We start from the raw sequence: 69,122 nt of genomic DNA, 5'->3' as shown, positions 1-69,122 counted from the left end.
CTACTTATTAAATTGATACTTTTTTTTTATTTTTTTTTATTGCAATATAACAACAACAAAAATAATTTAAAGTTGATACTTTAAAGGTGCACTCAGTAATTATTATGTCATCGTCGACTTACACTGACACCTAGAGGTATGGATGTAGCATCAATCATTTTTTTAAACATTCAAAAATTACAAATAGACTAAAAAGGTACATGTTGTAGAAACAAAGAAACTGAACAGCAGCATCAAGAAGGAAAGTAAAGACAAAGTATTAATCATAAAAAATAATTAAATAAAACTGCCAAGGGGTTAATCAACAAAGAAGTCTTAAAGGGCACCTATTATGGCATTTAAAATGTTCCTAATATTGTTTTGGGAGTCCCCAACAACAGTTTTACATGCATGCAATGACAAAAAAACACTTTTGTTGTCTTATAATATGCATTTATGTTTACCTGATTTGCTCACCGACTCCCAAATGATTCGCTCAACGACTCATTTTTCCAAACCCCTCCTTTGCGTGACGCTAATCTGCGGTGATTGGTCAGATGACCCAGTCAGTTGTGATTGGTATACTCTGTGCAGAGATTGTCGGAAACGGAACGCCCATCACCGCTTTGTAGTTAAAAAAAATCAAAATCATTATCAGAGAAGGAATTTGAGTTGATTTATGTTAGCGATCATAGCCCAATGTTCGGTGGTAAACACCCAATCAGTTATTGTTTGTGTTAGCCCAACGCATAAACATATTGGTAAAGCACTGCATTACTACAAGTTATTGCTCTATTCTTTATGACAACTCCAATAACATCGACAAACATTTCACATATTTAAAAAAAAATTACATTGGAGACCTAGACCAGCAGGGGTTCACTCCCTAGACGCTGCGCTGAGCGTAACTTACACAACACACACAAATACTTATTAAGCATGCTAAAAAACACATAAAAGCAACAATTATTAATAATACTTACAGGTTGTGATTCGGAGGAGGAAGCTGATCCAAATAAACTTGGTACTGAACCTTCCTTCAGTATCAACCGGCTCGCGAATCCACACTTGAAAGCATTCATGTTCGTAAAGCAATCGTCATTAAAATGACGCGAACACAGCACAAGGTTCGGGCTATACTTGTGTGGTATAGTTGTAAATATAAACTCTAGCCACTGATTCTTCACATGCTCGTCCCTGGGCAGTGAAAAAAAGTTCGCATTTGATATGCACTTCAGAACACAGCGTCTTGTTGTCGACAAGATGTTTTCAAGTTTTCCCTGGTGTCTGCGCGCGAGTGGGCGCGGACAATTTGATAATTTTTCGTCTTGACGTCACAACGAAAAGGAAAATGACTCGTTGGAAAATCGATTCATTACATTGACTCAGAGTCGACTCCTACTTTTGAGAGACAATAACTTTTTTTACGGTGAACTTTCAAAACTTTGCAAGATGTTTTTGTTCACTTAAATCTATGTTACACACTACATGGAAGGTAATTTTCAAAATTCCATAATAGGTGCCCTTTAAAGGATTGCATAATTGAAGGGCATTTTTGTAATGCATACATTTTAACGATTTATAAAACACCACCAACTCATTTTGAAATGGTAAGAAAAATTTATTGTTACATTTTACATTCAATTTATTAAAAATGTATTATTACTGCACTAATGTAGGCTATATACTGTAATATTTTGCCATAATCACAATAGTATTGACCACAAGTTCAACTCTAGGGTTCCTTATAGAAAATAGGTATTTTTCAATAATATCCAATCATGAAGATCATTCCACTTTTTTAAAAGTTACATGAATAAAATACATTTTGTAATGATTTTGTCTTTTTCACAAAATGTGCACTTATTGCAGTCCATCTCAAAAACTCAAAAACAATTATTTTTTCAAGGATAAATGCCAAATAGTTTGCAGTTACTGATGCCACTTTAGAAAGTCAGCCATGATTAAACCAACATGGCAGCCCCATGAGGGGACCCTCTCCAAGTAAAACATGGACTTCATCACATGTGAGTTGTCATAATTTATACATATGTTTCAAAATAACTAATCATTTCTCTATGAGTAAAACCTTTTTAATGAAGAAAAAAATGACAGAGTGCAACTTTAAATGAAGCCCTATAAAAACATTAAATTAATAAATAGTGTAATCTGTTTACGCTTTGTACACAGATTGCCTGGGAATTTATTCAAATTTATAACATTGATTTATTCAACAGATTTATTCAAATCTATAAAGATAAAACTATACAGATAAAACTTTCTCCGAAAACGTACTCTCTACATAAAAACATAAATATGAAAGGAGGTGATTAGATGTGAGAAAAAGGGAGATCCCAGCTGTTCAGTGACAAGAAAACACCTACTGATACTATTACACCTGCCTCCAGTTCACCACTTTGCCACAGGTGGCAATGAGACTGACGGGTCACCTCACCCAGACTCGACCACAGTGTACATATATTAGAGGTGACAGGTGACCCACAGAGTGATGCGGCCATACACAGCCAAAGGTTTAATACATCCATAAACTAATATACATTTCTTATCATCCTTAAAATGAACTAAAACACGTTTTAAAGAACAGACAGTGATTCGATTTTTTGGTAACACTTTACAATAAGATTCCATTCGTTAACATGAGTGAAGTTCAGAAATATACATTTATGTGCCGCAAGTTATTTGAACTTGTTATCTGTCAGCCAATCAACTCGCTCACATGTGACATGTTAAGCAAGTTAGCTCGTGTAAGCTGATTAGTCCTGTGACATGTTATTAGGTAGCTAATCAACTTGTGTCTCTCTCTTTTTCTAACATTGAAATAGCTCCGTTTTGCAGATTAGCCGGTTTCTCTGCAGTTTTTCTTTGAAATCTGCCTCCACCTGCAATGTTCACTGGTTTAGATATGCTACATGGGCATTGTATGAGTGTCTACAGTATTTATGCAGCAGCATGCCCACATACTAGATCAGTATGTCTGTAAATGTCCTAGCAGTAGCAAGTGTACTTGCTCTGCAGCAGCAGTGTAGCAGATCTAGTCTGCCAAGACCAATATCCGATCAATATGTCATACCCACATTAAAATGCTAAATCTTTCAGAGGGTTAATATGACTGAAATTATTTAATACTTTTGGTGTCATGAACTAACAATGAACAATATATTTTTACAGCATTTATTAATCTTTGTTAATGTTAGTTAATAACCATTTCATTGTTCATCGTTAGTTCATAGTGCATTATAATGCATATATAACTTTTGATTAAAAAAAAGTTGAATTAACATTAGTATAATAAATGCTGTTCATTGTTAGTTTATGAACATTAATATTGTTAACCGATTTATGATTTGCCTATTCTCAAGAGATGGGTTTTACCTAAATTGACATATCATTGTTAATTTATGCATTTAATACATGCATGAAAAATATTAGGATTAAATACATTGAAAAACAGTTGCAAATTAACACAAGGGTTATTCTATGCATTCTTCTTTGTTGGAGAAAAGGGAATATAAACCTCTGAATAATACTGCAAATAAATTACATGATAATTATAGTTTTATATAAAATTTTATAAAATAAAACAAAATTACGCATTTAATTGCATGCTTGTTGTACCACCTGTATAGTCCAGAGGGCAGTAAGTGAAATTTCAGCTGTGTGAGAAACACAGTTTATACAGTGAAGAAAACAACACATATGCGTTACTAAGGGTTCAAATGTGAACTAATGGATCTCAATATGTGTTTAAAGATTGAGTATTAAACTATATTTAACTTGACACAGTGACCTAAACATGTTATTTTTATGACGCAACACACCCGAGACGCGACACAAGCATGTCTGACGCAGATCGTATGGTAGGGTGACCACCTGTCCCGCATTTTCACAGTCCCAAAATTGGAAGCTTTTTCCCGCGTCCCGCGAGTCATAAGCAGTGTCCCGCATTTCAATTTTGTCTGTATAATTTTTTATCTTTATTATTTTGGCATCATTTTATTTCATCGTCCTTTAATTACAAAATCAATATAAAAAAAAGTTAAAAGAAAACACTGAACATGCGCAGCGCAGCTTTTTTTTCTTGCCAGAGCAGGAAAACACTGGAAAAAAAAACTGCAACAGAAAAATGGGTCTATCAGGAGCTCCCAAGAAGAAAAAGTGTCTTTGTTTGTATAATAAAGAATTGGAGAAAATATATTCATGGTTAGAACCAGTTATAGGTGACCCTAAAAAAGGAGAGTGCAGGGTATGCCACCGAAGTTTCACGTACAGCTCTGCTGAAGCATTTCAGTGCCCCAAACATGACAGCTCTGATATCTTTGGCTTTGAGCATTCCTGTCACCAACGCGTTCGTGGAGAGGGTGTTTTCTCTGATGACCGCTGCGTGGACAGAAACAAGGAACTGAGCATCTGTAGACCTCAAAAGTGAACTCCTGGTGAAAGTGAACACCTACACCTGCCAGGAGTTCTACAGTCATAATGAATGAGAAGGCCCTACTCGAAGCAGCCAGATCAGACAAAATAAATTTAATTCAAGATGCACTAAATCCGGCAAGAATGCATTTAATCTTTCTAGTCTTTAATAATGGAATTGATGTGCTTATTTGGAAATGTGCTTTTTAACGATTAGATTATTATTTTGATTACATTGACGGGTTCTAAAACAAGCCCTCATAATAAATCTCCAACTGATTTACAAATTCACTTGTGAAATGGATTGCTGTGAACTGTATGCCAATGATTGACTTATGATCAATAATATGGTAATAAACAATACATTGTATTCTAAAGCCACTTTTATATTGTTTTATCAATGATGAACTCTTCTGCTACAAGAATGTAATGCATTTTAATTATCTGAATATTTTTTTATTCTATGATATATATATAATTTTTTATATTTAAAGATAACTATGTTATAATTATTTCATCATTGTATATTGAATTATTGTTATATGAGGGGCTTTCTCAGCAAATATTTGTATGCGATTAATTCATCGGGACACCATGTAATTAATTGTGTGTGTGTGTATGTGAGAGAGAGCGACTTTGTGTATGCAAACACATGTGCTCATCTAAAGGATTGGGGTGTAATATTTCAAGGTTAAATAACACTTAATATTTCATTTAATATTAGATAGGGAAAACAACAGGTGTCTAAAGGACAAAGTGAAATAAAAGCCTTTAGCCTCCTTGTTAGAGCACCCACATCCCACGCCGGAGACCTAGGTTCGAGTCCCGTATGGAGCGGGTAGAACAAGAGCGTCACATTGGTGCCGTGACCCAGATGGGAGTGAGGTTTAGGGGGGTGAGTGTAACGGGAGCCAGCTGGTAGATAGCTGTGCAGTATGTAAACCTCACTCTCCTGACCTCAAGATGTGCACTGACGCTGTAGCCTTTAGCCTCCTTGTTAGAGCACCCGCCTCCCATGCCGGAGACTAAGGTTCGAGTCCCGTACGGAGCGGGTAGAACAAGAGCGTCACACAAGTAACATAAAACCAACTCGCAAACATAACAGAATTACAACAACACAAAAAACAACAGTAAAATGCAGAAGACTGCAAATGTGCTGTTGCGCTTGAGACTCACAGGTAACATTGATTTGTTGATATATTGCATCAGAAGGTCTGCTAGTCTACCATTTGAGTGCAAGCTTAATGATTAACTATATTGGTGGAAATCATCAAGAATGTTTGTTTGGAAATAGACAAAAGTTGAGGAAGTCAGACAGATCAAAAAGGTCTGATGAGCAAAATTACAGGATGTAGTAGAACAAAAACTGTGAAGGGTGGGAATTCTGCTTTGAAAGGCAAAGCTGCTGATTTTTAGAGCATATAGAATAAATCACTGTATGAATCACATGTAATTTGCACAGGACACATTATCAAATTCAAACAAGGCACATTATCAAAATCCAACAAGTGCCCAGCAAATTCAAAAAGTTCCATAGTTTGAGCACTTAACATGACACTTGGTTATGTTTTTAAGAGACGTCACTGGTCACTGGTTTAGCTTTGCTCTTATTCCTCCTGTATAATGTCGCCAAATTTTCTGGTTATTTTGTCAGGTTAATACATTGAAAGACACAACTCAAACCCACAGTGCAATGTACTTTGCAATGTGGTTTGATTTGTCAAAATGGTACCATGCCTCAGCCTTACTTCTCCCACACAGTAGGAAATCATTTCAATACCTTTCTGAACCTCATCTACCTATTAACATATGACACGATATGACATGATCTTCAAGTTTGCCAAGACCAGAAAAATGCTGAATGTTGTAAAGTTGGAGGTCATAGACAGATAGACAGATAACCATACAGACAGATGGATGGACAGACGGACGGACAGACAGATAGAACTACATAAGACAAGGCAAGACAAGTTTATTTATATAGCACATTTCATACACAATGGTAATTCAAAGTGCTTTACATAGAAGAGATTAAAATAAGAATACAAAAAAAGAAGAAGACAGACTGATCGATAGATAGATACTTATACATATAAACATACATACAGGAAATAGACCCACAAATCTACATTGGGGAGGAATTTCTCTAGAAAAGCATTGAACTCCACAGGAGTGCTGATGTTACAACAGATCTAATCGGAAGAGGGTTGTTACAGAGTAAAAAAATAAATAAAAAGAATATATATATTATTATAATATTTATATTATTATTAAAAAAATTGACTCTGTAATATATATATATATATATATATATATATATATATATATATATATATATATATATATATATATATACACTCACCTAAAGGATTATTAGGAACACCTGTTCAATTTCTCATTAATGCAATTATCTAATCAACCAATCACATGGCAGTTGCTTCAATGCATTTAGGGGTGTGGTCCTGGTCAAGACAATCTCCTGAACTCCAAACTGAATGTCAGAATGGGAAAGAAAGGTGATTTAAGCAATTTTGAGCGTGGCATGGTTGTTGGTGCCAGACGGGCGGTCTGAGTATTTCACAATCTGCTCAGTTACTGGGATTATCACGCACAACCATTTCTAGGGTTTACAAAGAATGGTGTGAAAAGGAAAAACATCCAGTATGCGGCAGTCCTGTGGGCTGAAAATGCCTTGTTGATGCTAGAGGTCAGAGGAGAATGGGCCGACTGATTCAAGCTGATAGAAGAGCAACTTTGCCTGAAATAACCACTCGTTATAACCGAGGTATGCAGCAAAGCATTTGTGAAGCCACAACACGCACAACCTTGAGGCGGATGGGCTACAACAGCAGAAGACCCCACCAGGTACCACTCATCTCCACTACAAATAGGAAAAAGAGGCTACAATTTGCAAGAGCTCACCAAAATTGGACAGTTGAAGACTGGGAAAATGTTGCCTGGTCTGATGAGTCTCGATTTCTGTTGAGACATTCAGATGGTAGAGTCAGAATTTGGCGTAAACAGAATGAGAACATGGATCCATCATGCCTTGTTACCACTGTGCAGGCTGGTGGTGGTGGTGTAATGGTGTGGGGGATGTTTTCTTGGCACACTTTAGGCCCCTTAGTGCCAATTGGGCATCGTTTAAATGCCACGGCCTACCTGAGCATTGTTTCTGACCATGTCCATCCCTTTATGGCCACCATGTACCCATCCTCTGATGGCTACTTCCAGCAGGATAATGCACCATGTCACAAAGCTCGAATCATTTCAAATTGGTTTCTTGAACATGACAATGAGTTCACTGTACTAAAATGGCCCCCACAGTCACCAGATCTCAACCCAATAGGGCATCTTTGGGATGTGGTGGAACGGGAGCTTAGTGCCCTGGATGTGCATCCCACAAATCTCCATCAACTGCAAGATGCTATCCTATCAATATGGGCCAACATTTCTAAAGAATGCTTTCAGCACCTTGTTGAATCAATGCCACGTAGAATTAAGGCAGTTCTGAAGGCTGAAAGGGGTCAAACACAGTATTAGTATGGTGTTCCTAATAATCCTTTAGGTGAGTGTATATATATATATATATATATATACTATCAAGAGATAGCTGAGTATATATATGTGTGTATATATATATATGTATATATATATGATATGAAACTGTCAACGGATCGTACAAGCTACGAGCGTTGTAGCTGTCAGTGTGTGTGTGTGAGGCGAAACATAAACATGATACTAGGCATTTAGCTAATACTGGCGAGACACGAAACTTCTATATAAACATGCTGTTAAGTTGTATTTACGATAGTGAAACTAAGTAAGCCTAGAGATAAAATCCTTAACTATAAATTTAGATCTAAAGAACGTGCTGTAAATAAAAAAAAATTACGGCTTTCAAATCGGCCATGCGGTCCTTCATTTCGGAGGTGGAATGTACAGAAGTGTCTCAACTGCTACACCTAACTATTACAAAGACAGAACTGCGGTTATTTCACAAACCAAACCCGCCTTATTTACTTCCGTACATCCAGACATGTTCAATAATAATAACATTGTCTTGGCATTTTTCATTGAATGTATTTGGAGATGAAGTATCACACGATTTCAGTCTTCTTCAGGTTAACTAAAGAGACAAAATGTGTTAGTTTAGGTTGCTTTGGAGTTCTGTGCAGTGTTACAGGTGTGGGACGCCTCAGTCTGCGCATGCGCATTACTATGTGGCGAAATGAGGCGGTTGTTATGACAACGTGCATACAAATGCAGTTTGGAAAAGAAAGGCATGTTGTTGTGGATATTTTTCAATGCTAAGTCTTGCTGAAGTTTTTAAAATAGGCGCTAAATTCAGAGCTTTGTCTATTGCATAGCAAGCCTAAACGCCAAAGAAATAAACCGTACTTATTTGAAAGCTAAAAATGCCAGTGCCACACAAACCAGCGACCGTGAAATCTAAACTGGTATGTTAACGACGTTATAGCTAATACTAATAATAACGGATTAATAACTGCATGTGCCTCAAGACCCAACAAATATTTTCATATTTTCTTTTCAAAAGCAGGGATCTAATGTTCATATCCAGTCAAAGGCACCAGTTACAAAGGGGGTTAAAGCCAATGGAAAGAAGAAGGTAACTTTCAAAACACTTTTTATCACATATCTTTAACGCAGAGTTCGGGATTCAAAACCCTTTCTGCCCTGTAGGATGATGAGGATGGGATGGACACTGGTGAAGGAGAAGAGTGGATGCAGGGAAAGACTCTTGTGAAGCCTCCAGACCAGCTGGAATTAACCGAGGCAGTAAGTATTCCTGGAGTGCCTGTTATCGGATTATATCACTTTACGTCACTTTATAGTGACGTTCATTTATATTTCTCTTTCTTATGTTCTTCAGGAGCTGAAAGAAGAGATAACCAGAATACTAACTGCAAACAATCCACATGCTCCACAGAATATTGTCAGATACAGTTTCAAGGTAAATTACTTTTGCGGTGCCACTATGATTTTCTTTGTAATGAAGGGCCCTTAACCATGATTTTAAGGCCATTGTTCATGCATCTACTACAGTACACAAGTCAAACGTTTGGAGTGAATTTATCTTTCTCAAGATCATAAATGCCTTTTGATCTAAGGGCTTACACTTAAATGCTTCAAATATATACTACTATAATATAATATATAATATATATAAGTGTGTAATGTCTTTACAAAACAAACACTTTCTTGCTGGTTTAGTTGGACTGGATTGGGAAGGAAAAACAGCCAACAAGTGCCCAGCATATATTGATCTATGCAAAGGGTGGCTATTTTGAAAAAGCGAAATCATATAATGTTAAACATTTTGTAACTACAAAATTCCCATATTTTGATGACATTAGTTTGACTGGTAGTGCAGGTCTGCGAATAACAGAAAGATTGTTCTTTTTATTCATTCTTGAATAAATGCTCAAACTTCATTCTGTCTGACAAATTGCTAAAAGCTGTTGTCTGTTCAGGAGAGCTGCTATAAGCCCATCAGCAGTGTGGATCAGCTGGCTGTTCACTTCGTACTGGAAGGGAACCTTTTGTATAAGGATTCCAATGAGGCCCGGAGACAGATGGCTAAACAAGGCTTGACAGAGGGTGAGAAGACAAACAAACAAATCAATAAACAATTAACAATCAAAGAAAACCCCTTGTTACAAAGTAAAATTAAAACCTGCGAAACCAATCATTTCAGAAAAGCCTGCGGAGGCCGTTCTTTCCGAAATGGATGAGGAAAACCCAGAAACTCCAGTAAGAAAAAAATTATATGTACTGCTCTGTAATAGCTTTTTAGATCCAGAATGAAACCTGTTCTGTTTTAATTAAAAAAAGTTTTTAAAAATAAACAACAAACTGGCACTATTGTCTCACCTTCATGCTGTTCCAAACCTGTATATCTTTTTCTGTGAAACACAAAGGATATGTTAGGCAGATTGTCAGCCTCAGTCACCGTTGACTTTCATTGCATCTTTTTCCCCCCCCGTACAATAAAAGTGAATGTTGGCTGAGGCTGTCATTCTGCCTAACATCTCTTTTTGTGTTTCTTGTAAGAAAAAAAATTCATACAGGTTTGAAACATAAGAGTGAGAAAATGTTGACATTTTTAATTTTTGGCTGAACTTTAAATGTAAGAGTTATGTGCTGATATATTTTAGCAGGTGACTGGACAGGTGGACGGAGAAGAGGGTACAGTTGAAGGGGAGGATGGAGGAGGAGAAGAGAGGCCAGACAGTGTGGACATCAAAGCTGGCAATAAAGAACTGAAACTCACCAACCAGTTCAACTACAGCGAGAGAGCATCTCAGACACTAAACAACCCTCCAAGAGTGAGAAAATGTATTTTCTTAACTTAAAGAAATTTAAGTTTAGCAAACAAATGAGTGTTGTGACTTGTATGTAGCAAAGTAGTGATTTACAGTACAATGCACAGGGGCGGTACCAAAGTTGTGTCTGACCCATTCTGTTTTCCTCTTTATCTAAATAATTTTTTCCAGGAAAGAGGTTGTCAAACCGAACCTCCTCCTCGTGCAAACTTCTCAGCAACAGCCAATCAGGTGAGAGAGAATCTTGCCCTCCGCATGTCAATTATTTTGAGCAGGCTTTTTGAATTATTCTCTTGTTCATTTGAAACAATACATATATTTCTGATATAATTTACAACTTAACAAACGTTTGGAAAATGTTTTGCTTAAAAATTGTGATTGCAATATGTTTATTTAAAATGAATGCCTTTAGTTTGATATTTTGCATGCCTTGCTCTTTCTACAGTGGGAGATCTATGACATTTATATGGAGGAAATTCAGAGGCAGGAGAAAAGTAAAGAGAAGCAGAAAGTCCAGATTTCAAAGAAGGAAGAGGACAAAGGCAAGAAGAAGATGATTGTAGCTGAGAATCTGGTAGAGTTGGTCACTTTCCAGACAACAAGTGTGATATGAAACTGATGTATATATAGTCACTCTCAACATAAACAAATGGCTCAGGAATAGCCTAGTTTCTACAGAAGCCCTGAACCGCAAGGTGTAAAAAAAATTATAATTTTGTCGCAGTTCCTTCCTGAGCCTAAAGGTGCGTGCACACTGCCAGCGACTTTGTCATTGCAGGTCGCCAGTGGCTGGCGGTGAAGTCGCTAGTGGGGGTTCCCACTACTGGTTGCCTAGTATCGTTTATAAATGACATTCACGGATGTCATTCCATTGCTGTTGACAGCGAATCTCTTTTCTTGAGGGAAAAGACTAAATGGCAGTGGTGGCTCAGTGGTTGAGGCTCAGGGTTACTGACCAGAAGGTAAGGGGTTCAAGCCCCAGCACCACCAAGATGCCACTGTTGGGCCCTTGAGCAAGGCACTTAACTCCAGGTTGCTCCGGGGGGATTGTCCCTGTAATAAGTGCACTGTAAGTTGCTTTGGATAAAAGCGTCTGCCAAGTGCATAAATTTAAATGTAAATATAAATGGAATCAGTACATAAAATGCTTTATATCAAAGATGAATGAGAAACAAGGCGTGCTGTTTATCTGCGGTGAAAATGCAAATGCCGGTCTGTCTGGGTCCACAAAATCCCTGCGATCTCAGATACACCTTTCCATGCAGTATTTTTCTTAAAAATGTCCTTGTACGTGGGAAGAGACATATCATAGAGCACTGGAAAATTTCTAACAGCAAGAATTAGCCTTTCATCCATCTTTCCGTTAGTGCAGGAGCTGAGAGAGAGAGAGAGAGAGAAGGATCACGTGAGGTCTCCCGTCTTCTCTCCTATTGGCTGTCGCTTCCGTTAGTCGCTCTTCATTTGAATAAAGTTGAACTTGTCTCAACTTTGTCGCGTCGCTGGACACGCCCACATCTAGTCGCCAACGGTCGCGATGTCGCTGGCAGTGTGTATGCACTTACATTTTTTTTCTCTCTCTTTAAAATAGTTTTTTTTCTCTCATCAATTTTTTTTCTCTCTTCAAAATTTATTTTTCTCCTTTCAAAAAAATTATTTTCTCTCTTCAAAAAAGGAATGCGGTACCAACCTAGGCCACCAGATGCCACTATCAGTTAACATGTAATCGTATGCTTTTAATGCTTTCTCTGTTGCTATATGTTATGTGCAGACTTTCATAGTGAAATGTAATAATAATATATTTTAATAACAAGTTGTCTATGCTTTTGAAACTGTCTACTGCAGAAGTGAAGAGTTCCAGATGAAGAATGACAAATAATTATCCAAATATTGTTGGTCTGTCTAAACATGAGCTAGACAGTTACGCCAATGTAAAATGCTCATCCAACAAGAATGGGGTACCACAAGTTTGGTATCGCATTCCTTTTTTTGAAGAGAGAAAAAAAAAATTTGAAGAGAGAGAATTTTTTTTTGAAGAGAGACATTTTTTTTAAGACTTAGCCTCAGGAAGGAACTGAGACTTTTTTTTGTCACCGTTCTTTTTTTTCTTTCCACCTTGCGGTTCAGGGCTTCCATAAGTTCCCATCCACCTTTCGCTCTATTTTTTTATCGACAAAGTGAAAATGCGGAAAAAAAATTTGGCGACATTTGCCACCTTCTGCCCATTTTCATTAAAATTGTAATGAAGGCAGGAGCAGGTAGACAAGGGGTGAGGATCTAAATGCGGTTCATTTGCAAAATAACTAGACAAACACTGGAACAAATAAAACATCCACAATGGGAAAATAAAACAAAAACACGAAAGACATCCAAGGGGTACACAGGCTGAGGAAACATCAACGGAGGGCAAAGGTAACGTTGACAAACATCTACATTCAACAGCCACATTCAGCGATCGACAATGACTGACCAAACAACCAGAGTTTAAATACAGAGGGGTAAGGAGGACTAAACGACAATCAGGTGAGGACAATGACAAAGTGCTGGCAGTGATGAGGGCCGGGAATTGTGGGAATTGTAGTTCAGGACAGGTGACAGGAGAAACACGTGGCAGACAACAGGGGATCGTGACATAACCCCCCCCCCCCAAGGAGCGGATTCCAGATGTTCCAAAAAAAGGAAGAAAAAAAATATACCCAAGAAACAAAAACACAATAGTCCAAGGAGCGGGGGGGGGGGTGGGCAGGCAGACCAAGGAGGGCACAAGGGGCAGACAGACAGGCCACAGCCATGGGAAACTCCAAGGGCGGAGCCGTGGAAGTTTCTGGTGGCGGAGCCATGGGTGGCTCAGGAGGCGGGACCGTAGAGGGCTCTGGAGATGGAGCCGTGGTAGGCGGAGCCGTGGGAGGCTCAGGAAGTGGCGCCGTGGTTGGCGGAGCTGTGGAAGGCTCAGGAGGCGGAGCTGAGGGTGGCTCAGGAGGTGAAGCCGATGGAGGCTCAGGAGGTGGAGCCGAGGGAGGCTCAGGAGGCGGAGCTGAGGGAGGCTCAGGAGACGACATCGTAGAAGGCTCTGGAGGCAGAGCCGAGGGAGGCTCAGGAGGCGGAGCCGAGGGAGGCTCTGGGATTGAAGTCGTGGAAGACTCGAGGGGCGGAGCCCTGGGAGGCTCGGGAGGGGCAGAGCCCTGGGAGGCTCGAGAGGCGGAGCCCTGGGAGGCTCGAGGTGCGGAGCCCTGGGAGGCTAGAGGGGCGGAGGCTCGGGAGGTGGAGCCCTGGGAGGCTCAGAGGCGGAGCCCTGGAAGGCTCATGAGGCGGAGCCCTGGAAGGCTCGGGAGGTGGAGCCATGGGAGGCTCGGGAGGTGGAGCCATGGGAGGCTCGAGATGCGCTGACTCTGGGACGGTCATGGCTACAGGCGCTGGCTCTGGGACGGTCGAGGCTACTGGCGCTGGCTCTGGGACGGTCGAGGCTACTGGTGCTGGCTCTGGGACGGTCGAGGCTACTGCCGCTGGCTCTGGGACGGTCGAGGCTACAGGCGCTGGCTCACAGATGCTCGAGGCGACAGGCGCTGGCTCACTGACATTCGAGGCGACAGGCGCTGGCTCACTGACGTTCGAGGCTGACAGCGCTGGGTCGCTGACCGTGGTAGGCGTGGACTCAGGCTCGCTGACCATGGCAGGCATGGGCTCAGGCTCGCTGACCACAGCTCTGCCTTCTATGGGTCCACCCTCGAAGTCCACCCTGGCTTCGCCTCCCACAGCTTCATCTCCTGAGCCTTCCACAGCCCTGTCCCCAGAACCTTCTATGACTCTGCCTCCTGAGCCTTCCATGGCTCTGCCACCCGGGTCTTCCACGTCTCCATCTTCCAGGGTTCCGTTCCCCACTTCCAGGGCTCTGCGTCTGAGTCTTCCACAGCTGAGCCTTCCAAGGCTCCGACCCCAGAGCCTTCCAGGGCTCCGACCCCAGAGTCCTCCATGGTGCTGCCTTCTACGGCTCCGCCCCCAGAGTCCTCCGTGGCTCTGCCTTCTACGGCTCCGCCCCCAGAGTCTGCTATGGCACCGTCTCCAGAGTCTGCCATGGCACCGTCTCTAGAGGCTGCTATGGCACCGTCTCCTGAGCCTCCCACGGCTCCACCTCCTGAGCCTCCCGAGCCTTCCTCGGCTCCGCCTCCTGAGCCCCCTGGGCCTTCCACGGCTCCGCCTCCTGAGCCCCCTGTACCTTCCACGGCTCCGCCTCCTGAGCCTCCCACGGCTCTGCCTCCTGACCTCCCATGGCTCTGCCTCCTGAGCCTCCCTCGACATCACCTCCAGAGCCTTCTGCGGTTCCGCCTCCTGAGCCTTCCATGACCCCACCTACCACGGCCCTGTCTCTGGAACCTTCTATGGCTCTGCCTCCTGAACCATCCATGGCCCTGCCACCTGAGTCCTCCACGGCTCCGCTCTCCTTGGCTAATCCACCAGAAACTTCTATGGCTCCGCCTGCCACAGCTCCGCCCTCGGAGTTCCCCATGGCTGTGGCTCTGAGGCCGACTCCCAGGCCTCCAGACCCTACCCTGTAGCCGGCTCCCAGGCCTCCTGAACCTGTCCTTGCCCTATGGCCAGCTCCCAGGCCCCCTGATCCAGTCCCTGTCCTGAGGCCTCCTCCCAGACCCCCTGATCCAGTCCCTACCCTGCGGCCGGCTCCCAGGCCTCCTGAACCTGTCCTTTTCCTATGGCCAGCTCCCAGGCCCCCTGATCCAGTCCCTGTCCTGAGGCCTCCTCCCAGACCCCCTGATCCAGTCCCTGTCCTGTGGCCGCCTCCCAGGCCCCGATCATCCTCCTGGGATCATTCTCCCCCATTTCCTCACCCTCTTCTGTCTTGGGGCGCCAGGAGTCGCCCATTTAAAGAGGGGGGGTAATGTCACAGTTCCTCCTGACACTCCCAGAACTTACACTCCACGATCACTCTCTCCCGAACACTAATCACCTGCACCTGAAGCTCGTTCCCACATTCATCAACCTCACAGTATTTATGTTCCACTCCCCCGTCACTCTGGGTCTGGTCTCACATCTACGATCACAGACTCACTTACCTGCTGGAGACTCTCCGTTATATCCCTAACTCGCCTCTCCAACGAAGTCCTGTTCCTAGCTCTACTCCTCCTTCTTCCAGTTCCGGTTTCCTCGCTATTCAGCGAACTGCAGTCATCACCCAGGTTTACTTGCTATTCAGCGGACTGCATCCATCACCCAGGTTTCCTCGCTATTCAGCGAACTGCAGTCATCACCCAGGTTTCCTCGCTATTCAGCGAACTGCAGTCATCACCCAGGTTTACTCGCTATCCAGCGAACCGCAGTCATCTCCCAGGTTTACCCATTCCCCTATATCCCTCAATAAACTACACCTCCGGGTTTAACACTACCCTCGAGTCTGAGTATCTGTTACAATGTCATTCAGCCGACTTTATTCATCTACAGAACAGGGTAAAGCTAATTTAAGTTTGAGGGGAAAAAAGGCATATATGAGGTCTATATAGGTTCGTTTGGGCAATTATTTTTTAATTTAATGCTTTTTTCGTTTGGTAATTTATTAAATTTATTACAGGGATTTTGCCGGCATTTTTTCAAAAGTAGACTAAACAATAATTTAATAGAATTGGGCTGTAAGTGTAGCAAACAAAAGAAAGAAAAAAAAAGCACACTGAAGTGTATTTATTCTTAATTTAAAACATCTTTATGCACAGAAATGATCTGTTTTTTGTATTGTGGGCTAATTCCGTGACTGCCATCTATTATTTTGAATGGTGTGGAAAAGCAACATTAATAAATAAATGGATGGATACTGCGATTAAATTAATCGCAAACATTTGTTCAACGTGCATGAGATATTTGTGTTGGCACTCCTGGAAGTGTCACATTTGCAGATTAGCTCTATATGCCATAAAGATCAATCCATAATCACGTACAATAAATTGGCTTTCAATACTGTTGTCATGATTAACACAGGCTAACGATTGGGGCAAACTCTGTCATGTGACACTAAATTTTTGCGTTAATGCCAATTTTATCGTCAAGAAGACATTTTAGCGATAATGTGCGTTTCCATCAGCTTTATTTTGATGTGCTAAAACTTTTTCCGCAAATACTCCTTGGATGGAAACGTAGTCTTTATTAGTTAATTAGTGTCTTCGTGTTTAGTTCGAATGTGAGATTTGTTTATGAAGGTGAGTTAAAGAAAAAAAATCCCCTATTCTGCTTACAGAGTGATGACATCTCCAAAGTGGCTAAAGTGAGTAAGATCATTGAGCGTATGGTGAATCAGAATACATTTGATGACATTGCACAGGGTAAGTAATTATTATGAGAAATAATTTACTGTCATTGCTATACCCCTTATCTTGAATTATTAACAGATGAAATTAACAGAAATTGATAGGTTACCCAAATATAAAAATGATCTCATCATTTACTCTAGATGTGTATGACTTTCCTTCTACTGCAGAACACAAACAAAGAGTTTCAGAAGAACATCTCAGCTCTTACAATGAAAGTGAATAGTGACCAGACCTTTGAAATGACAAAACAAATCACATAAAGGCCACATTAAAGTAATTCATAAGACTCCAGTGGTTAAATCCATGTCTTCAGAAGCAATATAAGTGTGGGTGAGAAACAGGTCAATATATAAATCTTTTTCTATACCATAAATCTCCGATTTCACTTTAACTTTCTTTCACATTTTGAAAGTGAAAGTGTAGATTTATTGTAAAAAAAGGACTTAAGGTGAACTCAGTCATTTTTGTCTTTGTTTCATCGTGCTCTTACACTGACTCCTAGCTGCTTGGATGCATCATAATTTAAAATCAATAGTTTTCAGTTTCAGAGACCATTGTAGAAATTTAGTATTCAAAGTCAACCATGATTATTTTAATCAATGAGTGAAAGTGTCAAATATCAGGATGGTTACTGAGATTAAGCGAGCAGTATTCAGCTGGTCATGTGATTCTAACATGGAAGCCCCCATTTGCAGACCCCCCTCCACGTTGAATAAAACAGCTTTTATTTACTGATATTACTGGAGTCAAAATTTTTATGTAAATGGTCATGATTTCCTACATTCATTACAAAATAACAATTCATGTCTTTAGAAGTTAAACTTTTTTAATGAAGAAAAAATTCCATATTGCTTCTGAAGATATCTATTAAAACATTGAAGTCATATGGATTACTTTTATGTGGCCTTTATGTGATTTTTGGGGCTTCAAAGGTCTGGTCAACATTCACTTGCATTGCATTGTAAGGACCCTTCTGCCTACAAAAATCTTTGTATGTTCAGCAGAAGAAAGAAAGTCATACACATCTGGTATGGCATGAGGGTGAGTAAATGTTGAGGGAATTTTCATATTTGGGTGTAGTGTCCCTTTAAATATGTTTCAAAAAGTGTATGCAACTATCTGATGTAAATGCCTTTATATCCATACCTCAGATTTCAAGTACTTTGAGGATGCATCTGATGAGTTTCGAGAGCAAGAGGGCACTCTTCTCCCACTGTGGAAATTTCAGTATGATAAAGCCAAATGTCTGTCCGTGACTGCCATCTGCTGGTGAGTTTCACTCTACATTAATACACAATGCAGTCATATGACAGTTACTGTTCTGTAATAAAAAACAAAAAAGCAATAATCCATGTGCTATTTTGAGTGACATTTGTATTTACTCAACTCTAGGAATCAAACATACAAGGATTTGTTCGTGGTTGGTCTTGGGTCATGTAAGTTTACTTAATTTTATGTGAGAGATCCTTATGCAAAAGAGTTTATTGTAGGGAAATCGATCAACTCTGCATGGGCCCCCAGCTCTCCAGCAGGGAGTTATTTCCTTTCCACAGACCCCTTGGCTTGCTTACTGGGGGCATGGAGGCACTATTTTCTTTAAAGCTGCTGTGAAACTATATATATTGCGAAAAGAGCTATACATATAAAACAAATTTGATTGACTTTTAAACTCTCAAATCTGTTCTATCTTCCACCACTAGATGATTTCACCAAACAGGGGCATGGTATGCTTCTCCTCTACTCCCTGAAGAACCCCACTTACCCAGAATTCACCTTCACCACGACTTCAGGCATTATGTGTGTTGACATCCATGAACATCTCTCCTACCTGGTGGCTGTTGGCTGTTACGATGGCTGTGTTGCCGTGTACAACCTTAAGGAAGAGGGCCAGGAGCCTGTTTATAAAAGCACAGCCATAACTGGCATGCACACAAACCCTGTATGGCAGGTACGGATAAGGGTGTGACCTTGGAGTCATGGTTAAAAAGAAATTACAGTAACCATTCCATACAAAAGTTTTGAAAATGGTGCTGTGAAGTTTCAGAAGAGTACTTCCTCTGTGAATTACAATACTTTCACAACAGAAACAATAGAGCCTTTGGCATAAGCTATGTTCGGAATAGCATACTACCATACTACTATTATGTAGACTGTGTGTGAAAAGACCTACTACACTTGTCAAAATGTTGTCAGAGTTTGTGAAGGATCCAGAGATGAAGAGATACACAAAACCCAGTTTAGAGCAGCAGTAGAGTCAGTGATGAAGATCGCGCTGCTAGCAGCAATGGTGACAGCAATGATGCAGTGACGATGACAGCGATGACGTAGCGATGATGAGGCAGCGACAATGACAGCGATGACACAGGAATGATGACAGCAATGACAGCAACAGAGATAGTGGAGAAGGCTGAGTGGCATGGATATAGAGCAGAGTGGGACACCTAGGCAAAGAGGACAGGATAAGTGAGTAATCCTGGTAAGTAGAGATGTTAAACCATAGCGATGATATCACAGACAGGAACTGACTGGGCAAGAGAAGAAAATTAAACTAGACAGGGAAAAAATAAACAAACAAGACTAAACTTAACTTGACTAGACTGGAGTGGCGAGACCGCACGTAAACTCGAGGAACAATCCTGCAACGAAAGAGAGAAACACAAGGGTATAAGTAGGCAGAAGGGAAGGAGCAGCAGGTGATGATAATTAGCTGATGAATGGCGCAAACAAATGTTCCCATGGGAATGTCAATCGCACCATCCATGTGACAGAGGGAAACAATCAGCCACAGACTCACAGGAAGATACAACAAACAACAAACCCACCAAAACCATGATGATAACCCACTCTTTAGGACGCCTCCTTGAGAGCAGGAACCAGAAAGTCACGGGCCGGAACCCAGATTCTTTCCTCCAGGCCTTGGACTTCCAGTCTACCAGATATTGGAAACCCCTGCCCCTCCACCTCACATCCAACTGATGTCTAACAGAGTAGGCCGGGACCCCCTCAATCAGACAGGGACGTGGCAGAACAGGATTTTTGGGGTGAAGCAGGGAGCGAATGACTGGCTTGATCCTGGATACATGAAACACCGGGTGGATTCTCTTCGAAAAGGGGGGTAATTTAAGTCGAACTGCCACCGGGCTAATCATCTTACTGATGGTGAACACTCCAGTAAATGTAGGTCCCAGTTTACATGAGGATAGCTTGAGAGACAGTTCCTGAGAAGACAGCCATACCCTTTTACCACTCACGTATAAACTGGGGGCTTAGACCGGTGATGGTCCCCCGACGTCTATGTCTGATCGGAAGTTCCGAAATGAAATGTCGATAAAAATTGGTAAACCGCTGGACCGCCTTACAGGAATCCGAGTTTAGCCAATCAACAACCACTTTAATTTTATCTGGATCCATTCAGATACCGTCGGATGAGAGAATGAACCCCAGGAACAAAACCAACTGTGTGTGGCACTCACAATTCTCCAGCAGCCATTTAAGCACCCACCTGACGTGCTGGACATGGTCACTCAAAAAGCAAGAAATAATCAAGATGTCATCCAAATATACAAAAACTATTTGGATGACCATGTCCCGGAGCACTTCATTAACGAGTGCCTGGAAAATGGCTGGCGCATTGGAAAGGCTGAACGGCATGACCAAATAATCTAAATGCCCAGTAGGAGTATTAAAAGCCATCTTCCATTCGTCCCCCTCCCTTATCCGAACCAGCTGGTAAGCGTAAGTCCAAATTTGTGAAGATGGTGGCCCCCTGCAAGATTTCGAAGGCCAATGACATCAACGGTAAAGGATAGAGATTCTTCACCATGATATCAGTCAGCCCCCGATTATCTATACAGGGTCTTAAGGATCCATCCTTCTTGCCAACAAAGAAACCTGCCCTGGCTGAATAATACCTGCTGCAAGAGAATCTTTGATAGACTTCTCCATTGTCTGCCTCTCTGGAGCGGAGAGCGAATATAGATGACCCCAAGGTGGAGAAGTGCGAGGCAACAGATCAATCACACAGTTGTATGGGCTGTGCAGAGGTAGAGAAGCAGCCCTTGACTCACTGAACAACACTCAAGTCATGGTAGACCATGGGCACCGCGGTGAGATCTGCAGGCTCCTCCTGTAATACAGAACAAGACAGCACTGGTGAAAGAGCAGAGACAAAACAGTGAGACAGGCAAAAATTTACTCCAAGAAAAACAGTAGCCCAGTCAATATGAGGTTTGTTTGTTACAACCACAGGTATCCCAAAACCACTGGAGCTGAAGGTGAGTGGAGGATGTAAAACAACAGTTCCTCTACATTGTTGCATGAGACAGTAAGTTTGATGGGTGCAGTGACATGATTAACCATGGTGAACAGAGTTCCACACAGAGTGTTATCTGGAATGGGTTCTGGGAGAGGTGATAGAGGAATAAACCATTTGTTAACTAACTCAGAATCCAAAAAGTTACCCTCAGCTCCAGAGTCGATGATGACCATGATGGAGTGGCTAATGTTCTCATGCGGTTGTCTGGCTGGTAGTAGAGTCCTGCCGCCAGGGGTTTTAAGCATGGGGTGATGCTCACCAGGAACCCCCGTCCACACAATGTAGCCTTGGGCCCTGGTCGCTCGCAGTACAGACATAGACCATTAATAATGTTTTGATGTTGTTCCTTGGAGGATAGCCGAACTCTTCTGACCTGCAAAGGTTCATCCTCTGGCATGGGTTCCATAGGGGTAGAAGTAGGAGTGGCGGCAGCCACTGGATTCTCCCTAGATGGTGTGGCGCTTTGACACATCAGTCAGTAGGCGAGACGGTTGTCTACTCAGAGGGCCAGATCGACTAGGCCATCGAGGCCTTTAGTGAGATTCAGTTCGTAGATCTCATCCTTAATCTGGTCAGAAAGCCCATTTATGAACCGATCCCACAGTGCCTGCTCATTCCATTCGCACAAGGCAGCGAGAGTATGAAACTCGATTAAGTAATCGGAGACAGACCTCTCTCCTTGATGGAGATCTGACAACACTCTCGCCGCCTCCTTTCCATTCACTGGCCGGTCAAACACTTTACAAAGTTCCTCAACTAATGTGCAGAAAGATGAGCAACACTGATGTTGATTTCCCACACCACCGTTCCCCATTCCCGAGCCTTTCCAGAGAGAAAGGTAATGACGTAGTCCACTTTGGTGTTCTCTGTGGAGAATGACGAATGCTAGAGAGCAAAAACCAGAAAGCAGTGTGACAGGAAGTATTTTCATGTTTTAGACTCACTGGAGTATTAAGCTGGTAGATATAATCGAGGCTCAGGATGTCTGATGGGTGAAGCGACTGCAGAAGTATCTTCTAGTAGTAGATCTAGAAGTAGATCTCATGCTGATGGAGCATGAGATCGGCTATCCTCCCCGCCATCTGCTCAGTGGCGTGACTGGTTGTGTTAAGCTGATCCTGCTGGTGACCGAAGAGAACCCTCTGCTAACAGAAGGGTGTATGGAGTGATGTGTCCTCCTTTGGGTCCTTGTTTGGCCAGACTGTACTGTGAGAGTAAGGAAGGACCCAGAGATGCAGAGATACACAAAACAGCAGTAGAACCAGTAATGATGACAGTGATGACAACAGTGATGCTAGCAGCAACTGTGACAGCGATGACACAGCGATGATGACAGCAATGCTAGCAGCAACTTAGACAGCGATGATGCAGCGATGATGACAGTGATGACAACAATGATGAGACAGCGATGACAGCAATGGTGATGGCAGAGAAGGCTGAGTGGCGTGGTTGTAGAGCAGAGTTTGGCACTCGGGTGAGGAGGACAGGATAACAGCAAGGTGAGTAAATCTGGTAAGCAGAGATGGTAAACCACAGCGATGATATCACAGACAGGAACAGGGAACTAACTGGGCAAGAGAAGAACATAAAACTTGACAGGGAAAAAAATAAATAAACAAGACTAGACTAGACTAGACTAGACTAGACTAGAGTGGCGAGACCACACGTAAACATAAGGAACAATCTGGCAACGAAAGAGAGAAACACGAGGGTATAAGAAGGCAGAAGGGAACGAGAGGCAGGTGATGATAATTAACTGATGAATAGCAGGAACGTCAATTGCGCTCTCCATGTGATTGAGGAAAACTATCAGCCACGTAGATTCACAGGAAGAAACACAACAAACCCACCAAACCATGACAAAATGTGCAGCATAAAACCAGGGCAGACTGCATGGAATACTTAATCCCGCAATGCAATTTTCAATGCCATGGTACCCTTTTACAATTTTACTCAACATTGGTTTAAAATGCAAAATAACTATTTTGTATGTCCAAGATGATAAATGAACACAACTTACTAAATTAAACATGCAACATAATGAGGTCATGTGACAACAATGCAGCATACTACTGTTTGAAATTTTTCGCATAACATTTTTAAACCATAGGAAGCAGCATACATACTGAACAGGATGCAGTAAGATAGTATTATATTCCGAACATAGCCATAGATTTTTTTTCTTCTTCAGATTTTGTAATTGGTGGGCTATCCGAAAGTCTTGGCTGTACTGTATATGGTGTGTTTCATTGTCTTGGTCACAGGTGAAATGGCAGAAAGATGATTTGGACAATAATCATAACTTCTTCTCTGTGTCTTCTGATGGTCGTGTGGTCTCTTGGACACTTGTAAAGGTGGGGCGGGGGCATGTCTTATTGTAAAGCTATTCATTGCTGTTAATCGATATTTGTAATGTGTGTGGTTGGTTAATCAAAGCTGATCATTTGGATTTCAGAATGAATTGGTCTTCACAGACATTATCAATCTCTCGGTAGAGAGTGCTGTTCCTGATGGCAAAGGCGAAATGTCCAGAATAGGTATACATCCACCTCACCCACCAGACAGGTTACAAATTTCAGATGCCTAAAACATGATTTACCAGTACACTTTTAACTTACATGATGAACACAATCAGAAAGTTGTAACTTTTTATTATTTTAAATCTCCACTCTAAAAGCAACATGAACACAATGCTGTTGTAGTCTGTGTGTGTGTGCAGACATACTGTAAAAACATGCAACGTGTATGTGAGTGGGGTTTTCTGTCATCTGCACTAGAACAGAGGCCTAATGAATGTCCATCTGTTCCATATCTGTGTGGAAACAGCAAGGCATGAATCATATTTACACCACCTCCATCATATTCTATTTCCTAACAAACACATCTGTTACACCTGCCCACCAGTTAGAAATGGAATAATGTAAATTTACAATGCTTTATTTACTATAATTTGTATATATCTTACTGAAGACATTCTCTTTCTTGTCTTTAGCTTGTGGAACATCTTTTGACTTCCATAAACAGATCGACTTCCTTTTTCTGGTTGGCACTGAGGATGGAAAGATTCATAAGGTCAGTCATCCACTATCATATACAGAATCATACACTCACCTAAAGGATTATTAGGAACACCATACTAATTCTGTGTTTGACCCCCTTTCGCCTTCAGAACTGCCTTAATTCTACATGGCATTGATTCAACAAGGTGCTGAAAGCATTCTTTAGAAATGTTGGCCCATATTGATAGGATAGCATCTTGCAGTTGATGGAGATTTGTGGGATGCACATCCAGGGCGCGAAGCTCCCGTTCCACCACATCCCAAAGATGCTCTATTGGGTTGAGATCTGGTAACTGTGGGGGCCATTTTAGTACAGTGAACTCATTGTCATGTTCAAGAAACCAATTTGAAATGATTCAAGCTTTGTGACATGGTGCATTATCCTGCTGGAAGTAGCCATCAGAGGATGGGTACATGGTTGCCATAAAGGGATGGACATGGTCAGAAACAATGCTCAAGTAGGCCGTGGCATTTAAACGATGCCCAATTGGCACTAAGGGGCCTAAAGTGTGCCAAGAAAACATCCCCCACACCATTACACCACCACCACCAGCCTGCACAGTGGTAACAAGGCATGATGGATCCATGTTCTCATTCTGTTTACGCCAAATTCTGACTCTACCATCTGAATGTCTCAACAGAAATCGAGACTCATCAGACCAGGCAACATTTTTCCAGTCTTCAACTGTCCAATTTTGGTGAGCTCTTGCAAATTGTAGCCTCTTTTTCCTATTTGTAGTGGAGATGAGTGGTACCCGGTGGGGTCTTCTGCTGTTGTAGCCCATCCGCCTCAAGGTTGTGCATGTTGTGGCTTCACAAATGCTTTGCTGCATACCTCGGTTGTAGCGAGTGGTTATTTCAGGCAAAGTTGCTCTTCTATCAGCTTGAATCAGTCGGCCCATTCTCCTCTGACCTCTAGCATCAACAAGGCATTTTCGCCCACAGGACTGCCGCATACTGGATGTTTTTCCCTTTTCACACTATTCTTTGTAAACCCTAGAAATGGTTGTGCGTGAAAATCCCAGTAACTGAGCAGATTGTGAAATACTCAGACCAGCCCGTCTGGCACCAACAACCCTGCCACGCTCAAAATGGCTTAAATCACCTTTCTTTCCCATTCTGACATTCAGTTTGGAGTTCAGGAGATTGTCTTGACCAGGACCACACCCCTAAATGCATTGAAGCAACTGCCATGTGATTGGTTGATTAGATAATAGCATTAATGAGAAATTGAACAGGTGTTCCTAATAATCCTTTAGGTGAGTGTATAATATAATATAATATCAAATCATATCTTATAATATTGTCTTATACAATATTCTATCTATCTATCTATCTATCTATCTATCTATCTATCTATCTATCTATCTATCTATCTATCTATCTATCTATATCTTTTTTAAACAGATTTGATTTCGCAACATCCCTCTCAACAGATGTTTGCAGTCTTGAGTCATCTCATTATCCTAGTGTTTTTGAGTCTGGGAATAGTGGCTGGTTGTGTTTGTGGTGGTTGCCTCCTGCTGGGCAGTCAGTGTTTATATAAAGTCCCTTTCATCAAGCAGAGAGGAAGTGTTTTTTATTAGTGTTTTTATTAGTCTGTCTCTGCACTGGCATTGCAGAAGCATGGGGAGCATCAGCTAATAACATTCTGTCTTCTCCTTCTCGCTCTCTTTCTCTCTGTGTCAGCCAGGGGTAGACAGGCCTTTAAACTATTCATTTTGGCAGCCCAGAAATAGTTTCGTTTTTCATCTGTATGCTGAATTTTGCTCTGTATGAATTGTTTTGTTCTCAATTACTGACTATGCATGCAAACATGTTCTCCCATCTGTCTTTTAAATGTTTTACCCATTCTGACTCGAACATTCCTCCACTTCCTTCTACTTCTACACAGCACATACATAAGCACAATTCTGTTAATACCTCTTATCAAAAACACAAGTAATTTGCCATGTGCCTGAATTATAGAAATAGGCTTGTATTTGTCATGCTAAATGCATTTAAAGCTATACAGATGAAACAGAATTTGTGGATTATCTTCTCTCAAACATGATCTGCTTCTTTGTTTAGGAGCAGCATTGTTTACTAAATGTAATCTGGTAAATTCCGTAATTGTAAATGCCTTATTATAACAACGATTTTAATTTTTTATAAATACACAAGGGATGAGACAAAATTATTTATTGTGGTAATCAACATTATGCAACAAATGCTGTTGAATGAGCTTAATTTGTATTGAACCCAGAATATTCAAGTTGAAGTGTGAAAATTAACATAAGTTGCCATAGTTGAGCCAGCGTCATGCTGATCAGGATGCTCAAAAAACAAAGTAATGTTTTGATAGTGCCACAGAGCCAGTTTTCACTGTCTCTACAAATTAATCTGGGGTAGGAGAAAGTATTTTGTACATTAAATAAATCACACATCACCATTAGACCAAAACACCTGTTCTTCAATCTCCATATCCAAATTTTCCATGGAGGAGATTTGACTCAACTACTGCGGTAGAGTGGCAAAAATGTTGTGCAGCTGTGCTTGAGACTTATCGAATCCCAGAATGTCAAAGACATACAGTACTGCTGGCTGAAAACTGCCTCCTGTCTCCTTAAAGACTGACAACCAGCCCAAAGCTCTGTGTTTTTCAGATTTATCTCTCTGATTAAGCTTAAAGCCCTTGTGTTTTTTGGCATGCTGCCATAGTGCCTGGGGAACAATGAATTTGATAAATTAAGCACCTCTCTTGAGCTAGATAAGACAAACAAAAACATATCAAAATTGATATATTTTTTTTTTAAATGCTGTTTTTTTTTAAAGAGTAGTTCACCCAAAATTGAAAAGTCTGTGATTATTTACTCACCTTCATGTAATTCCAAACCCATATGATACTGTTTTTATTTACACAACTCTTTATATACAATGAAATCAAAGAGGACCAAATAAATGTAAAAATCACCAAACAAAAGCACCACAAAGTAGTGGTAATAGATAGATAGAAGTAGTCCAAATTACTATATTTACAGCTATCAAAGATAACTTTTTTTATTCACTGATTATCTTCGCTTCAAGCAAAGCTCATGTCTATCAAATGTCTGTGTTCAGATTTCAAAAATGGAGTGTTGCATTTGATTATTACATTGGAAAAATTACTCTTTGGCTGAACTTGATTCAATCATGGACAGTGGTTCCACATGTTTTCTAAAATTAAAATGACGATGTAATTCAACTTACATACTTCAAGCAAAAGGAGCCTAACTCTGAATCAAGTAAACCTAACAACATTTTACATGTTAAAATAACTCAAATGAAACTCTTTAAGTGATATGCTAGTTAGTGACAGGAAATTTTAGCATACTGGTAGGATGCACTACTGAGTGCAATTTGGTCACAATGTTATGGTTAGCACAGTGAATGGATGGATAAAGCAATATGTGGAATATGCTAAATGTATATGTCCTCAACCTAGGCACCACTCTTTACCATAACGGTAAGTCCCAAAACTACAAACAAACAGAAATTCTTCTAAATCTCAACATAAAGCACATCAAAATGTATTTTAATATTTACTCTCCCTGTCATGTCATGTGCAAAGCATGCTGGGAACTAGAAATCCTCGGCCCAGTTTCAGGTAACCAAACAAAATATTAATGTTATCCCAACGCGCAATGATTAAGTAAAGCTGACAAGCTTTTTTTAGTTGAATCAACTCTGTTATTTGAAGTTCCTTTGGTTACATGTATTGTTGAGTAATATAACATGGGAAGATTGAGTAAAACTGGCAATGGTGAAATTTGTATATGTACAAATTAGAATGTAATCAACAGTGTGTGTGTGTGTGTGTGTGTGTGTGTGTTGTGTGTGTGTGTGTGTGTGTGTGTGTGTGTGTTTCACAGTGCTCCAAATCCTATTCTAGCCAGTTCCTTGAGACGTATGAGGCCCACAACATGGCTGTTGAGGCTGTGAGGTGGAATCACTTCCATCCCAATGTCTTCATCTCCTGCAGCTCGGATTGGACTGTTAAAATCTGGGATCATACAATCAAGTACAGCATTCCCTACAGCAATATATTACAGTGAATAGACTGCGGTCTGCAGCCTCTTAAAATAGCACCCTGTTACTTATCCTTCACAGGTCCTAATTTCATTCTACATGTATTACTCTTTCAATTACAATAAACAATTAGCTTGTCAGTGTATTCAGTTGATAAATCAATTAGGCTGACTCTATTCTGCAAAAGGACACCCTTGGGGTAATTATGTGGGCGGGGGTGGTAGAGCGGGTCAGCTGCCAATCGCAGGGTTGATGGTTCGATTCCTGGCCCACACGACTCCACATGCCGAAGTGCCCTTGGGCAAGACACTGAACCCCAAGTTTCTCCCAATGGCAGGCTAGTGCCTTGCATGGCAGCTCTGCCGCCATTGGTGTGTGAATGTGAGGGTGGATGGGTGATTGGAACACAGTGTAAAGTGCTAAGGTAACCTCTAAGGTTAAAAAAAGTGCTTATAAGTGCAGACCATTTACCATTTAACATGATCACAATTAGTCTGTCACCTTGACTGCATGATATGTGTTGTGTGCGTTATAAGTGTGCTTTGATGCAGTATACTGCCACTCAAAGAGCTCTTGTGCTATTCAACAGGTCTAATTGAGTCCAGCTATGGATTACTGTGCCTTTGTGGTGCTTTCAACGTTGCTACTGTGTTTAGTTTGCCAGTTACTGTGTTTGGTTGTTTGTTGAATTGCAAAAATAATGATTGTTTCCAAGCAGGTTTCCAGTGGAAGACAGGGGGAGTGGTTGGAAATATTAATTATGCAATTTTGTTTGTTGTCACTGTGCAAAAAAAATCATCAAATTTATCATATTTCTTTAGGTATTGAAAGTGTGTACAGGTATGTTCCATTTAGATATTTGGTGAGAACAAATGTACAGGCTGTGATAAACATAGAAAGAATGTGAGAGACAGAGTATTGTGAAGAACTTGTGCTCAGACAAAAGACAAAGAGAAATGTATTCATCTGTCAAACTATTGATTTCTTACTCTACCGCTCTCATTGTGACAGACTTGCCTGGTCAAAGTCTTGATGATGTTCTTTAAGGCACAGACATGGCTCTCTATTATATTCACATCTTTACAATCAAACACCAGTTGCTCTGACTGCCCACTGCTCAGCCCAGATAGGACTGCCCACATATAGACTGACGTTTTAACAAAGGCCCTGGCTCTTTCTCTGCATGCCCACATTAAATGAATTCAGCGTGGGAGCACTATAGTTTTTGTTAAAGCTTTGTTTTGAGACATCTTATCTGAAGTGTTCTTTTATATAAGAAACAATACATGTCTCTCACAGGCCCCCTATGTTCATCTTTGACCTGAATGCGGCAGTGGAACATGTGACCTGGTCTCCACACTCTTCCACTGTTTTTGCTGCTGTCACTGCTGATAGGAAGGTAAGCAACCCAACATATTAAACATTTAAAAACTCATAAGGTTGCAGATTTGAATTTGAAAACTTGCACCAATGTGAAAATCTTGTTAAATACAAATCTGATATTGAAAGTTGCAATCTGCACTCACAGAGTTAATTACAACATATAGTAAAATTAAAAATTTGTAAAATCAAAAGTTAACATTAGTTAATGCACTATAAACTAACACAAACTCCGTTACTACACACATGAGTATGGAGCCAGAATGATTTCAAAAATAATATAATTACAAAAAAAAATTATAAATCAGAAATGCACAGCACAATTCACATTCAAAAATCTGATTCATAAATCCAAAATACAATTCATAAAAATTCAAGTGAGGACACAAATATTCCCCCAATTGCCCACACAAATACTTCTTACTTAAAAATTTCTAAAAGTTTTTCAAAGTTTTATTTATCAGGTTATTTAATTAATTTGCATTAAAATATTTTTATTTTATTATTTATGGATCTGCATTTGCAAATCGTCGTGTGTGTGGATCGCTTTTGATTTGTGTGTGCCTTTACTTTCATTTCACAAATTTGCAGTTTTATTTAGGAAGTCCTCTTTAGCCAATCACACAACATTGTTGGATATAATTTCTCATTACCATAGTTACTCATGCATTCCTATAAGTACAACAGTGAGAAATATCTGATTTAGATATTTTAACAATGAAAAACTTGATAAAAAGCTGTTTTTGCACTTCTGTCAAAAAACCAAAAAAAAACCTGGAAATGATTTATTTATCGCCTTTCAACCTACAAAATAGAAGCCTAATAAAGAGTGCTGTGGCTTCAAGCTGTTGAGTCATACGGTTCAGCTGTCTCAGGACAGAAGTTTATATTTTCGAATTTCATGTTAAGTTTTGTTATTTGATTGGGATCTACAACATTTAACTGCTTTGTTTACATCATCAGCACATTTATGTATATCTTTTAATATGATAAATTAAAGTGTCATTAATTATATTTTTAAAAATATTTAAGAGGTGAAACCTGTTATACGGCTGATGTTATTTCTGACCTTAAATTATTTTAATTTTACAATTTATAGCCTCAGTGGACAATGCAAGAAGGCTTAAACTTTGGTAAGGTTAAAATAGTACACATACAATAAAACAATAAACAAAAAAAAAACAAAGAAGGGGGATGCAATAATGATGGGAATGAAATACATTTTATTAAACAAGAAATATGCAATAATATGCAATGTAATAACAATTAATCCTACAATCATAAGCAGTTTTCATTATTGTTTCTTCTTAATAAGTACCTTGTTTGCTGCGAGCATTACGGAGATAGCGTGCGTGCCTGTAATCTCACACGCACCCCTGCACTCGGCACTCAACAAAGCTGCTCAGCGCGCTCCCGCGCCTCTGAGAGCTGTAAGCTCAGTTTTAGCACAAGGCAATTCGCACGGCAGGGTCCATACGTCACTGCAACACGCCTCCAGCCAGCATTCAGCCCATATCTGTGCGAGCAAAAGCCTGGGAAAAAATCCCGACATGCCGAAATGGGTTTTGAACATAATAAGACACGGTTACTCGCTTCAATTCGCCAGAGACCACCCCGCTTTTCAGCGGTGGTCGAGATGAAAGTGAGGAAAGATGTTTCACATGTTCTACGCACCGAGGTGCTCAAACTGACAGAGAAGAGCGCTATAGAAACTGTTCCTCCCTCTATGAGCGAGGCGGGTTTTTACAGCCGCTACTTTCTCGTCCCGAAAAAGGACGGTGGCCTCCGCCCCATCCTAGATCTCAGACATCTGAACAAAGCTTTAATGATTTGCTCGTTCAGAATGTTAACGACCAAACCAGACGTGGTTTTCAGAACTGATGCAGATGATGCAATCTGCCCCATGGCCGATTCCGTTGAGGCTGGACCTCCTCAGGCAGGCCAACAGGATGATTCTTCATCCCCGCCCCGATCTGTGGGCCCTTCATGCACGGCCCCTCAACGGGTTCCAGAGAACCTCCCCAGCGGAGTGTTGAGAACCAGTGTTTCTCCAGCATGAGCTGGAGAAATGTTTGAAACTGTATAGACAGTGTTTACGGGTGGGGGTGCATACATTGTGATAGGCACGCGCGCCACTTTCATAAAGCTTCCCGTTCTTAGCGGGGAGTTTCTTGGCTCATGGCCGCATCTGTGATGCTCATGGCATGGGCCAGAGAACTGTTTGAAACTGTATGGGCAGCTTATGGGTGGGGGTGCATATACCGTAGTAGGCACGCGCCATTTTCATAAAGCCTCCGGCCATGGCGGGGGGTTTTGGGCATGCATACAGTGTTTGTGTGTAGGGGTGCATGCATGACAGCAGGCACGCGTGTTACCTTTATAGTATTTCCCACTTTTACTGGGGAAGTGTTTATAACTGTGGGAACAGTGCTTGTGTGTAGTGGTGCATACATGACAATAGGCACACGATCTACATTTATGGGGCGTCCAGCTTGAGCTGGGGAAGTATTCAGCACTGTTTGGACAGTATTGATATGTGGGAATGCGCACTTTAGTGTGGACACGTGACCCCTTAGTGACACAGGCAGAAAATGACTCTTTTTGTGATTTTTGCATGTTGCCGTTAAAACGGCGTTTGATTGCAGGTGAGCGAGTTCTGTGACTGGCCCATTGACTGCTGTACAGACATTTCCAGCCGCTTGTAAGGGGACTGGGTAATGTTTTACACATTTTGGAGAGAGTGGTCCGGCTTTTGCGAGACACGCACTCTCTCTCTTTCTTCCTATGGCTAGGAAGGCTTACGAGGCTCCGGGTTCAGCACGATCTTGGGCCGAGGTCCCCGTCGCTGAGGCTGCTGCTTTCGGTTAGCGGAACGCGAGCGGCGTCAAGTGTCCGTTTCAGGTCTGGGCTGGGAGACGGGAGGCGCCGCCCTGGCTCGCTGCTGCAGCTGAGGTGGTCTCTGGCGGCTCTGTGACGAGCTGGAGCGCTTAGGCAGGAAGTGACGCATAGCCTGCGAATTCTTCTGGGCGTTCAGCGAACTCTTTTACCGCCGGTCCGAAAAGGCCGCTTGGGGCGATAGGCGCGTCGAGGAATGGCGCCTTATCCGCGTCCTTCATTTCTGTTAGCGTCAGCCACAGATGGCACTCAAGGACAGTCAGTTTAGCCATGGCCCGGCCGATGGATTGGGCGGTGGCCTTTGTGGCTCGCAGGGCTATATCAGTGGCGCTGCGCAGGTCCTTGAAAGCCTCAGGTTCAGGTCCAGATTTGTCCATGGTGCGGAGAAGTTTGGCCTGATAGACCTGCAGAACAGCCATGGAATGAAGCGCTGACGCAGCTTGGCCGGCGGCGGCATATGCGCGACCGGCGAGAGCTGAGGTAGATCTGCAGGGCTTCGAGGGATGAGAAGCTTTGGCTTTCCATCCAGCGGTGGAGGGTGGGCACAGATGGTTGGCCATAGCCTCCTCGAGGGGCGGGGTTCCCTCGTAGCCTCTTTCTCTCGCACCGTCCACCGAGGAGAGCGAGGAAGAGAAAGAAGGCTTCAGGCAGGCAGAGTGCGGGGCTTTCCACGACTTTGTGAGTTCGTCGTGAACTTCGGGGAAGAAAGGGGAGGGTCTCTGTCGAGGGGCCTGCCGGCGCCCTTGCAGGAACCACTCGTCCAGCCGGCTGCGGGCGGGTTCTTCCGGAGAAGACCAGTCGAGCCCGAGGTCTTCCACGGCTTTGGACAGTATGCGGACGATTTCTGAGTCCATGCTGGTGCCCCTGCTCGTGTCCGCTAGTGTCGACGGCACGGGGTCGAAGGCCGAGCCCGGCCAGTCGTCGGATGCAGCGTCAATGGAAAGGCTGTCATCCTTTTCACCGTCGTCCCCTGACGCGCCGAACGAGACGAGACCCAGCGCTCCGGAGGGATGCTGGTCTGCCTGCGTGAATAGAACTGGCGGCAGGGAGTCCTCGGGTGGTGGTGAAGCCCGCTCTGGCGGCCTCCGTGAGCGGCGCTTTTTGTTACGCGGCTCGAACAGAGGGGATGGCAGCACGGTGGTAGCAGGCTCGTTCGCGGCGAAGGCGGCAAAGCGAGCGCGCAGCTCGGTGAGGCCCAGGGAGTCACATTCGGGGCATCCGCCTCGAGTGAGAGCAGCTTCTGCGTGGTCAGGTCCCAGGCAGCGAGCGTAGATAATGTGACGGTCCCCGTCAGGAAGAGGGCCTCTGCACGAGGCGCAGGTCGAAGGCATTTTAAACAACGCCTCGAATTTGCTCTTTACTAAGGACAAAAAAGCGTTGCAGAGGTGAACACTTGAAAAGTTATTGCTTTGTAAAGGATATAAGGTGATGCGCGCCGGATGGCGTAGCAGAAGGCTTTGAAGGCGGCTGAAGGCGCTGGCGTCCTCGTAGCAGTCCTGCTGTAGGCTTGTCGACGGCGGGCGAAAAGACTCCAATAATCCAGAGGATCCAGCGAAGAGAAGGTCTTTGCTGAAGGAGATTAAATCTAAAGAACTCTCATGACGGAGCCTAATATATAGCCTTAGCCACGCCAATCTTGGCGGGCTCTGAGCCGCTGGCGTGAAGCAGCTCATTGGTCGCTGCGTTCAGAGTCGCCCGTCATTGGTTCGAGCAAGTTGCCGCAGCACAGCCAATGACTGAGCTGCCTCGCTCATTGCTGTCTGCTGTGCAGCTGCAATGCGTTTTACATAAAGACTTCAATATTTCTCGAGAAACGGAGTTTTCCCATAGCGTAAGCTACTTACGCAATAGGAGAGACCTCTCGAAAGGGAACCAAAAGCCACACACAAATAAGAAGGGATCCACACACATTTGACGATTTGCAAATGCAGATTCAAAGATCTGTAATGTAACAACATTCACAAATGTTTTGATGCAAATTATTTCAAGAACTTGATTAATACATATTTGAAAAATATTTTGAATTGATTTAAGTGAGAAATATTTGATTGGCTTCCTGGAAAAGCCAATTGGGGAAATATTTGCACCCTGTATATGTAGGAATTGTATTTTGAATTTATGAATCGAATTTTGTGAATGTGTATTGAGCAGTGCATTTATTACTTGTATTTTGTAAATATATTCTTTGTGAGATCATTCTGGCTCCATACATGAGATCCAATGCTATTTTGCCCAAAACACAAGTCATGCTTTTGAAAACAGAGTTTGACTACCTTCTAAGTAGTTAAAAGAGAATGTCTAAAAACATTATTGTAGTGTGCAAGCTAATGACAGAGAATTGATGTACAGTAGAGTATTATGGACTTTTTGTAGTTGACTTATGATAGTGCTAAAAGATGCAGAAGTGCCTGTAGTGATAAATTCAAGCTATTATTTACCAAAACACTCAATAAACCAACTGCATATTGAAGTGATTACAGTGAAAAGCCTTCTTTTCTCACATGAAAATCTCATAGGGATATTCACAGTGACACAAACTTGCCCCCTTATGAGGAGCATAATTATTGTTAATGAAACAAAGTAGCAGCCAGACAGCGGGATCTCTTTCCAACAGTGCCTAGCTGCACCTGGAATCTACAGTGCACACACAAACACTGTCTGTCTGTAAGAGTCAAGAGCCATGACATCTGTGGCCTATCGTTAGCATTCAGTCCCGAATCACACATCTAGTACTTGTCTAAGGGTGCTTCAGGCTTCACCTGTCAATCTCACAGTCTCAATCAGTTTGGACTGCCGTGCAGTTATTTACTAACACATGGCTCCTGCGGGCTAAATTACACCTGCCCTCTACAGGAAGCATATTAGAGCTTGATCCAATATAGACCACACTCTGTTTCCCAACAAACCTAAACAACTCAAATGCTGTTGTGGTATTATGCCTGCAATTGGTGGACAAGCTGAGCATGTAGCTTTCAAAATAAAGGGTTCAGCATGGTATTTTATTTATATATTCTCTGCTGAAAAGACCAGCTGAGATCATCATGAATTAAACATAAAATCAATGTTTTATGCCTGTTACTGTTTATTTGGTGCTGGTTTAACTGGTGGAAGAGCATAGCTAAGCTGGTCACCAGCAAAACTCAGCTGGTAAAGCTGGTTGACCAGCATCTTTTTGTGATACTGGTGATACTAGGAATTTTATTTCTGAAATAGTTTTTGATTCCCTCGCTTTACGAAAATTAACCAAGATTTCACTACAGTAACCATAGTTCAACTAAGATATTTGTAGTAAAATCAAAAACATTACCATGGTTTTACTGAAGTAAACATTATTAATCATCCCAAGAATATTTAATATAACAGCACTAGAACACTTCACAGTTTGTATCACTTTCTGCTTGCCTGTGCACAGTACACGGTAAAGGTTGACCGATTGGATTTTGCCAGTACAGATAACTAAGGTGAAGGGATACATTTTGGAGCACTACTTCCTGGAAGGACCTCATTCTGTAAGGTAAATTCCAGAAGGTGCTCTTTAGTTGGGTTTTTTATATGCAATGAGCAATAAGGAAGACAGCCAATAACCGATTAATCGTATTATTAACTGAGCATTAGACCATAAACGATTATGAACATTTAGTTCCGTTACCATGCCCTACAGGTAAGTATTTGCCAAGTGAATAGCTTATATACTCACTTGATGAAGGGTTGATGATTATCCTATTGAAAAGAACAAAATATCCATTAAAATGAGAATAAAATATAAAATAAATAGATAACCGATAGTTCCAAAAACAACTATTATCGCTGATTAATCTGAAAAATAATAAATCGATTGAGCTCTTGTATCTGGAGTTTTGTCAGTCTGTGCATTTCTCGCTGACTCTACTGTTCATTCTGCTTTGGGTTTGCTTGGAGCTATTTTTGTTAGTGGAGCAAAATAGACGAAAAATAAACCTGGCCATATTGTGTCTAAAATATAAGTTACTCATTATTAACTTCGTGTTTATAGAACTGTTGTATGAAAACAATATCACTCTCAAAATCACGCTGTGTTAAATGTGCAGTATGTAAGATTCAGATTAATGACACCTGTTTCCGTTAGGTGAACTACAGCCAGCTAACTGTTGCTCGTGCTTGCGCTCGTGCACACACTCCATAGGGACATGAGCAAGCGAGCTTCCAAAACAATTACGTAACGTACAAAGAGACTGAACATGATTCACTGGCATCATGCTGACAGATGAGGTTGCATAATTACAATTACACAGTTATGATTGTTTTACTACAAACTTTGAGACTAAACTAAACTCCTTATCATACTACCGAACTATACCAGACAGTTTACTGTTGCACTGCAGTTATGCTGCACTATTGTATGTTTTGTATGTCATATGTTGTACTACGATCAAGAAACCACCGTATTTGCTTAGCTTTATCCCGTATACCTGAATTGTAGTATAAAGAGATCATTGAAATAATTTGAAAGTTAAATAGCAAGGCAGCTTGCAATTCGTCAGCGTTAGCAGGCAAGAATTAAGTTAGCTAAAATTACACAGATCAATCCTTATGGCACAATATTTCACATACTTTGCAGTTATGTAAGCTTACCTGTCCAATAAGAAGAACGCCAATTCAGGGTCGGTTTTGATCCCCTAAACCGAATGAAGGTCCCTTCAGAAATCATATGCCCTGCCAATGTTCACTAGTTTTTGCTTGACCATGATCACATTCCCACTTAGCAAGATTTGATATATAGATGTTTTTGTTTTTTTGGCTTATTCTGAATTTGTGTAGGAGTCAGTGTTGTGCTGGGAGCCGGATGTTTGCTGGTTTCCATCTCTAAGATAACGTTACCTAGTGTTGCAGACTGTCTGTTGACATGGAAGAGAAGCTATTATTGAGGCAAGGCTCTCGGTAGCGTGCATAAATGCCACATGCGTTGGATTTTCCTGGCAAGACCGACCTGCTCCCATCACATGAAAATCAATCTACAGGCTTTAATAGGTAACCTAGGAAGTCCGGGAAGGGCTAATTTTTTACGTTGCATTACAAGCCATTCACACATTGGTAAAAAGGCAAATTTTACCAAATTTTTTTTCATATTGCACCTTTAAATATTAGCATGGCTGTTATTAATTGTGACACTAGGCCTCGTGTGATATTGCTTTGCCATCTCATTTGATTCTATTTTTATAAGGATTTTAAAGAGAAACATAAAGAAACAAAGCTGATACTAGATAAATCATAAATGAAAACTGTATTAAGTCTCGTGAGCTATGAAAGAGCAACCTCTGAGTAATAAAATACTCCTCTCGGTTCACACTGGTCTGTCAAACAATCACTGATCATTACAGTAGATGGGCATCGGAGCTTTTAGCCACAAACTTGTTGTGATAGATTTGGTGTTACTCTTGAGGATACAGATGGCATCATTAGTCCTTACTTGGTACGTGTCCTCTACAGCGCTGTATCATCTGCCCAGAATATCATCGGTCTGTTAAGATAGATTCATGCTCACTGACTAATTATGAGGCATGCTGCTTCACAAATATTTACTAATGAGTACCCAAGCCTGCATCCTGCACCCTCTCTCTATCTCAGCCCATATTTGTCTTTCATCTGCCAGTGCAGTGACCATGCTTAGGTGGGCAGCATGATGCATGAATGACAATGAGGATGATAAGAATTATAATCACCTGTCTCTCACTCACCCCTCTCTCTCTGTCTCTATAATTTGGATTTCTCCTGCTGAATATAGCAGAGGATGAAATAATATCATCCACAGACTTCATTTGTGGCCCAGGGCTCTGTTAACCTGAAGCCAAGTCTTGTCATCTGTGTATCTGCCAGACACATAATTTCAAATTTTCCACCAACAGCAACCATATACTTTTAGCCAAAGCTTACAGTACACTTAATACAGAGACAACCCCCTTGAGCAATCAATCTTGCTCAAGGGTACATTGGTGATACAGTGGGTCTTCGTTTGACATTTGCTGCAAAGAAGCCTATCTTTCATCTCAATGGCAGTTGCTTGGCTTGCACAGGACCTCCCAGAAGTATGTGATTTGAAATCTGACATCTTTGCTTCTGTGCACTCAATTTTGCAAGCAAAATGTATATATATATTTTTTTATTTTTTGAGGCAATAATCTGAAACGTAAATACTAGGGATGGGCATTTAAAAATAAAGTGTAGTCGACTACTCTAACTCACAAAACAATTTGTAATTGATTACTCGTAAATTTAAATGCAAGTTAAAAATAACAAGTATGACACGTACATGAAATTTACACTGATGAGACAAAACATTATGACCACCTGCCTAATATGCTGTTGATCCTCTGTGCACCGCCAAAACAGCGCCGATCCTCCGAGGTATGGACTCTACAAGATCCCTTGAAGGTCTCCTGTGGTATCTGGAACCAAAACATTAGTTGCAGATCCTTCAAGTCCTGTAAGTTATGAGGTGGAGCCACCATCGATCGGACATGTTGGTCCAGCACATCCCACAGATACTCAATCGGATTGAGATCTGGGGAATTTGGAACCCAGGGCAACATCTTGAACTCTTCATTATGTTCCTTAAACCATTCCCGAACAATTTGTGCAGTGTGGAAGGGTGCATTATTCTGCTGAAAGAGGCCAGTGTTATCAGGGAATACCATTGCCATGAAGGTGTGTACCTGGTCTGCAACAATGTTTAGGTAGGTGACATGTGTAAATTGACGTACACATGAATGGCCGGACCCAGGGTTTGCCAGTAGAACATTGCTCAGTGCATCACACTCCTTTCACCCGCTTCTCATCTTCCCACAGTGCTTTCTGGTGCCATTACTTCCCCAGGTAAATGGCACACAGGTACACAGCCGTCCATGTGATGTAAAAGAAAACAGGAATCATCAGACCAGATGACCTTCTTCTACTGCTCCAAGGTCCAGTTTCAATACTTGTGTGCCCATTGTAGGCACTTCGACAATGGACAGGGGTCATCATGGGCACTCTGAACAGTTTGCGGCAGCCTCATACACAGCAGGGTGCTATGCACTGTGTGTTGTGACACATTCCTACCGTAACATCATTACAATTTTCTCTGATTTGTGCCACAGTAGACCTTCTGTCGATTCAGGGCAGACGGGATAGCTTTCGTTGCCCTCATGCATCGATGAGCCTTGGGTGCCCAACAACCTGTCTTTCCACCTTAAAAGCATATTCTTGTCCATTGGTTTGCATTACTCAAACAACAAACGAATATCAATGGAGTAGAATTAAAAGATAATCAAAATATTAAGTATTGCCATAGTTGTTAAGTGACTAATCACCCTGGAGCCACAGAAAAGTGATGTCATGACAATGCTGATTGTCTGATGGCACCACAAGATGTGTACTGTCCCAAGCCCTTCACTAGTGTTTAACCTGAACTGTGATATAAATGCAAAAGACAGGGAAAAATGTAAGTCAATTACATGCTTTTAAGAGCCCTCTAAAACAACTGCTAAAACATCTGCTAAAATCTAATTAAATATTGGCAATTTATATATCACTGTCATGGATCCACCAGACTCCCTCTCCCTCACAGCGCTCACTCTCCTGAGTTGATTACATGCACTTGCACGTCATCAGTACTCTAATCATGGACTGCATAAAAACACTGCTTTCACTCTCAGTCATTTGTCTGTTCTCGTCTATGTACACTCTTAGACTACGGACTTCCTAGCTACTGTAATACTTACCAGTTTTTTTACCTACCTAGTTATTTGTTCCCATCGTCTGAGTTTGGTGTATGTTTCATCCTCCATGTATTCCTCCAGCGATTTGTTTGTCATGATTCCTACAAGGACCGAAAGACTGTTGCGAGTTTTCTAATCATATGCACTTTGTTTCATACCCTGTTTGGAGTTTACTCACCAGCTGTCTGTGTCATACCTGTGTTTGGATTACCTCACCTGTTTGTTTTGCCTCTCAACTATTTCCTTGTCAATAAACCCTGCGATTGAGTCATCCCTCTGCCTCAGAGATCTTAACGTGACAATTACATGCAAAACATAAATAAATACACAGCTACTTTTGACAACATGATTGCATGTCATGTAGCATGCAATCAACCTCGTACCGCAGAATTACTGACAAGCGGCATCTTCCATTTGACATTTTTGCATAATTTTTTAACTCCAGTGATGGTTTGGGTTGGGGTATATGGTTAATGAAATATGCATTCCTGTTGATTCTATTACAACATTTAGAACTAAAAATACAACTCGCTTTTGCCACCACTCTGTCGACATTTCATCTGGAAACTGAATCTCATCCACGCCCATATGTTCAACAACAACTACAGCTTCGGCCACTGGAGGGCAGTGATTAGAATTTCCATAAACACAGACTGATTTTAATGGAACTTTCTGCCTACTTTAGCCAAATTAACAGTGTAATCAGTCTGACTTTAGAATGGATGTGAATGGAGAAAGATGAGTCCAGAAAGTGAGAAAATGTGAGGTGATATAGTGTTAAATTCAGCTTTTACTCAGTAACCTGAAGCTTGAAAAGCAGTAGAATATAAGGTAGTAAATACACATACACACACTGAGGCATATGTACTCACTTGTGCAAACACATGTTCTTAGACATACACACAAACAATCCCAAGAGTACACAAATAATATAGTCCTCTGCACCAGATGGTCTGAATTCTTTACACACACACACACACACACACACACACACACACACACACACACACACCAGTGCTCATATAAATGAGTATATTGAAATGCAAGCAAATACACACAAATGCATCATAGACTTGTTAACACTCAAAACAAAAGAATACATTATGGAGGTGCTGGGGTCTGCTTCACACTGAAACATAAGTTAATAACAAAAACATATGTGGAATGAAACTGCCCAAATCTCCTCCATTTATATCTCTCTCTTTATTTTTCTCTTTTCCATGGTCTCACTCTCTCTCTCTCTCTCTCTCTCTCTCTCTCTCAGGTTCATGTGTTTGACCTCGGCATTAACAAATCTGAGGCTCTCTGTCAGCAAACAGTGGTGGCCAAGAAAAAGACCAAGCTATCACACATTGAGTTCAACCCTGTTCACCCCATCATCATCGTGGGCGATGACCGTGGCTGTGTCACCAGCCTGAAGCTCTCTCCCAACCTCCGCAAGAAGCCTAAGGTGAGAGATACTCTCACATGTGTATGTATAGGCCTCCAATGACATTGTTTATAAAATTGCATGTATCACTCCAGCACAACCTTATTCAATCACAGCTGCTACATTCTTCAAGGATTGCTGTATCTGCATTTTTGTGACTGCTTCAGGCATGAATTTAAAACATGAGCAGAATCCACTGCAATCAAATGTCATTAGAGAGTTATTGACCATTTCACTTTAGCTAAGTGGCATGATGGGAATGTTCAAGTAACATATTAACAGTGTTCTCATAGTGTGCATTTAAATATCATTTGTTTACTGGGCTTTAAATCATAGTGATTCATTAGTTCATTAGTTAGTATGTACTGGGAAAGGGCACTCAGAACAGATTGATGTGGGGACATAAATCCTTTAAAGTGATTTCAGAGTGATTCAGCAGGTCATGTGTTCAAAGTCAGTTTATCTATCTATCTATCTATCTATCTATCTATCTATCTATCTATCTATCTATCTATCTATCTATCTATCTGTAATTAAAGGGATAGTTCTTTTGACTTTTACAAATTTAGAATGACTTTTTAAGTGAAATACTGCATGATCCTGTGCAGAGTTCCTCTATATATGACCTGATCTTGCTAAAATTTCCACTTACGACATCTGTTATTTTAACAGTGCTATATGTGTAACAGATTTTGCCCATTAAGGAGAATTACACTTTCTATTTTATCTCCCTGCATCAATTCATCTCCATATCTTTATCGCCATGTTCATTTATTAGTGGTCTATAATGGATCAAGTTCCCTTTTTTAATCCTCTTAATGGCACTGCTGTGTAACAGGACTCAGCTCTCTCATATCATCTCTTGTGTTATTCTTAACAACGATTGTTTTCTTTGTGTGTCTGGGGAGATGAATCCACTGATTGAGCATATACTGTGCCCATAGCTAACACTGAGAATACAAAATAACAATGCCAGCACATAATTAATATCTCTCCTTTCTCTGCCTCACAGACAAGCTGCTGTCTGCCATAGCACAACTTGTGAAATGTTTCATTTGTTGTTTGGAGAACCCAGTCATTACCAGCACTCTGTGTCGATGGTAATAGTCATTATGTTTGATTGACTGAAGTTAATTTAAATTACACAGAATCGCACAGGTTGAGATAGTCGTGTCCATCTGATGCTTTTGACTTGAAGCTATTGTTATTCCTGCCATGGCTCTACTTGCCAGAGAGAAAGAGAGAGAGAGACAGAGAAATTTACAGCAGATTATATGTGCTTTAAGCGATAGTATGCATAAAATGTTCCTTCTCACAGAAAGATATTTCTGAAATAATTGTCCTGAGATATCTCACCTTTCTCGGTAACAGTAAACTAAAATCTGACCATGGACAGAGGAATTGGATTTGCTTTCTACCTGTCAATTATTTTGCAGTCTTATAGTGTAGCAGTTGAAGTGGAACATTCAGGTTTCTGGAGTTTACCTGCCCATATCTTTTTTGAGTGGTAAAGGGTAAACCTATGTTGCTTGCTGTGAGCAAAGGAGGTGCTCGAGGAAGAGGCTCAGCTCTTGCTCTAAATTGACCCCCCCAAAAAGGTGCTTACAATAAAGGACAGCAAACACATGGAAAGATCATAAGAGCTTTTAGATAAATATTTATAGAATACTATATCCTGACTCTCAAACTCCTGCTCTTTCTGCCCGCTTTTCATCCTGAGATGACTCCTCTGACTACTCCGCTCGCTCCGTCTCTGGACCCAATGTTTAAACCCCCCCACATATTATGACACAATAAAATGTGCACCTAATAATATCCAAAATAAGAAGACTGTATACAATAAAAATAATATACAATATACAGTGGAAATAAATATGAAGTGTTGTGTTGACATTCAACTGTTGGTTGATAGTCAGTTGCCAGTGTGTTATTAAGAGAAGTATAAAATGTGAGTCCAGCCTGAGGCTAACAAAGTGCGGTGCTGATGTATTTATCGTGAGCGATCAAGAGTTAAAAAGTCTGATTGCTTTTGGAAAGAAGCTGTCATGAAGTCGGTGGCTTCACCCATGGCTCGGCTGGCTGGAGTCTTTTTTTAAAACATCGCCTGGTATAGATGTCCTGGAGGGAGGAAAGCTCAACTCCGATGATGTGTCTGGCAGGTCACACCACCCTTTGCAGGGCTTTGTGGTTGAGGGCGTTGCTGTTGACATACCATGCAGTGACGCAGCCAGTCAGGATGCTCTCTACAAGTCAAGTCAAGTCAAGTGGTTTTTATTGTCATTTCAACCATATACAGTTAGTACAGTACACAGCAAAATGAGACAACGTTCCTCCAGGACCATGGTGCTTCATAAAAACAACAAAGGACCAAACACAGGACCACATGAGACAACACAATGAAATAAAATACCTATATAAAATACCTATATATACCTATATAAAGTGCATGTGCAAACATGTGCAAAGTACGGGACAGTACAACAAATTACTGACAATGAACAGGACAATAGACACAGTGCAGCGCCGACCAGTACTCAGTAGTGCAAAAAGATGACAGTTTCTAAAAACGTACACATAACATACTATGAGATAGTGTTCTATGCACATAGCAGTTATTGAGGTAGCAGACAGTTATAAAGTGACAGTAATTTAAAGTGCGACTCAGGACACGGTGTGTGTGTGTGTGTGTCAAACCAGTCTCTGAGTATTGAGGAGTCTGATGGCTTGGGGAAGAAGCTGTTACACAGTCTGGCCGTGAGGGCCCGAATGCTTCGGTACCTCTTGCCAGACGGCAGGAGGGTAAAGAGTTTGTGTGAGGGGTGTGTGGGGTCAGTCCACAATGCTGGTTGCTTTATGGATACAGTGTTTTTTGTAAATGTCTTTGATGGAGGGAAGAGAGACCCCAATGATCTTCTCAGCTGTCCTCACTATCCTCTGCAGGGCTTTGTGGTCCAAACGGTGCAAGTCCCAAACCAGGCAGTGATGCAGCTGCTCAGGATGCTCTCAATAGTCCCTCTATAGAATGTAGTGAGGATGGGTGGGAGATGTGCTTTCCTCAGCCTTCGAAGAAAGTAGAGACGCTGCTGGGCTTTCTTGGTGATAGAGCTGGTGTTGAGGGACCAGGTGAGGTTCTCCGCCAGGTGAACACCAAGGAATTTGGTGCTCTTGACGATCTCCACAGAGGAGCCGTCGATGTTCAGCGGAGTGTGTTCACCTTGTGCTCTCCTAAAGTCAACAACCATATCTTTTGTTTTGTCGACATTCAGGGACAGGTTGTTGGCTCTACACCAGTTCGTCAGCCGCTGCACCTCCTCTCTGTATGCTGACTCGTCGTTCTTGCTGATGAGACCCACCACGGTCGTGTCATCGGCGAACTTGACGATGTGGTTCAAGCTGTGCCTTGCTGCACAGTCGTGAGTCAGCAGAGTGAACAGCAGTGGACTGAGCACACAGCCCTGGGGGGCCCCAGTGCTCAGTGTGGTGGTGGTGGAGATGCTGTTCCCGATCCGGACTGACTGAGGTCTCCCAGTCAGGAAGTCCAGGATCCAGTTGCAGAGGGAGGTGTCCAGGCCCAGCAGGTTCAGCTTTCCAATCAGGTGCTGGGGAATGATTGTGTTGAATGCTGAGCTGAAATCTATGAACAGCATTCGAACGTATGAGTCCTTATTGTCTAGGTGGGTGAGGGCCAGATGGAAGGTTGTGGCGATGGCATCGTCCGTCGAACGGTTTGGTCGATACGCAAACTGCAGTGGGTCTAGTGAGGGGGCAGCTGGGTCTTAATGTGCCTCATGACGAGCCTCTCGAAGCACTTCATGATGATGGGTGTAAGTGCGATGGGACGGTAGGCGTTGAGGCAGGACACTGAAGACTTCTTTGGCATGGGGATGATGGTGGTGGCCTTGAAGCACGTTGGAACGACGGCGCTGCTCAGAGAGATGTTGAAGATGTCGGTAAGAACATCTGCTAGCTGGTCTGCACATCCTCTGAGCACTCTGCCAGGAATGTCGTCTGGTCCAGCAGCCTTCCGTGGGTCGACTCTACGTAGAGTTTTCCTCACATCTGCCGTGGTAAGACAGAGCACCTGGTCGTTGGGACGAGGGGTGGTCTTCCTCGCCACCACATCGTTCTGCACTTCAAACCGAGCGTAGAAGTCATTCATTGCATCTGGAAGGGAGGCATCTTTGTCACAGGCAACTGATGTTGTCCTGTAGTTGGTGATGGCCTGGATGCCCTGCCACATGCACCGCGTGTCACCGCTGTCCTGGAAGTGACTGTGGATTCTCTGGGCGTGTGTGCGCTTTGCCTCTCTGATTGCCCGTGACAGTTTGGCCCTAGCTGTTCTTAGGGCTGCCTTATCGCCTGCTCTGAAGGCGGAGTCTCGGGACCTCAGCAGTGTGCGCACCTCCGCAGTCATCCACGGCTTCTGGTTGGAGCGTGTGGTGATGGTCTTGGAGAAAGAGACATCATCAATGCACTTGCTGATGTAGCTGGTCACTGATGCTGTGTATTTCTCCAAGTTGGTAGAATCGCCATATGTTGCAGTGTCCCTGAACATTTGCCAGTCAGTACACTCAAAACAGTCCTGAAGAGCAGAGATGGCTCCTGCTGGCCAGGTTTTGACCTGCTTCTGAAGCGGTTTTGTGCGTCTGACGAGCAGTCTGTATGCTGGAATTAACATAACAGAGATGTGGTCTGAGTAGCCGAGGTGGGGGCGGGGCTCCGCCCGGTACGTGCTTGGGATGTTTGTGTAAACAAGATCAAGCGCGTTCGCCCCTCTCGTTGCAAAGTCCACATACTGATGGAATTTAGGGAGCACTGTCTTGAGATTCGCATGGTTGAAATCTCCGGCGACAATAAACAGTCCGTCGGGGTGAGCGTTCTGCAGTTCGCTCATAGCCCCATACAGTTCACAGAGCGCTTCCTTAGCATTAGCACTGGGGGGAATGTAAACTCCGGTTATGTAAACAGTGGTGAATTGCCGTGGTAGATAAAAAGGTCTGCATCTAACAGTCACAAGCTCCAACAGCGATGAACAGTAACTAGAGACTAGCATAGAGTTCTTGCACCATTCCGTGTTGATGTAAACACACAAGCCACCACCGCGAGTCTTACCGCAGAGAGCTGTATTTCTGTCGGCACGAAACAAGGTGAGCCCGTCTAGCTGAATGGCGGCATCCGGAACTCTGTCGCTGAGCCACGTCTCCGTGAAAACAAAGACGCAGCAATCTCACGCTGCGTAGCCTGCTGGAGTTGGATATAGTCCAGTTTATTGTCCAGGGAGCAAACATTTGAGAGCAGGATCGACGGGAGAGCCGGCCGGCTAGGGTTTGTTTTTAGCCTAGCATGAACCCCCGCCCTCTTGCCGTGCTTCCGCTTTCTCGCACACCGCTTACGACGTCCTCTCCCCCGGCCACCGGCATCAGGCGACGCCGAGGACTGGAGGCCTGGTCTCCGCAGCAAGCCGAGTACGCGTAGCGCCTCCTGCAGGTCATCATGCAGCTTGGTTTTTGCATGAGTCTTATATTTTAGTAGTGTCTGGCGATGGTAGACACGAACACCGGTTGCTCCGATGTCCATGTGCTGCAAAAGTCGGGCTTTATTAACAAAAATAGCACCATTGTGGATCCGGAGTGGCCGCTGCATGCTACCGCGTCGCCATCTTGGATCAGAAAGTGCTGGTGTAGAACCATGTGAGTTCCTCAGTAAAGTTGACAGAGAGGAACTTGAAGCTGCTGACTCTCTCCACCGGTGCTCCATTGATGATGATGGGGCTGTGTTCTCTGTCTTTTCTCCTGAAGTCCATCACAAGCTCCTTGGTCTTACTGACGTCTCACTGAGATTGTGTTCCTGATACCAGTGTGTCAGAGTGTGCCCCTCCTCTCTGTAGGCAATTTCATCATTGTCAGTGATCAGACCTACTATCATCATATCATCAGCAAACTTAATGATGGCATTGGAGCTATTTGTTGCCACACAGTCATGTGAGTACAGGGAATACAGGAGTGGGCTGTTAACACAGCCCTGCGGGTGCTCCAGTGTTGAGGGTCAGTGAAGAGATGCTGCTGTCCATTCTAAGGACCTGGCGTCTGCTTGACAGGAAGTCCAGGATCCAGCTGCACAGCGAGCTGTTTAAGCCCAGGCCTCATGTCAAGTTTGCAGGGTATTATGGTCTTGAATGCTGAGCTGTAGTCCACAAACAGCATTCTCACATGTGTGTTCCTTTTTTCAGGTGGCAGAGAGCAATGTGTAGTGTATATATAAGGCATCGTCAGTGGAGCGTTTGTTGCGGTAACCAAACTGCAGTGAGTCCAGTGAGGCAGGCAGCACAGAGGAGATGTAATCTCTGATTAGCCTCTCAAAGTATTTGCTGATGATGGGGGTCAGAGCAACAGGACACCAGTCATTTAAACAAGTGATTTTGGATTGCTTTGGTACAGGTACAATGGTGGACGTTTAAAGCATTTGGGGACCACAGACTAGGAGAGGGAAAGGTTGAAAATGTCTGTAAAAACACCAGCCAGTTGGTTCACGCACACTCTGAAGACGCAGCCCGGAATGCCGTCTGGACCTGCGACTTTACGGATATTCACCCGTCGGAAGGATCAGATTATGTCCGCTACAGAGATGGAGAGTGAACTAACCTGTCTAGCTTCGGACTGTGGGAGCTCCCTCCACAAGGGCAGTGTTGTTTCCCTCAAAACAAGCATAAAAAGTATTAAACTCATCTGGGAGAGAGGCAACCGTGTTCACGGTGGATGTCTGTGTTGATAGTAATTCCCTGCCACTTGCTTCTAGAGTTCAAGTGGTGTTGAATTGTTCTTCAATCTTGTCCCTGTACTTGCGTTTGGCTACTCTTATAGTTTTTCGGAGGGCATAACTGGCTTGTTTATGCTCCTCCACGTTTCCGGAATTAAAAGCAGAGGTCCACACATCAAGTGCCGAACAAACACCTCTATTAATCCACGGTTTCTGGTTAGGGTAGATCTGTAGATCTTGTTTTGGTCGGCAATACATCATTTATGCACTTCCTGATGAAACATGTTATGGTATCTGTGTAGACCTCGATGTCATCTTCGGAGGCGGACCGGAACATCACCCTGTCCACGTGATCAAAACAGTCCTGTAACACAGAATCTGATTGGTCTTACCAGCACTGGATCGTTCTGAGGGCGTGTGCCTCCTGTTTCAGTTTCTGCCTGTAAGCGGGGCAGAACGGAAGAGTGGTCCGATTTGCCAAATGGTGGGCGGGGGAGGGATTTGTAGCCATCACGGAAGGGAGAGTAGCAATGTACCAAAACCCGGTCCCCTCGTGTGTTGAAACTGATGTGTTGGTAGTATTTCGGTCCTATTGACTTGAAGTTGGCTTTATTAAAGTCCCTGGTCACAATGAACATGGCCTCACTGTACGCGGTTTCCTGATTGCTTATACTCTCATATAGTTCCTTGAGTGCCCGGTCTGTGTTGGCTTGTGGGGGGATGTACACAACTGTGATAATGACCGCTGTGAATTCCCTCTGTAGCCAGAATGGTTGACACAGAAGCATGAGAAATTCCAGTTCAGGAGAGCAGAAAGATTTGATAGAATGTACGTTTCTCTGATCACACCAGGATTTGTTGATCATAAAACATTCACCACCTCCTTTGCTTTTACCTGAGAGGTCTTTCACTCTGTACCCATGGGTTCGATGACTGAGTCTGGATCTTCTGCAGACATCCAAGTTTCTTTAATGCAGATAATGCAGGAGTCTCTCATCTCTCGTTGGAAAGAGGTGCGTACTCTCACCTCACAGAGATTGTTGTCCATAGACTGAACATTTGCCAGTAGAATGCCGGTAGCGGGGGTCGAGTTGCATGATGTCTTAGTCTGACGAGAATGCCGGCTCTGCTTTTCTGGCTGCGTTTCTGCTGACGGCTGCCCAGACAAAGGGCTCCACTGTCGTGTTTGAAAATATGTTTTCGGTATGCTATTGAAGAACCAATGTCCAAGTGTTTGTCTATAATAAGACAATAAGGCAGATGACATCCAAGATGAAAAACACAAGAATTGTAGACAAAACAAACCAAAAACTGCAATATTGTATCGCGCTCGCAGCGCAGCAAGCCATACTCTGCGCCATCTTGAGCAATTGGTAAGATGGTGCCTTTTCACTCCACTATGGCAGTGGAGAGAGTATAGTAAAGCATAGTAAAGTAAAAGTAAACTGCTGTGTTTCTGTTGTTGTAGATGCACTTTGATAAAAGGTATAAAAATTTGAAAATGAGAGCGCTTGTAAAATAGAAAACTGTTTATACGCCTGTAAGAGAAGCAAAGGGTTAGTTGGGAAAACATGATTACAATTACATTCGAGAGGGGCACTGCCGCAGCCCTAAGTGGGGAACAGCTTCGGCAGTTTCTATAAAATAGATCATTTGGGGCATAAAGCACACCACGGTTGCGTATCTTGGAAGTCTTAGTCGCATGTAGCATTAGAGGCACTATTGACAGCACCTGGACAGCACATTTGTGCTGCTTTGCGGTGTTATGGGAGGTTTAGTCAGGGGACACGAGATGCTGGGTTGTAGCACCTGGACAGCACATTTGCGCTGCTTTGCGGAGTTGTGTGAGGTTTAATCCCATGGCCCGAGAAGCTGCAGTTGCGGCACCTGGATAAACACATATTGGACTGTTTAAAACCTGCGTAAAATCCTGTGAAAGGAAATTTAAATGATTACCGCAAATACCATTTTTGTAGAGAAGGATAATTTGTCACATGAAAGAGAACCTTAAACCTGAAAAAAACATTAGAGTTATCACAAATCTGTGTAATAGATAACAATCTGTGAAAACTTAGATACATGGCAAACTGGCCACTGAAGAGGGGGCTGTACTTGCGCCGATAGAGGGAAAAACCTTGGACTTCTAATGCTTATTTTAGGGGACAGAATGCAGTTGACGTTTCAGGAACATGAGTATAGAGAAATTAGTAAACAAAGATTATTGTTATTGGATAAGTGAAGAATGGGACTTGTCTGTTCACATCTTAAGGCTGGGGTGGAGAAGATGGAGAACTAGAGAAATGATTTAATTTTGATATTAGGTAGAATCTTTTGATCATGAGTAATAATTACATGCATGCACATGTACACTTCTAAAGATTGAGTGACATTATGAAAAAATGTCACTTCTTATCCCCAATAAAGTTATACAAATACCATACTTACCTGCTACTAAGTGTTACTACGCAGACCACAAACATATACTGAATGTAGTAAACAGGGCAAAATGACCAAATTGCATAGATAACTTAAAATAAAAGTGATGTTGTTAAACAAACGTAAACAGCATTAATGGGGAGCTTATATTTTTACCAGCGGATGCAGACAATGAACTGTATGCAGAAATTTGAGTAATGGAGCTAGAATTTCAAAAGTGATAAAGCTCCATTGTTTAGGAAGGCCCTATTTTTTAGGCAGCTTAATGGTCCAATACTAATAAAATAATTTATAATTTTAGTAACCCAAAAAATACAAATATATGCTGTAATTGTGCCAGAATTTATTAGAGAATTACTCTAATAAAGTGAAACATGTAACATAGCTGGATATAGGAATTAGTAACTTGATTTGATAATATCTTGTATTAGAGCAGCTATCTTCATTGTACTGTTAATGAAATACAGGAATATAATGGGCAATGTCTACCACTAGGTGTCGGAGGGCACGCAGTTACGGATGGTTGTTCCCCAAAGATTCTGCCCGCTGACTCGTGTATATCGACAGTGAAGGTAGAGGGCTTCTAGACAAGAGATGATCACTGTCTTGAAGAAAGAAATTTTGAGGAAATGGTGTCTGTGCACCTGTTTTTATAACGGACAGTTCCACGCCAAAATAGGCAGGGCTCAAACACCATAGCCAATATTAGAATATTGGCATTATTGTAGAGAGGTTTACGTATGAAGGCACGTAGCTAGGCAAAGTCAAGTGTACTGAGTCGTAAGCGAACAGTGAATATAGACATATGAAGTCAAGAAACACTTTGTGATAGAAGTATCATCTCAACTTAATGGATGCAATTAGACCGCGTATACTGAAGTACTTATGCATTATATATACTCATGAATATTTGAACCCGATTCCCCAATGGGATGTACACTCAGGCATGCAAAAGAAAAGTGTTAAACAGATGAACATTTGTGAACCTAAACTCAGTCACCCACGCAACGCGGCCTCCACGCTGGCATAACGCACGATCATGATCGAGAACCAAGTAATCTAGTAAAATGAAATATTGCCGCTTCAAAAGCAGAATTGATGCAGTATGAGGGATATGATGAATGAATAACTGAGAATATTGCTTGCAGAAGCCTGAAACCCCATACATCCACTACCAGCTGTACAGTTTTGACGACTTCCTGGGAATACAGCTTTAGAAACAATTAAACATGAGCAACAAAATATTCATCTGAAAATAAAAAGAGCTGCCGATATCTACTGCATAAAGAAACGCAGGGGAAATGGACTTGCGATCATTATTGAAGTGATTCATTTGAGTGAGATTTCTCCGGAGCTGTGAGAGAGGTGGAGAGAGCTGAAGCACAGCAATTAAACTGAGAGGAACCACATGTGAGGCAGAACTGGATTGAAGCACTGGAGTGCATGGGAACTATGCCTCCTTAAATTGAAGCTGCAAAACGAAAGTTTTAGAACACATCTATTAAAATGGCAGCCGCCATTGCTGCAAAAATATAAAAATAGGTAGTTGCTGTGGCAGCATCTGTTGAATAAGTATTTACGAGAGAGGAGATTATTTTAGCAGTAGCAGAATAGCGTCAAAGTCTCTCATTGCATAGATCTACTGCGGGTAAGTGGGTGGGGCCAGATGTGGGAAAGACTGTCACTAAAGTGAGGTAAACTGCGGCTTATATACTCTGTAGCCTGCAGATTAGATGAGCGAGCTCCTCCTGAACTTCAGTTTATGAACTCCATTTAAAGTCATATTCAGATTCACCTGTGAGAAGACAGACTGCTGCTCAAATGTCCGGTGACAGTCTCAATGCAATCTTTGGTGGGTGGTGTTTTGGAAAAAGGGGGCATGTATAATAAAAGTTGAGTGGAAGTTCCAGAATGGCTAAAATTGCTTATAGCACCTTTTAAAGGCCTTTAGTGGTTTGTTTAGATTAAAATAGAGTTTGAATTAACTAGCATTCCGTTGGCCCATTTGAAGATTCCGTCAATGTAAGTTTCACATTTTTGATCATCTGCTGTGCGAAAAACAAGTCTGAATCAGTTAGAGAAGTCAGCACACCATTCCAGAATGGTCTGAAGGTCTGTTCAGAGTTTGGCGGATGTACAGTAGCTTTAGAAGGAGTTACTGTTTGAAATTTCGGTCTCGGTTTTGGGCTCTTGAAAAAAAAAAATGTAAACCAAGCAGAATATAAGGCTCTGCTTGTAGATAATTTGCTTTACTTTCTACTAACCTGGCAAACTTTCACAAATCCAGTGTTTTTTTTTTTTTCATCATAAAAGTGCTCGTTATAGCAGCCCAGAACCTTTCCAGGCATACTGATAAAAAGTCCTGTGTACTTTTACTTTTGACTTACTTGAGAAACCATTTCCAGTTGTGGGTACAATATGGAATGCCATTTGAGGCTGAGACTACTACTCCAAAATACTGAAGAAACAAAAAGTCCTTTATACTTCAGTTATAAAGACCTTTTAAATTGTACTGTGATAACATTGATTCAATGGATAAAGTGCTTGACCTTTGCAGGTTTCAAGCTGTGCTAAGGTAGGTATTGGTCAATGGTGGCTAAAACCAGACATGCATTTTCTATATAGCAAAGCAATCCAATGCCAGCGTGACCCACGGGACAGCGTCTCTGACAGTGAATACAGACAGCAGGGTCAAGACTCAATAGAATCAGTCTGTTTTTTTTCAGTCCAGTGCTAACCCTGCACACACACAGTGCTAGTCCCACCTCCCATGAGCACTGAAAATGCTCTCCCCTAAAGCACACCATCTCTCTGTGACTCATTAATCACAGTATTCATATTAATCTCGTAACCAATTCGCTTTTAACAGACTGTTTTAGATTCATTGCATGAACAGTCAGGTCAGTATTCTTGCTAGAGCTCCAGTTTGCAGTCTCAGCTGCTCAGTTCTGATTTATTTCCCAATCTACTGTGTTCCGCAGTAGTCTTTCTCAGCAACTTTCTCAGCAAACTCTCTTGTTTTTAAATAGAGTCACTGAATAAATTGTATTTGCCTGCACAACACTGAAAACAATTATAAGCTTATCTGAAACATTAGGAGCCCTCTTGGCAAGGGAGCCTCTTAACAGCAGTGAAAACTTCCTCTTCCAATCCACTTATGAAGGTACTCCCCCCTGATTCACAATCATTGAATCATTCACTTGAATCATTGAATCATTCACTTGAGCCAAGTTTTTGTCGATAGTTAAGAAATAAATAACATAAATAATATTTCTTTACTATAAACCATAGATATCCTATTATGATCACTTTTATAACATTAACAAACATTATTACTTTATATAATGCTTAAAAATTATTAAAACTACAATGCCGCTGCCTATACCCACTTTTTAAAGCAGCTGCTCTGAAGCAGTGGGGATTTCTTTAAGACTGCAAGGGAAGCTCAGCTTCCCCTATAATGTCAAAAAAATAATGGTCAAATATGTACTATTGTGTAAACAATTTATTGACTAAAAATGCGTTAGAACACGTTCATCTCGAAGATGAGTTTGTTCAGAATCAGCTACATTACATATAGCAGGTCGGCTGACTCGATCTACTTCTCATACATTCCCGTAGCGTCAGTGCATTTCCCCGTTGAAGCCGAGCGTCCATTGACTTCAATGGGGCTGCTCTGAACAGTTTTTTTCAGTGGTCCGAAAATAGACGGTCATTGGATAAATGCTGCGATTATGTCCCGCCCACGGACGCTCAGCGTCTCTGGGGGTGAATGAGGAGTGGGCTGGCCCGGACTCCGGGCTTCCGCTTGATGATTGGAGGATCTGTCGAAAGACTGCATCTCCTTTTGATTGACAGCGAATCTGTAATATAAGAAGTCACTGAAGCTATTTCGCGCTCAGTCCCATCGCGGATTTCTCAAGTTTAGTCGAAAGACAAACTGCTGCAACCTATTTCTTTATATTTGTTTGGCGAAATTGCTAGTCAATTTGCATAATACATTTCACACACAATTATACACCACATTCCTTGTTTCAGTTTTACCAAGTTTAATATATTTTGTTTTAGAGCGTTCGTTCGTTCATTCATTCATTCATACAGTAGGCTAGGCTAGCGTCGTACGGGTGAAACTGCGCACGATGGCAGACGGTGCTAATATTGTCGACCTGATTTTGGCGAAGCCATTTGAAAGTCTTCCATACGAGGAAAAAATTTGAATTAAACAGCAGGGCAGATCAACACCTAAGATTGATTTAGTGCAAAAAATAGGGTAAATAAGTTTATAATGTAGGCCGAAAATGAGCTTCCCCTCTTTGAAAGACCAGCAGCCGCCACTGCTCTGAAGAACCCGGAAGCATGGTTGCCTGCAGTGTGACATCACTGTAATTACATCTATAGAATGTGCACTCACAGATGTGGGTTTGTTAGTCATTTTAATACGGCTTTAAATGTGGCTCCTCCAATCAGAATTTAGAGTTAAACGCCTAATTTAATCCTTTATAGAAATACCCTCATACTGTATTTCCTATAATCCCATCGGTGCTTTACTCTCTGACATAAAACCAGTTACTATAGGGACTTTTTACATCTTATTAGTTAAAACTATATTTTTAAAACAGTCTGAGGTGATATTATGCACCACAATAACTGTGGGAGTTTTTTTGTCTCTCCGTTAAACAAGGACAACTTCAATGATTAGTGTGAAGACTGTCGTCTGGTGTAAATGAAGAAACAAAATAATTAATTGTACCAGTCCACCCATATCAAATTAATAGTTTGACATTATTAAAGGAAAACATTTGGTGCAGCACAGTCCCACATCCTGTCCTTCGCACAGTAGCCTTGAGGGGTGTCTATGTCAGTCACGTGCCGTAATGTTTCTCAATCTCCCAAATTATTCTCCCTAACGGCACTTTCTGGTTACGATTCTATGAATAGCTGTAACCTTGAGCTACTTATTCAAGCCCATTAAAGATATCTCTGTACTATAACTTCAAAGGTTATTTGGATGTCTGAACATCAGCATTCTGCGGAGCAATTTTAACAGATGTTCTTAGAGTGATTAGTCTGATTCATTTGCATAGATCTTTCATCTAATGATTGACAGGCATTGGATTTACTTCCATTAATAAGTGTGTGAATGTATCTGCTATTATAGTTCATTACTGCATTGGTATGGGCATTAATTATAGAAATCTTTGATTAGTAGTCCACTGTTTCCGTTCTAACCCTGAGGAAACAATGTGTCACTGTAATCATCTCAGAAAAAATGTCATCTGAGATTAGACTTGATTCTATGATGACGATGTTAGTGGTTTGTTCTGCCACAGCACACAGAGGAAATAACACTTTGGTGACACCTCTCTTATTACTTCCTCAGTTCAGTTATAAACGTTTAAATGGGATCTTCACACTGAGAAGTGTTTGTGATTGTTAGTGGCACCCCCGGGTCAGTCCTTTCACTTCAACAGCTGACTCATCTCTTCCTCTTCATTTCTCTCTTTGGCTCCCCAGGAGAAGAAGGGTCAGGAGATGCCAAAGGGGCCGGAGGTGGAGATTGCAAAGATGGAGAAGCTGTTGAGTTTGCTGAGGGAGCCTGGGAGCAATCAGCAGAACTAAAGCAACTGTGAATATCACACTGAACGTTCAATAAAAAAATCCACAAATGCTTCTGTCAAAAAAAGCTATATTTACATTTGTATAGTGATAAAAATCCTTATAAATGTCCTTATTCTCTCTCATTGTGTTAGATGAACTGTAGTATTCTGTAAACTATAACTGTATATTATAGATGTGAAAATTTTAACTTTCTAAAAATTCAAATAAAAAATAGAAATGTGAGAGTTGTACACAAGTCTTAGTGTTAATTGATCCAAAAATAAAATGATTTTGTCATTTAAACACCCTCATTGTTTTCCAAACCTGTATGATTTTCTTCTATGGAATACTAAAGGAGATTTTAGGCAGAATCTTAGCCTCAGTCACTATTCACTTTCATTGTATGAAAAAAAAAAAAAAAAAAGGAAAGGAAGTCATATAGTTTTGGATCAACATGAGGGCGAGTAAATTATGACACATTTTTCATTTTTGGTTGAGATACACCTTTAAATAAGATAAAAAAGGTTGAAATTTAACTTTTTGGAAAAAAGACCAAAACATTGAGCAGATATTTCAATGCATTTATTAAACACATTCATTACTTTAATGTTTAATTTCCTTGATGCAAGATGCTAGAACGATGATAGGTTATTAGTTTTCCAGTTCCTCTGGCCCTTTGCATAAACAAAAAAACACAAATATTATATTAAAATGCCTCTTTCAGGAACAAAGCTGAACTCTCCAGCTCTTATTACATTTTCATTCTCAAGCTTTTATGTGTTTGTGTGAGTTTATTAGCACAGCATATATCGCAAGCTGGTCTCCTGCAGGTCTTTTGGCCTGTGTGGGGTTTCACTGATGCTCTGTCAGGCACTAGTGAATTACATTAAAGAGGGCATTGAGAGTCTCTTTTCCTTTACATAAAGCACTCCAGGTAGAGTGCTTTACGCTCAACCCAACCCACTTCATTTTCTCAAGTGTTTTACATGTTGTCCCAATTAGACGGCCCTCTAAAAATAGCAAAGAAACAAATCTTAACATTATTCTAACAGTAATAGTTCCTTAGAGAGACTGTGTCTCTTGGTCAGTGTTTTAAGGAGAGGAAACTAATCCAGACTGATCTCATAATGATATCGGAAAGTGTAGGTTGACTTTTCTTTAGCTAAAATTGTCCTGTGTTTACAGAAATTCAAAACACTGACCTTAGTGGCCAAATCAGTAAGTGTTGTTAGGTGAATGGGCACGTGTGAGATCCATTTTCCAGGTGTAATGTGCACAGAGGGGTGCCAAATCAAGTTGTGAAGTAAGATGTTTTCAGATGAACAGGCTGTAATATAGTGAAAAGGAATTTCATAAAAATAGTTCTAATCCATGAACCAACACAACCAGCTCTGAGGTGAATCACAACATTACAAACTTTGATTTAAAGCAAAAATTAAATTGAAAATCAGACAAAAATACAAAGGTATAAGACTGTGTACTTAGCGTCTTTCATGAGGGCACAAACTACAATCCCATGCAGCATTGAGAATGAAGTAATCAAATTAAAAACAATGGAAAAATATAAAACTATTGATTTGAAGTTGTTGATTAGAAGTATAAAATCAATATATTGCAAACTATTTATATACAGACAACTACATAAGTCGTTTGAGAGTGTAAGGAGACCAACTCGATTGGGTCATGGGAGTGGGCGGTTGCTGCTGGGCTCTTTTGCCACGATTCTCTGATTGGTGGATCTTCAGGATAATAAGTAGGTCTGTCTTTAAAGGGTTTAAATTATCATTAATTTAATATAATTAAAAAAAGGGATTTTGACCAGAGCCCATCTGAAGTCAGGGCCTACAAGGTTAGCAAAGTATAGCATAACGCAGTGGTCCCATTGATATTGTATGGGTAGTAAACTGGCTAGGAGACAAGAGGCCATTCCTTTTGAATGGATGTCTATGGAGGAGATGCTTCCTGATACTGAATAAACTGCTTTTGTGAGTTCATCACTTAATGAATTGACCACCTTTCCACCAATCTTCAACATGTTTTAGACTAAACAATGGAGTGGAGTGAACTACGTGTTAAGTTTAATACGATAAAACTGCTGTTATGTAAGGGAAGTCACATACAATTTGCAACAGATAGGTGTCAGATTACGGCTCTCCCCATTTGTTTGTATGGTATCCGCTAACGGCGACTTTCTGTCCTAACATGCTAGTTGACCATTACGCTCTGTCCTATGATAAAAGCGTGGAGGTTGTTAGTATAGACGATCTCTGTTTTGACTCTGTTGTGCTCCACATTAAGTTATGTGGAGAGTGATTATGGACCAAAGAGATTCCACTGTGGGCGGGGCAACCATGCTCAACACTGCAGAAATTGAAACCAAGCGACTGACAAAATGTCCTTTCATTTGTTGCTGCATGTTAAGACAAAAGCCTCAGATTTATGTGGAAGAGATAGACTTTGTCAATTGTACAAAAAGTGAAAATGGCATTGCAGTAGTCCCTACAGTCTTTGGCAGCTTTATCCCATGCAACTGAATCTAAAGCAATCAACTAGGTGATAAAAATAATGATAAAAATCGGCCAGGCCGATAACCATGTTCACTTAGCAGATGAACAAAAGTGGTACATTTCCCTTGTTTTTAGGAAATATTGCATAAAAAAAAAGTGTTCGTTTCACTTTTGATTTTAAAATTTTGTGTGCATCTGATTGCTGTTGTTAAATTGTATAAAGTTTATCGACATTTATATTTGCCATCTACCAACCTGCTCTCTGGATATCTGCTTAAAAACCCATACTGATCGACCGCTACAATCAACATGTGTACTTTGTCAACTTTTGCAATATTTAGACACACACATTCACTCCGTCAGATCCACTACATGAATTCCCTCAGGCTGTAAGCAAGTATTTCTGCTCATTTCTCTGATGTGCATTCTCTTGAGTCAGTACCGGTGCCCTATCTTGACTGGAGGGAACCTTGCAAGCTTTACAGAGGATCAATAAAAGAACCAGTATAAGCAGAGCTACCAGGATGTTACACACTATAGCCACCACTGCAGCAGTGGACAGTCCCATTGCAGAGACCGAGTCTTCACAGTCACATAGCTTTATAGCTGACACAAAGACGGCATTTCTCAGATCAGCCGTCAGCCCCGGAGCTCCAGCAGAAGACAAGGCTCTGATCCGTGACCTGTGGGGGCGTAACGCTTAGCACTTCAAAGTCCCGCTTGTTGATGTCACCGTCACTCCAAAATCCACTGCTGTCACCATTCCTCTCTTTCTCCCCCTGATCTTCTGATCCAAGTGTGTCCTACTTTTCACATCTCTTATCTTGGAACATCAAGGAGACATCGTGTTTTACGCTCAGAGGAAGAATTTGAATCTGGTCTGATGTAAGATCAGAGTGATGTCTGTGGAGATTAATTTTTTTGTTGGCTTGAACAGTCTTGAGCTCTTTAAAAAATATTGAACGTATGCGGTCATTCGCAGGTGAAATTCCCGTTTTTTCCCGTTAACTTTTGTTGTCTACACAAGACTCCATGCTCAGCTTTGTTCTGAGATCCTTTGTAGGCAGATGATAGTGGAAAGCAGTGTGGTTCTCCTTTGGAACAAGTCTGCAAAGCTGCAGTCTTCTCTCATCTTACTGTAGGTTTTCGTTTGTCTGAAAGAGAGGATGAAATTTAAGCAGGTATCACAATGCTGTATTTCATATATCAAAAATCTACAGAATGAAAATGCATTACATTTAGCAACGACACTACTGTAAGCCACACTATTATGTCATCGGCTTTTTGATTTTGTAGTGGTTTTCTATTATTGTTGCCAGACACACAGTGGCATATTTCAAGTGGAGCTAGTGGCACGAGAGAGGAACTCCCTTAAAATCTCATTCCTTTCTCTGTGTGCTCAATAAAGCTTTCACAAGCCTCTGCCTGGTTACTGTCTTTCTCTGAATCTCCCATCTGAATGCACAATAGATCTAACATTTCTTTCAAAGACACACATCCGATGCGTAAAAAAAAGACTATAGGCTCATGCTCCGCTTGAGACATTTTCATAAAAAGACATTCTCAAGCCATTCCAGGTAAAACAGAAAAATAACATACGAGAGGAGGATGTGTTTGAGTCTGAACCTCAGCTGTAAATGATTGTGCTTCTGCACAGCTCATACATTGTAGCGGGAAGTTCTTGCAGACCCACTCCTCCACAGTTCAGCCGTGCAGAGAGGGCCACAGAACTGTGCACGGAGCATCTCTGAAAAGAAGCTTATCCTCCACATGCACATTTACATGAATAATTCATTCTCTTTTTGCTTTAAATACTCACTGTAAAGCCATGAATTGCTGTAATCAGATTTACAGTATATTTCTTATCAAATACATTTAAATGATGTCATCATTTACTCATCCTCATGTCTTTCCAAACCTGTATTATTTCATGGAACATAGAAAGGAGATGTTAAAATGTTAACATTGCTCTTTTCCATACAACAAAAGTAGACCAGAGCAATCAAGCTTCAAAGTCCATACTTGTATAGATTCATACTCTAGTCTTCTGGAGCACTTTCATAGGTTGACATGAAGAAAGACCAAAGTTTAAGTCATGATTTACTAAAGATGTTTCTCTAAGCTCTTAATTTTTGTGAGTACATCATTTGTGTTCCACGGAAGAAAGGAAGTCAAACAGGTTTGGAACAACACAAGGTGAGCAAAGGACACAATCTAACTGGGGACATACCATTACATTTACATTTATGCATTTGGAAGACACTTTTATCCAAAGCGACTTACAGTGCACTTATTACAGGGACAATCCCCCCCGGAGCAACCTGGAGTTAAGTGCCTTGCTCAAGAGCCCAACAGTGGCATCTTGATGGTGCTGGGGCTTGAACCCCCGACCTTCTGGACAGTAACCCTGAACCTCAACCACTGAGCCACCACTGCCCCCATAAGAAATAAGAAATGCATAAACTTCTATATTGTATATACAGTATATAAATCTATAGTTAAGATCATTTTAACTACTACAGACTCACCCCAACCCACACTCTTACCCTCTCTCTCTCTATTTATTATAAGGAAGTACCTTAATGTCCCCAAATGGAGGTTTGTAATATTTATCTTATTTCTTATTATCTTACGTATGTACACACCAAGGGTGTAGGTTTGGTTTGAAAGTTGGTAGGGACATATTGGAAAGAGGACATTATTCAAAATGTTTATATTTAGAATGTGAGAAAGAATCTATAGGCACAATAGATTTTTACTAGCACTATTTTGATCATGAAGGTGTTTTATATACAAAACATGCTTTTCCAATCTACCCTGATGTTCTTCATCTATGTGCAAAATAAAACAAGTATTGGTTAAATGTATGCTATACATTGTGTGCAGAAAATATGAAATGTTAATTAAAAATGCAAACATCCTTGTGCTCACATATGCGCTGAAATATATTCTGCTCCCTGTATCTCTATAAACTAAATGCATTCCAATCATACTGCATATATCAGTGTGTCCAATCGGGGACATTGAAAAGATTAGAGCACTCTTCAATAAGCCCCATTACCTACTAGGTTGAGCCTAACTTCTGTTCTGGGACACATGGAAGCAAAACAACAGTGAGATCCTGACTGCAGGGATGGAGAAACTGCCATGCTTTTGAAATATTAGTCGAGTTTGTGTCAAAAGGAAATTGGGACCTGTGTAGTTCTTTATCAATTGTTCAAACCTTCCTGAAACAACAATAACATTGTTTTAGCTTCCCTTTGGTCATCTGAGACATTTTTTTTTTTGTGACGTTCATGAATCATCTGCCTATTCTGACCCAGCAGAGCTGTAAAGGGAGGGCTGAGTATATTTATATTGCTACGATTCTTTGCTTGAATGTAGGGAATAATGGTGGGCTGCTGGAGGTCTTGTTTCCAGTCAGAGAGGAAGAGAAAGGGAAGGAGGGGTCATGCTAAAAAGCTGTCAGGGGTGTGTGTAACATACAGAAGGTAATTACACAGGCCTCATGAAGAGGGCCGCATGGCAGTGTGAGTTCTTTTACAAAAGTGCTTGTCAACCACACACAATGAATATCCCCATAAACCCACCCTCAGACTGCCTCACACATGCAATGTGGAGAACCAGCCAGCATATTATAACAGAGACACTCTGAGTGAACAGACGCAGGGCTATTCTGGGTGTCATTTGAGTGGAAGTGTAAGCATGTGTGTGTGTGTGTGTGCCAGTGTGTTATCCTGAACTCATTTTATTCTGCAAGTTGTGGGTGGCTTTCACAATATCTATGCAAACCTCCTGAGGATCTCCTGTCTGGGGTGACTATCTAATTTAATAACACTGTATATCTAAAATTGTCTTAAACCACTGAATATGAAAAGGGATGAGAATCTAAATGATTCCCGTTCCATGTAACAGTTCCAATCCATTAACGATTCTTTTAGTTCTTTTGAGGAAGAAATATTTGAAAATACAAAATGCAATTCCCATTGGATTTACTGCGCTCAGCAGTGTTTTACCAAATGATGAGATCATTTTATATATTTAAAAAAAACTTGCTGTGTAATATAAAAAAAAATGGTGTGTTTACAGAGACTTTTTAAATTAAGATTCAAAATGAATAAATGTTTTTTTTTATTCATTCACAATTATCCTTTTATAAAATACCACTAATTACAATACAACTCATAATGTGTATCTTTAACTACACTGTTGTGTACTGTATTCCAGTAATTACTCATTTAAATACTCATAGTAATTGGTTCATTTAAATTTGGACATGACAAAATGAATGATTTCTGGTTCTGTCATTTTTGATTCTCTAAAAAGAGTGACTGAAAAAAGAAATGTGTTTGGTAGGAAGAATGTCTTGCAGTGTAGATTCCAATTAATTGGATTATAAGAGTAATTTGTTTGGGAATTGGACTACACTGGCCGTGATGTATGTTTCAAGCTGTAAATTCAAAAGCATCGGACGATAAGAGCCATTAGTTTAGGAATCGGGCTACTCTGGTCACGCTGTATATTTCGAGATGTAGATTCAAAAGAACCGGCTCATAAGAGTCATTCGTTTAGGAATCGGCTACTCGCGTGGCGCAGTATGTTTCGAGCTGTAAATTCAAAAGAAACAGTTCATACAAGTTATTAGTTTGGGAATCGGGCTACTCTGGTCACACTGTATATTTCACGCTGTAGATTAAAAAAAGAACCGGTTCATAAGAGTAATTCATTCAAGAATCAGACTAGACTGGTCACGTTGTGTTTCGTGCAGTAGATTCAAAAGAACCTGTCAGAGTAATTTGTTCGGGAATCTGTTTTGCGCTGCTGATTTAATTGTAGTGCCACTAAATGGTATCAGGTAACACTGTCAAAGTAAATTAGCACGATATTGGTGGAAGAATGTACATTTGAGAACCATTAACGGAATCAAAAGTTAGACAAATAATATGTTTTAGCTATTTTAAAAAAAATGGAAGCAGTTCTGAATAGGAACCAGTTCTGGTACGATGACACCCTTAATGTAATTTGTATATGACAATAATTAGATTGGAAAGTTTGTAAAACTTCACTTCGAATTTCTGTCTTTCTATCTGTTGTATCTTCTCGACTTGTGATGCCTATTGAACCTACAGAGAACAACCGGTAAACTCTCACTCATTTGATTATTACAAAACCTGTCTCTGAGTTTTTATTCTTCAATGTGCATATTGAGGACCCAACAGTGTCATAAAGAGCAATTTTAAGATGAAAACACAACCACATAATTTTGTGGTGTTCCTATGACACTTTCAGCTCACACATCGACTCGTGTGCTCTTCAGGACTCTTACCCCTGTCCTTTGCATCACACATGAAACACTGTAACAGTTGAGCTACCGCGCAATAGATCACACTTAAACAAGCTTTTAAATGTAGTTGGTTATGTAATGCATACGTTAAAATAATTAATGCACTATAGTAAAAGTGTTTATATGTCATAAGAAAGCATTGTCTGAGAAACAGAGCTAAAAGAATATGTTTATGAACTGATAATCTGCCGTGTTACTCGTGATTTGAGTGAAAGGGGATAAAGTCATTGTTGTTTTAGTGCTTCTAGTAGTGATTGCCGTGTTGCATTCATCAGGCCACAAATAATCATTTAGCAAAAATGTAGTTATTGTAACATGATTCCATGACCAGGTTGCGAATGCCACTGAGGCAGAAATAGTAAAAAGGTGACTTAACAAACCAATCACATTTTACAACATCCTCTCACACAATCTCTTCTCTTGATTTTACTATAGCTAGGAAAAAAGTTACTTTTTACTTTTTAATACTTAAGTACAAGTTAATGTGACTACTTTTTTTACTTTCACTCAAGTATGTTTTTGGCTAGATACTGGCTAGGAACATTTTCACTCAGTATTCATACTTTCACTTAAGTATAATTTCTGAGTACTTTTGACACCTCTGTTCAGTACCCAATCCTTTTCCCAATATCAGTTATTACTCGTCAACAAATAAAGCCAGGAGTTGCTTTACAATGCAAAATATATTTATGCAAAATAAAAGGGCACACATTTCAAAATACACTTCTGGCAATTCAGTGTCAATCTGCAGAACAGGAAGTGGATAACTTTCATCCTTGTGGGGACATATACACGCACAGATTGCTACCCAGAATGCCAAATGGATATTTCCATGGGTACATTGGTGAGTGTGACCCACAGACATGCCTGGGGTTAGAAATCACACAGGACTTCATAATAGTGCCGTTCATTACAATGACATTCAATTTCATCCAAAAAATGCAATTCTACTGAAATGAATGCTTTCCATATAGAAATTCATGTGTACCCTCTTTTTATTGTGACACACAGAGCGGCAGTGGTGTAAAATGTACATGTCAGTATTTTTGCACCTTAGCAGAGCATAAGTTGTGTTTCCCCTTGATTGTTATTATAGCTTGAAGTAAAGCATTAGGATATGGGCTAAGGGTGTCTATTGAAAATACGAGAGCTGTTTCTAATCATTTCTTGAGAAATTACCGCTGGCACTGTTTGAAATAGAGGAAAAGAACAACAGGATTAAAAAGTGACATCTTTTCAGCCAATTTCAGTCATCTTGACATTTTAAAACCCACATGTAAGCAAATAAATGTGCTTATTTTGTTTGTATTTCATTAGCAGTTCACTTAAATAAACTCACATTTGGCTTGTCATTAACAAAAATCCTGCTTAGGGCGAAAAAGAGGTCCAGATATTTTCAATTGTATTGAATTATTATTAATGAATTCAGCATTGTAGGGCAACATGACTAACTGAACTTATCTGCATCGGTTCAAATGAGTGGAATACTGCCTACTTAATGCATTTAGCAGTAGACTCCTCTGTGTATTCAGTAATCAATCTGGGAGATGCAATTTAACAGCTGATGCCAGACAAGGCAACATTATGAATTAATGAAAAAACACAAACTCGTGAACTCAACTCATATATACAAACAAACCACCGATCCAGCCACAACAGACCTGGCAGCACCTGCGCTGACAACATTCCAGAGCATTTAATGTCCATTCCATCGTAGCGCCTTGGTCTGCTGGGATTTATCCCTGTAGTTGGCTGCCATCAAAATAAGCCTTTGTATTCAAGAGGAGTGCCAGTTTGGCACAGATCTCATTCAGTTGTCAATGCATGACTGGGTAACCATCCATCTGAGATGATTTTCAATGAGTCAGTCACCCTGTGCTGGACCTGCTCCCTGATTTCGCCTTTTATAAGAGAAACATCTGAACACACATGGGGCTGGCAGCACCCACATTCAAGAACTATGGGCTTCAGAAATGCTTTTATGAAGCTCTCAGCAATTCCCAGAGAGGCTACTCTTGCATTTCTCAGGAGTCCTCTGTTATATTACATCTAAGTATCAACTTTGTCATACCCTACAGCCACTCTCAACCATCTACTCAGGCTATGAGCTGTAGGAAACCTCTAACACAATCATGAGGGAGCCGTAATAGAGCCCTGACATTTAGAAAGAGAGATCGATGGAAAGATAGACATTCTGCAAATGGGAAATAAAGCGAGGAAAGGGCAAAACATGACATTAAATGTAGCGTTGTGGACTGAAATCCTCTTTGCATCAAAATACCACATCATATTACCATTGTTTCTCAGAAAGCAACATCATCTTGAAACACTTTTTGTTTTGATGCACACTGTGGAGGTAAAGCCTCAGGGGTGGCGGTGGTGGCACTTTGAGAGCTGTTTCAGTGGAGGTAGATTTATTAACTGTGCTCTTCATGCAGATATGAAGCACAGTTGGTAAATCTGGCGAATATGTATCAGAGTTCAATTAATCTTCCCTTAGCGTTAAAATTAACGAGCGCTCATTCATCAGTTTCTACATGCCATTTAAATTATGCCAAGAAATCCTACTACAGAAACATGCATCACATTTCAATCCCAAATACATTCCATACTGTATGTAATACAGCTAATTCAACAAACAGTAGGTTATAATACAGTAAATAAGACATGACAATAAGAAGAGGCTAAACTTTAAAACATGTTAATTACCGATTATTTCAATAAAGGCTCAGCTGAAAGGAATATTCCGGGTTCAATACAAGTTAAGCTCAATCAACAGCATTTGTGGTATAATGTTGATTACTGAGGCACTTACAAATGGAAGTGAATGGGGGCAATCTTTAAACATGAAAATATTCAAAAGTATAGCCATAACATGTAAACAATATGCATGTTAACATGATTTGAATGTGATCAAATCGCTTAATAATCTTTTCTGTGTAAAGTTATAGTCAATTGTACAACTTCGTTGCCATGACAATGTCAACAACAGGGACTAAAACGGTTCAAGGAACGAAAATGAATAACAAAAATTAACCATTCTTTTAGCAGAGCGTAACCGAAAAACCACAAAAAGTGAATTTTAATTGTTCCGGAGTGAATTTTTTTTAAAGTTGGTAACCGGTTATAACCGGTTAATTATGTTCCAATAATTTTTTCATGAAACTTAAGGCCAAAGGGTTTATCACTGTACATTTTTGGAACTAAACCTCCTCATGTTGCCCTGTAAAAATGAAACATGCTTGGTTGGGTCCTAAAGGAAACTGCTGCATCACACATTTCTTTGCCTTATTGTCTGCGGTGGATGCCCTTTTAAACAGCTATGTATAATTACTACATATACTCTATATGCACAGCTAATCAAGATCCAAGGAAAACATTATTCTCTGTAAAAAGTACATTTCTCAGTTGTTTCCAAGACTTCTCTGAATTATTGTTAGATATGATTCATATAATAGTTATTAAGCCAGACCTGCATGGATGCCTTCCAATCAATGGTTTGCATGAGGTGGCGGCACCCCAACACCCCTAGTCAACAACTTTGGGTGCATGTTGAAGCGGGTTTTGCCCAGGGCGCCAAAAAAGCTAGAACCGCTACTGCTTTTTTGCGAACAAAAAAACACACAAAGGCAGTACAAAAGTAATCAATATGACTCAAGTAGTTACATTTGTGTTCAAAAGAGATATAATAGGTGTGGGTGAGAAATAGATCAATATTTAAGTCCTCTTTTTTTTCCTATAAATCTTTTTATAGTTGATTTATATTAAAAAAGGATTGAAATATTGATCTGTTTCTGACCCACATCTATCATATCGCTTCTGAAGACATGGATTTAACCACTGGAGTCTTATGGATTACGTTTATGCTACCTTTGTGATTTTTGGACCTTCAAAGTTCTGGCTACAATTAATTTGCATTGTATGGACCAACAGAGCTGAGATATTCTTCTTAAAAATATTTTTGTTCAAAAGAAGAAAGTGATACACATCTAGGATGTCATAAGGATGAGTAAATCATGAAATCATTTGCATTTTTTGGGTGAAATATCCCTTTTAAAGCGGGTTTCAAGGCGCCTGCGTTCTGCTCTATTTGGTGGGTTGTGTAGATTTTTTTTTTTAGTACAACACCGCGTTTTTAAAATTCAACTTTTTAACAGCGTCTTAAAAACGCAACGCTCATTGCGCTTGAGCTGACGTAATGGTCAAAGACGTTCCGTCTGAAGCTGACGCGCATATGCACAAAGACCTAAGATTAAAAAATAGTGGAGACTGAATGCATGTGAGCGCTTTGTGTGAATCAGTGCCCCCTAAATTGACTGCTCGTACCGTTTTGGGACAGTCAGTTGATTAATTGGATTAAGCTTTTTCGTAACGTATTAGGGGCGTTCACACCGAACGATAAAAACTAGACGAGACGGAGCGCCACGATTTGAACAGAACCCTATGTCTGTAGACGCGTTTTAACAATTCAACTTGACGTGGTGTTTAAAAAAAGCAGTGACATTTACATTGAAACAACCTTTTACGAGAGGTGCCATTTGACACACGTTATCTTACAGAA

At 41.2% G+C, this 69,122-nt stretch overlaps 1 protein-coding gene across 2 annotated transcripts; it reads left to right on the top strand.

Annotated features, from left to right (window-relative positions):
* Positions 1–8,690: 8,690 nt before the first annotated feature.
* On the top strand, positions 8,691–56,846 carry dnai1.2 (dynein, axonemal, intermediate chain 1, paralog 2). Of its 2 annotated transcripts, none has more exons than XM_052104987.1 (20): positions 8,691–8,870; positions 8,972–9,040; positions 9,115–9,210; positions 9,305–9,385; positions 9,906–10,032; positions 10,130–10,185; positions 10,590–10,760; positions 10,929–10,988; positions 11,203–11,331; positions 16,990–17,074; positions 18,214–18,331; positions 18,455–18,498; positions 18,763–19,010; positions 23,642–23,731; positions 23,833–23,914; positions 24,370–24,449; positions 28,327–28,475; positions 29,783–29,882; positions 41,756–41,941; positions 56,627–56,846. In XM_052104987.1, exons 1-20 carry the CDS (start codon positions 8,829–8,831, stop codon positions 56,729–56,731), a joined length of 2,118 nt encoding a protein of 705 aa, XP_051960947.1. In that variant the 5' UTR covers positions 8,691–8,828; the 3' UTR covers positions 56,732–56,846. The 2 variants fall into 2 exon arrangements, with proteins under 2 accessions (XP_051960947.1, XP_051960946.1); XM_052104986.1 differs by having other exon boundaries at positions 8,969–9,040.
* The last annotated feature ends 12,276 nt before the right edge of the window (positions 56,847–69,122 follow it).

This window comes from Xyrauchen texanus, chromosome 34, assembly GCF_025860055.1.
Source record: "Xyrauchen texanus isolate HMW12.3.18 chromosome 34, RBS_HiC_50CHRs, whole genome shotgun sequence".
NCBI classification, from domain to species: Eukaryota; Metazoa; Chordata; class Actinopteri; order Cypriniformes; family Catostomidae; genus Xyrauchen; species Xyrauchen texanus.
This window is presented reverse-complemented; position numbering and strand designations above follow the sequence as displayed.

Coding starts and splice junctions, on each gene's coding strand:
- dnai1.2 (XM_052104986.1), top strand. CDS start 8,829: ATGCCAGTGCCACACAAACCAGCGACCGTGAAATCTAAACTG. Junction 9,211..9,304: donor AGCTGGAATTAACCGAGGCA/GTAAGTATTCCT, acceptor TATGTTCTTCAG/GAGCTGAAAGAAGAGATAAC. Junction 10,989..11,202: donor TCTCAGCAACAGCCAATCAG/GTGAGAGAGAAT, acceptor CTCTTTCTACAG/TGGGAGATCTATGACATTTA.